Below are 72,089 nucleotides of genomic sequence, written 5' to 3' on the forward strand. Positions count from 1 at the left end.
TTACTTGACGCGAAAGAAATATTTCAATTAAATGTTGTTTGTTTTTAGAGTATATAGAGGTTTGAAACCCTTCTGAAGGAACCACATATGTAGTAGATAAGTAAATTATATGTTTGATAATTTTAAAGATTTTCCGTTTGTTCGCCCTGATAAAACGATTTAGATATATTCTGCGATTGTTGAAGGCGAAGGTAGAAGAAAACACGGAGGGAAAGGTTCGTGAATAAAATTTCCGTGAGCTCTCGCCTCGCTCGAATGTAATCTTGATTATTTGTAGACGACTTGGCTCTCGAGCTTCTCAGTTGGAAACATTTTCCTCCCCGCATTGAATTCCAGTTAACATGAATCCAGGTTACATAATCGCGACACTTTGTCTTTTCGTCATTCGTTAAATGAAAATTGATTTCAATGCATTTCCAATCTGATTTGTGACTTTGAATTTCTGTGTACGATTAATGTACAGGGCCTCGAATTAAACGATAAAACGTGTCACTGTATTTTATTATTGTATTCAAAACTATATAAAAGATACAAAGAAACAGTCAGTAAATTATAACGAAGGAAGAAAATGACAGTCTTCGTGAAATTAAGAGATTGTGACAAAAAAACTTTATTTCGACTGAAAAAACCTTGAATATTTATTTACAATAGTATATTTTATGGACATTTTATACGCATTAGAATATACAGACTCCTCTCGGTAACGTCTGGCTTCTTCGACACCATTATTGGTGCATAATTTGGGGGGGGGGGGGTGGAACCCGTCAAGCGCATACTTTTGTTATTTCTCCGCTTTTATTGCCGAGGCTTCGGATAAAAACGAATTGACGAGAGTCTGAACCATTTCTCCCTATAAGATTATTATCCCGGCGCGGACCCGAGTTCGGGACGATAATCGAGAAGAGCCTGTATTAACGCTATCTGTTTAATTTGAGGACACTCTGTACATAGTGGTCACTCTCATGATTTCATAAAATAAATGACATCTTACCAACATTTGTGTTATTTCGATTTATCATAACCGAACTGCAGATGAAGAAATTTTAATATCTTAACAAAAGAAGTCTTTATTTTAGCGTATTTTACAGGTTGAAAGATGCTATAGGCGCGTAGCATCTTTACGGCACGAGGATTTATTGAATTTATAATATCATAACACAACTTCTCCGAATTCTGTAATTTTACTCGTAGTCTATTTATCTATCATACAGAACGTGCAGTTTATATGGACCTATACAATTTAATAGACGCTAAGAACAAAGAATATCTGCGAGGAAAATGTAGGCGATTAATTACCAATGAACTTGTATTTTTTCGAGCCTTCTCTTAGTGTTTACGAAAAAAGATGAAATGAAAGTGAAATTTCTATTTTGAAAAAGACATACAACGGAACATAATCGGTGTGTTTGTTGGTAATTAATCGCAGATTATTTATAAGTATCGTTTCACCGGCCTTTCGGATAACTCGACCATCTTATTGTTCTTTTCCACGAAGAGCATCAAGCTTTAATTATAAAATATTAGACATTCGACTCTTTGAATTGTATGAAAAAATCGATCAAGTTTGTCCGAGGTAGATTTGGTTCTAAGCGATTAAAAGATGGATGCATTAAGGCGTAAGTGTTATTTTAAGCTTCGACTCAAGGGACCGTATCAAATCCGAATAAACTACTTGTGTAAAATAAATTGATCGTCTTTTATTCGGCCCACCCCGTGAACATTCAATGTGCACAGAATTTCGTAAAAAGAAATTTTGAATCAAGGGTCACATTAATATTTATATTTACATTTCGTTTTTGAAATATAAGAACTTAATTTTCGAATTCTGAAGCGCGTTTCTAAATCTCAGGGACAGTAAAATTTACGTAGAAACTGTATTGCAAAACCCTTTGTATTATTTTTTTTATTTCCACGCCATTTTTAATCATTTTGCTATGCAACAATGAAAAATCAGTAACACAAACTATTCAAAACAGTAGATACCAAATTAAATATATTTATTAAAAACATGTGAATTGAACAATATTCATGCTGAATAGCATAATATATTATTGTAATGTAGTAAGTACAATATTATATATAACTCAAAAATGACAATAATTATACTTTTACTATTTTTAATACGTATCAAACATTTTATTAATGTAACGAGTATCAAAAATTAAAAACAACTGCATCTGGTGAGCACATATTATTCCAATTTAGTACTGTATACACACGTAACCAGAGGGACAGATCTAAATCGAATGTTAATACTAATAATAATTAGTCAACTGTATGATTAGTTAATTAAATATTACTATCAAATTTCTTTTTAAACAATCACATGCAACTTACAATATTTATAATGATCTTCGATGTATCCCTGGCATTAAAAGCATCTAACAATACGGATCTATAAAACATCAAATTATATAGATTATTTATAACTTACAACCCTTGCGTTAAAATTATTATACAGCATGTCCTACCAATTATGAACATCACAATAATTATTGCTGAAGTTATGAAAAATAGCTGAAAGAGAGTTACGTGATTCAAACATCACAATAATACATATTACAGTAAAGTCGCCTTAACTGCGCAAACCTCGGGACTGCATGCGCGCAGTAAGCGTGGACGATTACCATCTCAACCCCTTCTAAATTTCGAGCCCAACATCGGCAGCTTTGTAAATACAATGTAATGCGGCGTCATAGAAAAGTACAGCAAATGAGGAAGAAAGAAAAGCTAAGAGTCCAGGCAGCCGAAAGTTGCATTAGTCTTACCGACACATTGGCGTGTAATCTTTTTTGCCGCCGGCGGAATAACCCTGATAACCAGTTGTGTACAAGTTTCGAGTAAATTGCCAGCAAATAATGACAAAAGTTGTTTAAAAAAAGGCAGCCATCTGTTTCCGCATTTGGCTTGGGTTTTGCAAGCAACGCCTGCTGACAAAATGGTACAGCAAATTGGCAGTAAGTCTTGCAACATAACCTGTATCGAATGGGGGGCAAAAACAGAACAGAGTATACGCGAGCCAATTTACTACCTATATTGCTACCAATATGCACGCAAATCGTTACAAGGAAACCTTCATCAAACGTTTAGCCATAACCTTATAACAGGCATTGGAAAAAACTCGGCTTTGCAGGTTTGGCTAACTGAGAAGTTGCCTTGCTTGAAAGGGATCCACCCAGTGGTAAGACGATATGTGGAAAGTTAACGTGGAGACCCTTCGCGTAGTTAAAGCGACTTTACTGTATACATATATGCTTATGGGATAAACTGTGGTACAGGGACAAAGAGACGTAGTAGGTAGTAGTAGAGGTAGTATATTTGTGTTGGGAACGCGACGTCACGCTTTCTTTCGTTTGTAGTACTAGCATGGTGTGCACAAGTGGTATTAGCACAGACGAGATATAAGAATAGACCTAACATGTACTGTAATCTTTGTCCCTTGCTTCGGGGGCGTCACAAGCCCCCGTACCATTTCAGTATTCCATATTTCCTTGCTAGCGAAACCTGGGCAATAATGATGTATGTACCGCTATATGCAGTCACGGGTGTGTATGTGTGTGCTGTGCGTCATTAAGGTGTCGAACGTAGTTCCTATGTCCGTGCGTTCGAACCAGCGTGATTTTCGTGGGACTGCAAGTCCCATAAGATGTTAGGTCTATTCTTATATCTCGTCTGTGGTATTAGTATATGTATATGTGTAGCTCCATGTGACATCAACTGGCCCTTACGCGGTCGAACATTCTCTGGCAATGCTGGGCTGAACAGCGCTGCTCTAGATAGACTTACTTGGATAACAGGGTAGTGGAGAACACGGTGGACAGCAGGGCTTTGGTGGAGGTGGTGGTGGAGGACATCTTGGAGGTGGTGGTGCAGGTAAAGGACCGACACAACAAGGACCAGGTGCCATAGGAGGCACACAACATGGAGGTGGTGGACAACAAGGGGCTGGAGGGGGTATATAAGCTGGTAATTCCTCAATTCTCGGTGGCAATAGAATCGTACATACCGGTGGTGGCGGTATTTTCGGGCATTGACTAGAAAAAATATTATTTATATACAGTTGTCTATAAAAATTATTTTAATACAATGTATTTCTGTACTATTTAAACACAGTATTTCCTCTATAATCGCGTTACTTACAATTAGTAACGAGAAATTGTAGAGAACAACGAACTTTTATACGAAAGTAAAATGCAAAATAAAATGCAACTGCAAGTGTGAGATAGAAAAAGAGAAAATAGTATGAGTAAAATATACAACTGCCTAAAACAAAATAAAATCTTTAATGATAATTTAATCAAATTTTCGTTTTATTTCTCGACTTTTACCAAATTAATGTCTACATGTTGAAGTTTGCATAAAATTGATACACTTTTGTAAGAAAATGTAGACGAAAATATAATTAAATATGTAAATGTAAATAAATTCTCATTTTTGTCGTCCGTTTAAAAAATACTAGAATCGAAGAAGTATTTATTTCGTATACATGTACTGGTATTTATGACAGGAAATGTAAATGTGTAGAATCCACAATCTAGTTATTATTATGTAAAATATATACAATAAGAGTTATGGAAAAATTGACCATACCAACACTCGATAGCACAAATTAAATATTTCAGTTCTTCCATATCATTCCAGCATGGTTTTGCTCCCCTGCTGGCGCCGCAATTCATGTTGAATTTTGAAGTTTTTGAATATTATATTACGTCTTAATATGTGGAGCATTCACTAGAATTTGTTTGTTAATTATTTAAAAGTATGTACGCCATTTCACAAAGAATTTTCAATGTTTTATTTATTCAAATCATAAAAAAGACATGATGGACAGTGTGAAATTTGTAAGAGTGAAACATTTTCGAATCGCAAACATCATGAAAAACATGGCCGTATCACCGACTAGGTATAGAATAGACCTATCATCCAATGCTTTTTTCTGTCCCACGTTCATAGGGCTACGTACAGCTACGTAGCCCTGTTACCATTTTAGTGTCAATACCCGACGTTACCGATAAAGCATGAATTCTGAGTATTATTAGCACAAATGAAGTGTTATATATTCCATTCATATTACGTGTATCTGTATGATTTGACGGGAATAAAAATATCCGATGCTTCAGTTTAAGGTTAAGGGATAAACATGATAGTCATGAAACATGAAACGGAAAAGTATATATTTTTCACTTAACTACAAGACAATTTATTCTAAATGCATCGTTAGTGGACATTTTACTAATGTTACTTTTTACATGTTCTTGTTTTATTCGTTTTTATATCTTGATTTACATTTGTATATTTGTAACAGGTAAATTCAGAATAGATGTAGATTCATAAATAATTTATTAAATCTACCTTTTGGCCGGCGGCTTACAATTTCCCTTGCGGAAATGCCTTACCGTAATGAGCCATCTCGTAGCCGTGGGATTCCGGGAATCGGGTGACGTCACGGCGTGCGAGCGAGAGCGATAGAGCGAGCCGCGGTATCGGTGCTCTCCTTCGGTCCAACGCGCTAGTGACGTGCGTCACACAGTTTATTCACCTAGCCGTGTACGCCGTACCAGGCCGTACCATCCGGTGTTTGGGTCGTTCAAGGAGGAAGGTCGTTCAAGTCGGCAAAAACAATTCAACACGAACAAACCTGCGTACGCCCAATACATAACGGCGTTAGTGAGGAAGCTAACGGCGTTAGCTTCCTCACTTTCTCGTGAGCCGCCGCGGAGGGTGGGCGTGCGTCTCATACTCGTCCTTTCTCTTGTTACTAACCCATTGTTTGTTGCAGGCATTCGACAACCATCAATCTATTTACTGTGCATATTGTTGTGTCCCCTCTCTTATTACTAATCCCTTGTATGTTACAGATGTTCGAGAACCATTGGCTTCGATATTTATCTTCTTATGTACTGTGATTCATTTACTGTGTTTTCTATACTGTGACTTATTTACTGTGCATATTATTAATTTATTTATTGTGCATATTGTGTCCCTTCTCTTGTTACTAATCCTTTGTATGTAACAGATGTCCGAGAACCATTGACTTTGACATTTATTTTCTTATGTACTGTGATTCATTTACTGTGATTTATTTACTGTGCATATTATGTATTTTATGTGTATTGTATAATGAAAAATATTTTTCCAAACAGTTATTCCATCGAAAGAAGACATCGATCAACGTCTACATCTTCAAAGCGTGCGTCTACCACTGCGTTAAGTTACTGTAAGTTAAACTTAAATCATAATTCGATATTCATTGTTATATTCATATTCATCATCACATCGTTTATTATTAATTTTAGTCTATCTATTAATAGACTTAAATTGTGACCATCCATTGTGCATACCAAGTTATTATTAATTCATTTTGCTCGTTGATTCTCTACACAGACTTGGGGTACGGGCAGTGGGTCTGTACCTATGGTACGGGCAGTGGGTCTGTACACTAAGACTGTTTGCCGATCCCTCTGGTTTCTATTGAGAAGCCAGATATCGGACGTGTTTAGTCTTTGCCTGGTAAGTAGGATTTGGAGAAAGACTCGTGCGTGCAAGGGTACGGAGTAGTCGGGAGGCTGCTCCTTAAACAGAGAATCTCGCTTGCACTACCATGCTTGTGTACTCTTTTGGTTCGGGTCTGGTACGCAGGTGACCAGCCCAAAGCTCCATGACAGTAAAAGATGGATCCGGGTTAGCGAGGTGTCGCCCGTCTTTCCTATTTTCTTAAACCAGGTTCTGGCGACAACACTTTCATCGCGATACTTGTTCATACTGTAGTTTAACGCGTAGTTCATCGTAGACTTAATAACTGCTTGGTATATAGAATATTAGGTGCGTAAACGAAATGATCGATGGAACTTTTTCCATTCCGTCTATCTCTTTCGTTTGAGTATTAGCGACTACGTTGCGTTTAGTTTAAGTTATTTTGTATTAATAGCATTAATTCGTATTAATTAGAATATTAAGATAATATTAGTTCTAAGCTGAAGAACGAAGACAACCGACGAGGGAACTTAGTTTTTTATAGGTTTAGGCTCAAGAAAGAAGTCATCCGCCGAGGGATTTTAGTACCGATAGTATTACATAGTTAAGATTTAAGTTATTTATAAGGTTTATTGTGAAAGGTGGGAAGATGTAGAACTTGTGATTCCATCTACCTGCCTTGGGCCTCCACTCGCAGCAACCTCCTCGTGGTGAGGCCTGGGCAATCGGTATTATCATCGGTAAAGTACTGTAAACTGATGACAATATCGAGCTAATGGCTGCGAACTTCGAATCTATCTCATAAAACCACGTTCTATATTATATCGAACTAGGATTATTTTAGAAATCGATATGAGATTCAAAGTGTAAAAATGTCTAGTACTTTGAATGTTTTAGAAAAGTATTCGAGATAAAGATGTATGGAACTACTGAAAATTACTTTAGATTCCTTTTCCTTATTCTGTAAATTCTTTGATTGGAATATGAATGTTGCTGGAAGTATGAACATTTTCACAGGACAATGATATAAATGGAACTTTAAAACTTTTTTAAGTGTTACAGTGATATTTCGTTACATGTTCCATAATGTCAATAGATTTCCCCGCAACATCCATAATTATTACAAATGTCTATATAACGAAATATCTTTTATGCGATGTTTGTAATGTAATAAAAAGCTGTGTTTCGATTACGTTTTTGATACGTATTACTCACTTATATGTAATAATATAGAATAAAAATATACTGTTAGTCCGATATTTGAAAATATACATGCGTTCGTTGTCACTGTTAAACTGTTGTAATAACAATGGAATAATAAAATAATTTACTCAAATGTACATAATAATATATATACATATTCATAAAAACACTATTAAGCGCAATAACTTTTTTGTACGCGAAAAAAAACCAATAGGTCCGTCGGGACTACAACCCAAGACTCCTTTCTAATACGTCTACTTTACAGTGAACGGACGAAAGGGAATCCGTTCACGACCATGGTCCCTTTGATGATTTTCCGACGTACCGAACACTCATGATCTGACAACATTGTATTTTAGACTCGACAACACTGTAGAAGTTAGACTAGTTGAGCTCGAATGGATTTAACGTAGTTCACAAATTCACCGTTCTCATAACGTAGAGGGCAGCAGAAAATCCCTGACTTTTTACACTATCGGTATTTCAGAACATGAGACACGAAGTCCCATAAGATGGTAGCAGATGATAGGTCTATCCTATACCTCGTCGGTGGTCGTATCACGTGTTCAGTCTACGTAACTTACGAGTTAGTCGAGTGGCGTTGTAGTCAGTTGTAGTCAATGTTTAGATTTTAAACAAGTCCTTCATTGTTTACATTAAATTTTACCTTTTTTGCTTATATAATAATGTCAAGTTCCAAGAGAGAACATACTGAAAGTGATAATGAGGACGATTGGGTTGGACCATTACCTTCAGAAGCAGCGCCTCAAAAAAAACTAAAAGGTTCTCGCATATAACCTACACTTGTTAAGAAAATTAAAGTACTTTCTATAACTTAAGATACGAAAGTCGAATATCATTTTTTGATTATAACGTCTTCAAAATTATATCTAATATAAAATTTTGTTATTATTTTCTTTTATAGTTATGAAATTAGTTCCTGTGTGAAAGTTGCATGCATGGTTATACTATGTCATTTTGAGTAACTCGGCTGTACATTTAACCATACGTACTTTATTAAAGTTTATATATAAAAAAGAGTTTATTTATAAACAAGATGTTGTTTTATATAATTTTGCAGTTCTGGAATATGAGCAGGTTTATATAGACAACTTACCATATTGTGAATGTTATGAGAAGTCATATATGCATAGAGATGTAATTACTCACATCTTGGTGACGAAGTTAGTATGAATCATGGCTATGTATTTTTATATTAGAACATATAAAATATTTTTTATAGAACATTTGGAAACAGTCATATTTATCTGTACACATTTGCACAGATCAAATTTTGTGATAACGGCAAGTTGCGACGGACATGTTAAATTTTGGAAGAAACAAGAAGAGCTCATCGAATTTGTGAAACATTTTCGTGCACATTTAATGGCTATACACTCAATGGCAGCTAGCTGTAATGGTGTTCATGCGTGTACAGTTAGTTTAGATAAAACAATCAAGATTTTTGATGTTATTAATTTTGGTAAGTACTATTCAGTATGAACATGTTCTATGACTTTATGATACACTATTCAATTATCTAATAAATTGAAACTTTGTTTAAGATATGATTAATATGATCAAACTGGATTTTATACCTCTCTGCTGTGAATGGATATATTCACCAGGGGATGCAATATCTGCTGTAGCAATTTCTGTGCAAGATTCAAATCAAATTTTTATTTACGATGGACAAGGGACTGGAACACCACTACATGTCTTTGAAAAACTACATACTAAACCTGTTGTTGCTATGAAAGTAAGAAAACTAAACATAAACATTGTATTTTATGAACTTCATGCAATCATTTTTTTACACGTTTTAATTGTTTACAGTACAATCCTGTATATGAAACATGTATTTCAGTGGATAAAGCAGGCATTTTGGAGTATTGGACAGGACCTAAAGTGGAATACAGATTTCCTAAATGCGTTACATTTGAATCAAAGCTGGACACAGATCTGTTTGAATTCGCAAAAAATAAGACCTATCCATGTGGCTTAGCAGTATCACCAGATGGCAAAAAGTTTGCTTCTCTCAGTGGGGATAGAAAAGTCAGAGTCTTTAATTTTCGTACTGGAAAACTGTATAGGGTGTTTGATGAAACGTTACAAAGATTTTCAGAGTTGCAACAGATGACACAACAGTTACCAAACATGGAATTTGGTCGAAGGTATAGTATTTGTTGCAAAGTTAACTTAACATAAAGAAAAATTGAAACATGAATTCCTTATGTTCTTATATAATGTTCAGAATGGCAGTTGAAAGGGAATTGGATAAAACAGAAACAAACTTGGGTAATATAGTATTTGACGAATCTGGATACATGATTTTGTATAGCACAATGTTAGGTGTAAAAATTGTAAATTTATATACAAATCGTTGTGTTAGAATTATGGGAAAACCTGAAAACATTCGTCCGATGCAATTAGCCCTGTTTCAGGTACTTATATAAATCAAAATTTGTACAATATTTATAAACCATTATGATTGAAATTGTATTAACGTCTATATGTGCTTAAAAAAATAAAGGGGAAAGCAAGGAAATCAGTTGCTGTAACCGTAGAAATGGAAGCTTCAGAAAATCCAACGTTGGAAATGAACCGTCCTGATCCCACACTTTTCTGCACAGCTCATAAAAAAAATAGATTCTATATGTTCTCAAGACGAGAGCCAGAAGATACGAAAAGTCAAGAATGCGATAGAGATGTTTTCAACGAAAGACCATCCAAAGAAGACATTATTTCTTCTACAGAAGCGACCAATATGCAAAAGATATTCGACACCGCTATTATTCACACAACGCTTGGAGACATTCATATGAATTTGTTCGGCAAGGATGTTCCAAAGACAGTAGAGAATTTCTGTGTCCATGCAAAAAATGGCTATTACAATGGACATATATTCCATAGAGTAATTAAAGGATTTATGATTCAAACCGGTGATCCTACCGGTACTGGTACTGGCGGAGAAAGTATATGGGATGGTGAATTCGAAGATGAATTTAGACCCCATTTAAAACATGACAGACCATATACTTTGAGCATGGCAAATGCGGGGCCAAACACGAACGGCAGCCAGTTCTTTATCACTTTAACACCGACTGTAAGTTAACAACATTGTACACATTTAAACCTTTATTCATCTAATAACAAGTCGGCATTGTTTAAAGTTGTTTTATTAATTTTTTCAGCCTTGGTTAGACAATAAGCATACAGTATTTGGCAGGATAATAAAAGGAATGGAGGTTGTACAAAATATCAGTCAAGTGAAAACGAATCCAAAAACTGATAAACCTTATGATGACATTCGAATAGTCAGTGTCAGTGTAAAATAATGTATTAAAATAAATATGTATATAATATTTTTGTAAATCTCCCTCTTTCTGAAATTTGATCACCATCATTTTAAGTATTATTTTGACTCTTGCTCTTTGTAGTATAACAAACCCCGCACAAAATTATATGCTCCTGTTAAACTTGTAAAGGCATTTACACTGAATAAGTTATAGTTCTTTGGTGAAATTATCAGTGAATATCTGTCGATTAATCAATATATTTATTAGTGAAAAATTATTATGTATAATGTTTTTCTTTCGTATAATACCTGGACCATATAGCACCAGTTATCATAAGACTTGCTGTTTGACTTAACGAAATTGTGCTCGGCGGTCGATGAATATCTCCTATTCCGGCTATTACTAAGCCCCATTTAAAAGTTGGAGCCCAGAAAAATACAGTTGTCGGGCCTATATTGATAAATATATTGCTGAGAATAAATAAAGCTTTTACAAACTGTTTATCAAAATTGTTTTCCAACCTGCAGGATGTAAAAAAAGAGGTCGCAATTTTTTCGGTAAAACGGAAGCTATTTTTAACATAAGTCTGTGATAAGCCTTTCCTTTTTGTGGTGTACACATGGCAAAACCAAAATTACTGTTTCTCAAAATTATTTTAATATTATGTAATAAATGAAGGTTAACAGAAAGAATGACATTCAGAATAACAAAAAGTTTTACAGAATTACGTATGTACATTCATTACTCCAATAATAAAGCGAAAGTGTCAATGAAATAAAATTAATGACGAATGTTACTGATGATAAGTAATAATGAAATATTACAAATTAATTAAAAGAAAATTCTGGAATCATAATTTTCTAAATATTCTAACAGGAGTAAGTAGACGGTAATATTGTACAATTCGAAAAAATTTGATGACAGTATGTTATAACGGAACAAATAAATCTTTATTACATTTCTTCTTCAGTTAATAAATATTTATATACTTTTAAGAATAAATATACATATATATAAAAAGAGATGAAAATAAATTTAACGAGCATATGTTTGTGAAAATACAAAAATATTTAATTACGGATATTAATGAAGCCCGCGCATTCAATATTCGACCGATTTACAAGAGGGCGAACGGTGCAAAACTTGTCACTTGGGGATGAAATCAATTCTTTTACTGTACACCTAAGATCTAACATAACAAAAAATGCCAAAAAAGTTCACAAATTACGATTATATACTTTTTCCAATGGTATTAGATTAGTCATTGAGTATTTCTGAAACGATGTTGTGTAACAATGCAATACTGTGGCCCGATCATAGACGAGAATCTCGTCTGTGCTGCCTATGTAGTACCTTAGTTTGTTATTGTTTGTTATAGATAACACCCGGGCCTTCTTGATCTCATTTATAATCATGTAGAAAAAATGAAATAATAATTACAAATGTTACAACTGATAATAATTGTTTATGCATCATATATGAATTCAGAGCAACAAACAATTTTGTATCATTGTAAAAAATTGTATATGATCGTAGTTTTCGCAATGCTTCTATATTTTTCATTATAAATCGTTGAATGCCACACTCTAAGCAGGAACTCCCATTTTTGGTAATGATTCTCAAGTTGTAGTGGAGTGGACATTTATTTTGACTAGTACATACCAGTAGATACAATTCAATTATCAACATTCCTTTTCGCCATCTTATCTCCCAATGGCGCTGGAGTCGGTGACAATACATCTGAAGTTAGCTTTTGGTAGTCACAATTGTATATGTAGTAAAAAGTAGGAGGTATGTACTTATACCTTTAATATCGAAAATCACACTGTTTACTACAGTTTATTACCAAAGAATTGCCAGCCACGTTTAAATTAACGAATGCTTTTTGTACAGTTAAACATTTCTTAATCGTGTATCTTATTGCTATTACTACACGTTAAGACTGTGGTGTTACAATTATATGTTGTAAAGTTACACCTACAGTGGTGATTCATTGAACAGTTTGGAGTGACTTCGATATGAAATTTGACATTTGACGTATGTGTACTATGTACTGCCAGTATGAAAGAAAAACAGTACGACTATCATATATTATTCAATGATTTGTTGCAGACAGGGCAAAGTTGATCAGTCGGTTATTACAAAGGAAGGATTACTTGCTTAAATTTTATATACGTTTTGTATTTAGAACTACTAATTCAAGATGAAGAAGAAAGTATGTCCAGTTTTCCCTATTTTTAATTACATAAAATTTGCTTTGTTTTCTTTTCAATAGATACATTATGTTTGTGTATAATAAATGTTTACACGTGTTTTTCTAGGTTCTGTTAATGGGTAAAAGTGGCTCTGGGAAAACCAGTATGCGCAGTATTATTTTTGCAAATTATATTGCTCGCGATACTCGCCGTCTTGGAGCAACAAGTGAGTAGGAGTAAACTTTTTTGTTTCTCTTTTATGTGTTAAATATTTATTCATTCATACTTGTTGCAGTCGATGTAGAACATAGTCATGTTAGATTTCTTGGTAATTTGGTGCTAAACCTTTGGGATTGTGGCGGTCAAGAAGCATTTATGGAAAATTATTTTGCATCACAGCGTGACAATATATTTAGGAATGTAGAAGTTCTGATCTATGTTTTTGATGTTGAATCGAGAGAGTTGGATAAAGACATGCATTATTATCAAAGTTGTTTAGAAGCAATATTACAGAATAGCCCAGAAGCAAAAATATTCTGTTTAGTACATAAGATGGATCTGGTTCAAGAAGATCAGCGTGATTTGATATTTAGAGAGAGAGAAGAGGACTTAAAGAGACTTAGTTTGCCCCTTGAATGTACTTGTTTTAGAACAAGTATATGGGATGAAACATTGTACAGGTATGTTTTAATAATTGAACTTTCTGTAATTTATAGTATTTTAGGATTTCATATGAATGATACATTTAGGGCATGGTCTTCAATTGTATACATGTTGATTCCCAATGTGAAAGAACTTGAACAAAGTTTGAAACAATTTACAAACATTATTGATGCTGATGAAGTTCTTTTGTTTGAAAGAGCAACATTTTTGGTAATAAGTTATTGTCAGAGGCAACATCATAGAGATGTCCATCGATTTGAAAAAGTTTCTAATATAATAAAGCAATTTAAGTTAAGTTGCAGGTAAGTTTCAGCGAAACGCATATTATATGAACATTAATTTAACATTGTGTTCACAAAACAATACTTTTAGCAAATTGGCAGCACAGTTTCAAAGTATGGAAGTTAGAAATACAAATTTTGCAGCATTTATCGATGTATTTACATCGAATACATATGTGATGGTGATTATGTCGGATCCCGCTATCCGTAAGTATTCATCACTTAAACATTTTGTCTACTAAATAATAAAATATGTTTATGTTCTTACAGCATCGGCAGCAACGTTAATCAATATTCGTAATGCACGGAAGCATTTTGAAAAACTGGAACGTGCTAGTCAAAGTTCAGCCTTGAGTAGATAGAAATCAATTCGACCCAGGCGCGTTGTCACCCGGGTCCAAGCTGTTAATCATTGTTGAATCTAAGAGTCACTTTGGATTGAAATCACCAGGATGAGAGACAGTTGTACAAGGCTTTTTTATTTATTAACACTCGATAAATTTGTCAGTGATCTGTAAATTATGACATGCAAATACTGAGCATCAGTAATGGTACAATTTTAAAGAGACTTGTATTAATAGCATTTATAGCTCAACTGATACAGAACCTATATAGATGTTTACACGAAGATTCTCGCAATTATGTAGACTAATGGTAAATGTAAAGAGTAAGTCACCCATGAACACACAATTTTACGTTACTGATAACGTATCATATGAATATTTCATATTCTTCAGTTATTCAAAAATGCTCTCTATCTTGGCTCTTAGATCATGCGTGGTCCCCTGGGTGAGCAATTTTCCGGGTTCCGTGTTATGTCCCATTTTTGTACAGCAATTATTCTGGCCTGTCTGAAAGATGTATATTTTCCTACATTATATTCACTTAATATAGTAATATACCAATTACAAGGATCATACTCAATTACGGTAATAATTAAACTAATTCATTGTGATTTTATGCCTGGTATTATGTAAGTGATAATATGAATCGTATATTTCGATATCGGACAATTCTTCATCATAAGAGAACAAACATTTAATTCGTATAAATTTATTTAAATCCATACTTACACCGATATTTGGAAAGATAGCAGAATAATATGAACTTTCGCTTAAACATGTATATTTAAGCTGTATTTTTTAAATGTATGAATAAAATGAAGTGTGAAAATTCATTTGTTGATGATAGAATAAACTCAAATAGGAGATAAATTACAGTAGATTGTAACTTTATAGGCAAGATTGTAGAAAATTGGCGTGGTTTGACTACTTTTCAAGTAAATTTAAATTTTCCGCCATTCGCTTGGCAATGGCGGATAAATGTATTCATCAGCTGATGTTGACAAAGTCTAGTTGGAGTGCCTTTAAACGTAACTATGGATAGAATTATCAAAGGAATCATGAAATATAGAAAATGCCACAGAGAAGGAATGGTGAAACAATTTGAAAAAGTCCGAGATCATCCTGAGGTATGTAAGAATTGTTTTGCTTGTATTTTTATTGGTATTACTTTTCAACCATCCTAGATATTGTTCTTTATAAGGCAAATTTTTCAATTATTGTTTTTTATAATTACGATAATGAAATGCTATTTATATATGTAAACAATTTTTCGAAAATAAATACTATATAATGTTTGTACCATTCTTAAGAAAAGCTATAAATTTCTTTTGATTATAAACTTATATTACGCCATTCAACCACAAAATGATTGATAAGAAACAAAATATCTAAAGATATAAGTATGTCAGTGATTGTTTCATTAACGGATTAACGAAATCAAGATTAATTTACCAAGTCTAATGTGGTTAATAAAACAGATAGAAACGTTCATTGAATGCAAGTATTTAAAGTTAAACATTTAAATCTGTGTACATTATTTTCATCACTATTTATACTTATACATTTAAGTTTCTTTTTTGAGTAAAGTGTGAAATATTTAGTTATACGTGCTCATCCAAAACCAGTTATGATTGGAACTTCAAATTCAAAGCAACAACATGTAGAGTATTAATTGTTTCAATATTTTTTTGTTTTAATAATATGTGTGTAGGTTATGTAGTATACATGTAATTTATTTTCGATATAAATATTTTATAGTAACAAAAAATCTGAATGTTTGTAATACATTAATAAAATGCAACTTAATGAAATGTCTGTATCCATAATATTACTCGTGCAATGTTAATAATTACTGCCGTAATTGACTTGTGTCGTTACTCTTATCACAGCCAAAGGCAGTATTCTTTACCTGCATGGACTCCCGGATGATCCCAACTAGATTTACGGAAACGAACGTTGGGGACATGTTTGTTGGTACGGAGACTTCACTAAAATATCATTTGGTCAAATGTGAAGACTGTATTTTCTGCCATTTTTCTATTGCAATGCGGTTTATTGCTATCGTAATGAGTACCGATGTTTTAAATGCTTAACTTTTCCAAATAAACTGTAATACATTTTACTAATCGAATAACGATATTTTACAGTATACGCAAATATAATATCCTAGGATATACAGGGTGTTCTATAATAAGTGGTACAACCGAGAAAGAGGAGGTTTTGCTTTCAGAAACAATTTGATAATGTGGAATAAAATTTTTTGTATGTCATTTCGTTTTCGAGAAAATTTGAATTTGAAAATTCAGCAATATCCATTGTTTTGAAAATGATTGACTAATGTGTCTCCCTATTACTTTCTTTCTACTCGTAATAAACAAAACACAGATAGTAGCGTTTTTACTTTGATCTTATTATCATTTGTCTATTAATTTATGCAAAATCATTATGGAGAATAAGTGATATATTACTATGAATGTTTATAAATATTAACAGAAATTAAATTATTGTTAACCCAACTTGCTAACGTATAAGTATGTATACGAATTACATAGTACTGGAGTACACGATACCAGACGATACTAAGCAAATATTGAAAGTCGGTTTTCTCAAACGAAAAACGCTCAAAGACAAAATAATATTTCACGTTTTTTATTCGTTTTTGCATGTAAAATCATCTCCATGGTTGCAACGAATTTATCGGTCACTCTGTGTACAAGGTGTCTAACATACAGTTTTATTAGTTGATTTCTGGAAAACTTTTAGGAGTAGGAACGAAAGTCTTTTTCATATAGGATTTATACATATGAGCCGAGAATATTCATTATTGAGAAAACCAGGCATTGCAAGATTCAAAGCAGTTGTTAAACTTGAATAATTTGTAATGATATGCTTGAAGTTAATATGTATTTGTCAACTTTTTACTGACTTTAGAATGCTGACTACATATAAAAAAACATGTGATTATGCATCTTGGCGATCTTGAGAATTCTAATTATATTTCAGGTTATTTCCAAATTCGATTGTTGTTATTTATTTTTTTGACTAAAATCTATTAAAAAATCGATAAATGTTAAAAAATTATTAAATGGTACATTTTTAAGAAGCATACATTAACTCAAAAGTTGTTATGATTAGACTATTATAACTATATAACACTATACGGATTGAGGATATTATGTATTTTCATAGTATACACGATTGTCTATAGTCGAGTTTAGTAAATGGTTTAATAGTGTTTAAGGTGTTCTAAAACTAAATGACTGAAAAGAGGATTGAGCTTCTGTCGCGGCCTATCAGTTTTCGAGAAAACAATCCGTGACACTCACGTGAGACACCCTATGAAATAAGCTTTTACGTATGTCATCGCAATTTCTGCGACCCATCATCTTTTGGTAAACAGTATGCAGTTTACTTTTATTGTTTTTCAGTTAGAAATGCTGGTAACGTTGTTCCTCACTCTCAGCATTTTGTCGACGAACTGACAATGTGCGAGCCGGCGGCCTTAGAACTCGGCTGCGTGGTAAATAGCATAAAGCATGTTATAGTTTGTGGACATAGCGACTGCAAAGCTATGAATTTGCTGTACGCTTTACGGGACGAGGAATTTGCGTCGAAGGTGAGGAACAGGACACACCTAGTCCTCTATGCGACTGTACCATTTTGAATACTGTTCAAAGTGATCTCTGAGTCAATGATTCGAAAAAATTGAGTACGTGGCTTATTTTGTATTCTATCGATGAATGTTACAATAATATGGAACCATCTCTAGAAGAGAGATGAGAATTGAATCGCGTAATGGCGTTGATAATTGCGTCATCAATACAAAATTCAATGCGTATTCAATATTTCACAATTGAAATATTTCAAAATAAAGTTATGTCAAAATGTGATTTACAATTAGGCCACTTTGAGATTCACTGGCAAATATTACAGATCCACCCATTTTTATGCGGCCTCCTCGTAACAACTCTTCTCGATACCTTACTGAGCCTTACTGGATTGTCCTGAAAACTTGATATTACTTACGTATTTTGAAATTGTTCTTTTTCTGGCAAATATTACTCTTCATATGATCAGTCTTTAGAAACAAAAATCAAACTTTGAAATTACAAAATTCGAAACATTGTATAGGTTAAGAAAATTCTGAGTTCTAAAGTGTTTGAGGAGATATTCAGGCGTTCCGTTTCTGATAACTCTAATTACGCTAAGAGTGCAGGCTGTTTGGGCCTATAAATTTATATTCTATGTTCTAGGTGAATAGAAGGATATCACCGTTAAGAGCATGGTTGTGTGCTCACGCTAGCAGCAGTTTAGCGAAGTTTCAACAGCTCGAAATTACTGGCTTCCACCAGCCAATACTTTTTCAAGCTGAGACACCGTTACGGAAGTTCGTAGCCTACATCGATCCCGAAAACAAATTCTCTATAGAGGACAAATTGTCTCAAGTTAGTCGAATTAAAAATATAATCCTTTTAATGGAGATTTCTAAGAAAAAATTTCCAGAATTTAACAATATGTGAAAATGCAGGGATGACTTTTTTTACTTTAATATTCTTTACTCCATAGGAAAATAGAAATTTCAAAAGAAATTATATTTTCCCAGTGTACACTTTTTGTACAAAATATTGCTCGAATTTTAATCAATCAGACTGCTTTTAATCAGCGCTGAATGCAACAAGCTTTTTCCCTTTTTCACTCAACCTTTGGGTTATGTGCAGTTGCCCCTTGTAAATGCAGCACGCCGTACATCCGCGACTGTACTGGTGTAGTAACAAGGAGCAATGTGGTGGTGTAATTTCTCAACTCCTTTTTTTTATCTGATTGATCAAAATTTTAACAGACTTTTGCGATATAGTTCTTTTTAAAGTTGTTATTCTTGTTAAGAAGAATATACGAAGATAAAAAATGTCAGTTTTGTAGTAGATTTGTTTAAGGAATCTATCAATCTAAATACGTAGATTCATCTACGAGGACTATTGTACGTGTATTGTAACTTGTTCTAAATACTATTCTTATATATTTTCATTTCAGGTAAATACTTTACAACAATTGCAAAATGTAGCGTCCTATGGATTTTTGAAGAAACGTCTGGAGAGGCATGATTTGCACATTCACGCCCTCTGGTTCGACATCTACACCGGTGATATTTACTATTTTAGCAGGGGAAACAAGAGATTCGTCGAGATAAGCGAATTAACAGAGACGCCATTGCTCGCCGAAATAAAGAAATATTATTCCTGAAACGTTTTGTATTTAAACGATGCATTTTCTCTAGACAAAGTAATCTCATACCGTTGTTGGTTAAGACTGAATAGTTTGAATTCGCCGAATCCTTTAAGAATATTTAAACGTTCAATAACCGCGAGTTAGGTATATACTCGTATATACTGGTTCGATCAAAGACCATGTAATTGTACCTGAATTTGAAACTAGTGAATTCATTTCCCCTTGGTTTTTGTTATTATTAGTATTCATGTTACAAACTTGCTTGCACAAAATAGGGCACTAAAGTACTGTCAGAGATATTTATAATTAATGTATAATGGTGTAAGAAAATATTTTATTGCATATTGTTACTTGTATACGAATATTGATGGAACATGTGTTCATATTAAGGAAAGGAAACTAGTTTTTTTTACGGGATACAATAATAAGAAAAGCATTATTTTTGGACACGTATGTTATAATATTTTGTGTATTGTTGTATCCATTTATAAAGTTTATCTGCATGTATATTTTTAACAATTTATATAATCTTGTATACACTCATAGTAATAGTAAAAAGTATATATTTGTTGCTTTTGGGATAGCCACTGTGTTTTATTCCACGGTACCCTTCCTTATTATATTTTTCAATTTTTTGAAATGTTCTGCAAGTATTTGATTTCAGTATAGCTTCCATTTTAAATCACTTTAGAACTAAAAATATCCTAACCTGTATACCAAGAATGACATTTATTGACCCAAAGTGGGTATTCTAACTGTACAAAATCTTGCAAAGCACTAAGAATATTGGTCATATAATTTTATATATCTATTAATAAATAATTTTAGGCGTAGAAAACCCTCTCTTCTAAATTAGCTGACTATATTAATTAGCTAAAAGTAAACCCCTAGAAATCTGTGGAATATAAACATTTATTAGACGAAAATTGCTCGATTGTAAATGTTATATCGTATTTTTTATCTTTGCAAAAATTCTACCACCCCATTATGGAAAAAATTGTTATCAGTTAGATGTTCCAATATCTTGTTTCGTATTCTTTGAATAGGTATACTCATATCTACGAATTTTTTATTCATAGTCAGGTTCTGAAACGAATCGATATACTTGGCAAGTGAATCGCACAAAATTGAAGTAGAGAAATAAGAAGCGGAGGACGTACCGTACTGACGGATGGACGGTTTCGTGGCCAGGTGAACTAGAGCATGCCACTCCCGAAAGAGAAAGCAAAACAACGAACCAAGGTGTAGAATTAGGATGATGATAAGTACGGTATCAGACGTTCGAGTCAACATATTGACGCATCATACAGCAGGCATTCGCACCTGTAGCAAATATTTTAATATCATTCACCTTCGGTAACTTATTGTTCATATGGTAATTTTTAAAATAACTGTATCTATCAAAATAATAATATAATTATAAAATTATGTTAATAATTTGTCTCTTTAAGGATTTGTTTTAACTATAATAGAATTGTGTAAAAATTGAATACCTATAGTTCTTAGGTTGATGCCATTATTTTCCGTAAATATACATACACATTTTTATTATACAAAATAAATAATATGTATATTTATAATATCAATATTATAAATATAATTTATTATAAACGTGTAATATTACTTTAATATAATATATTAGTTATAGTAAATATGTATTAATTCATTGTGTATTGTACGTATACATGTAGTATTTATGTCTCAGAAATGAATTCTGTGTAAATTTACTAAGTAACAGGACACACGTAAAACATAAATAATATGATCACGACTTTAAGCATCTATGATATAAATGTCTAAAATATGTCTTTCTTTAAAAAAAAAACTGCCTAAATAATATTAGAAAACCAACTATTTATAAATTTCTCAGTATTCCAACGAAAAACTAGACCTGAACGATTATAATTGAGAGTCTCAACGACAGTGGTTTGTTTGCAAACCCAACGAATTTCGATGTAAATTCACAATTTCTCCTTTCAGTTCCATAATTCAATATTTGCGTGGTGTGTGCGTCCTCCACACGTTCCACAAGCTCACCTGTCGTGTTGCCACGTTACGAGCTCACGCATACGATCCAGGCGATCTCGTAGGTGCACGCGAAAAATGGTTCGAGCAGCTCGCGCTTTTCAGTGTGTTTCGCGGTAAAAGTGAAGAGGATTCGCTTCTCTGTCTAGGCGATTCGTTGAGTTGGGCCGGTTAAGCCGGTCTGAGAACTGTGACGAACGCTGGTATGGCTGCCGCCAACCGGTAAGCTGCAAGATCAAAGTATCTGTTACAAGGGATAAAATGATACACTTTACATCCCTTAAATTTCTTTACATCAAACAGCAGGAAGTGTGTTTTTTAGTATTTCTTTTCAGAAAGATAAATGTAATAATATTTTTAACATTAGCACTACCGAAGCAGTCAAAATGACTGGTTAGTACATTTTTATAACGATAATTAAAATGTTACAAGAATGCATTTTCCTAGATCTCTTACAACTTTCGTTGCAATATTAAAATGAAGAAATTAGTTTTTTTTTGCAAAATAAGATAACTAAAAAACTTAGTTTAATCTATAAATTTGAATATTCTAAACAATTTGTCATTTATCGATCTAATAGAAATAGATAAGTATGTATACGTTTATCGTCGATAGTTCTAGTGTTCAAATATATAAAGTTATTTATTACTCTGACTCTAAAAATTCTTAATTCTTTCTCTTGAAATCATGAAAGAATAGAAATATTGAATTGTTCGGAAAATTCGTAGCGTTTCGCGGACAGTGTCTTCGTTACCTTTTTACTGAATGAAGGAAAAAATCGTTTGATCTGGTGAGCAGGTATATTATTTTTCAGGTATGGTTTGAATGTGTCTACTGTATTAGTTACTCGTCGTTTTTTTTAATTTTCTGTGAGAAATACCGACGAATCGTATGAACAAACACGAAAACTATTTTCATTACCTACGTTCTATCAAACTTGTAAAAAAATTACTTTACTTCGACTGGAAATTATTATAGTATCTACCCAGTTAATTAGACTTTGCCCTATCAGATGATTATTTCTTTGGATAACTAGATATGTATTAAGGAAAAACTTCAATAACAAAATTCCATTTTTTTCTGTGTATAACTGGTACAATGACGTTAATTAAAGAATGGAAAGAAATTATAGAAGCATTGTAGATAAGAATGAATTAAAAAATATAGATTGTAAATCCACCCTTAAAAGCGATACGAACTTTCCGAACAACCTAATGTATTATGTTAAAACGTGTGAAATAAATAAAATAAATAACTTATATTTTTCTGTGTTTAATTTTGTCTATCAATATACTGTAAATGGAATAATTATTATAATTATTAGATATACCGATAAATAATTCACTATTTCTTTGCCAAATTAGCACCTACTCGTTTCTGTAAAAGTCAAGGATGTACACTGTTTCACTTATATTAATAATGGTTTTTCAAGATTCGACGTTGATCTTAAAATATGGCGCTTCATAATTAAAGCACAATAGTGGATTATTTACTGGTACACCTAATATTATTATAATTGCGTTAAATTATATTCAATTCCAATTGGCAGCGTATCATAGTTTGTAAGTTAGAATTGTTGGAAATTGTATTTGAAGACTAATTCTGATGGGTCGAATCGAATGTTAAATACTGTTAAAAATGCTGAAAATTATCGTTTAAATATTTGGTTTCGTGCATTATACGGTATCAATACGTAACACAAAAGTTTTCTCACTAAGTTCACTATCGTAACATTGTAAATAGTTCCAATTATTCTTCGCATCAAACGCAAACGTCTCAAACAGGAATACGTAATGCCAACGAATCGGAAACCTAGAAAACTAACCGTTTAAAAATTAGACCAAAAACCGAATATGTTCAAAATACTACGCTATTCCCGCCACATTTCGGTAACGTTACGATCACCTCGAGCATGCATTGAATTCCGAAGACGGAATTGCAGCTAAGCATTTTAAAGCGTGGTTGCCACGAAGCTTCCGTGAACGGTGTCACCTTTAAATTCGATTCGGTTGCGAAATTCGGGTGCACGGTAGTCCATGGAGCCCCCACCGTTTACCTGGTCCGCAGGACAATGTTGTTTACTGCACAGAATTGACGGACAGAATTTGTGTAGTTCTTGCGGCCAGGGGGTGTTCTCGATCGTGGAGATCTGCCGTAGCCGCGGGGGGTGCGGCCTCAGGTGAACCAGGAAGTCGAAAGAGGAGCGTTCTTTCAACCCTCTTGTTACACCGCAATTCTTCAACGCGCCGCTTCCGCGTCCGCCTTGCCTTTTGTCCCGTAAATAGCGGAACCGAGTTTCACCGAAATATTGCCCGACAGTCGGTCTGCTGCGAGGACTTAGGAAAACTGACGAAAGGGATGCCTACCCGATTTAATTTATACGTCCCACGGAAATAAGAATAGACCATCTACCGAATGTTCTGACGACGAAACCTAACTCGATTCTATATTAGTGTTATTTAAGGTTTTCTTTGTTAAAATATGTTTTAGCAATTTGTAATATATCTTCGTTCAAGTTAAATACCACTTCAGATACGACTTGTTTCATTAATAACAAATCAATTTTACATCAAGGAAATTTTTCCTTATTTCTGTTTTGAAGGTTATAATAACACTGAAACTACCGACGACAAACGTGTATTTATTTCTATTGGTTGATAAATATGACAAACTTTTGAAAATATACAAAATGAATCAACTGATTTTTTCATTTTCATATCGTAATAAAAGTTGTGAAAGTTCTGAAAAAATGTATTATTATAACGTTGCAATCGTCGTTTTGGGAGTATACTTATTTTGACTGCTTTGGTATTTCTAGTATTAATATAGAGATTATATCAACGTTTCTTAAAATCTTAGTAAAATAATTATTTGATTATATTTTCCATATTTACTTGCGCCATGAATACGTATATATAATCATACATAATACATAAATAAATAATAATTATGTTATGACACACCGGTACGAAAACGGGCACATGCTATCAATTAAAATGTTCAGTGCAAAAAGGAGCTATGAAATAAAACAATTTTTATATCTATAATTGTTTATAACGTATAAAAGTAATAAGAAAGAATATAAATGCTATTGGAAATTTTTTTGAATCGATAGCTTTTGTGTAACAAAATGTTGCGTTTATGCAACTTTGGGTAATAAATTGAAAAACGTAAATAAAACAACTTACATATTATTTAGACACTATATTATCTAGACACCATATTATAGAAGCCCACCACACGAGAAAGATACACAAAAAAATGTCCATGATTTAAAATAAAATTGGTTCATCACATACAGCTATAAATATATTTCTTTTATTTCAAAACGTCGTAGGATCTAAATGGAAAAAGAAATAGTGACGAAAAAAATATTAAGCAAGTCTTTGATATCTTCTTTCATAACTGCACTATAAGAAACAGAATTGAATGATGCAAATCACTGAAAAAAAAAATTGCGAGTGAAATGTTGCGTCAACGCAACATTGGATCCGAATGAGTTAAGACATTTATGAAAAATAGTGTACATCATAGTATACTACGATTGTATATAAATACAATATATAATATAGGTATTATTAGGAATTTTTGCGACCTAGGTATAATTTAAGGAATAACAACTAGACATCAAGAGCTGCCAGAATGAATCAACATTTCGTGGCATAGGCTCCCTCTTGCACTGGACCCCTCGTATTGCGAGTCCCACGATCGGATAAGTCACCAAAAAAATGCTGGAAGTAAACGTGTGTTAATTCCATCTTCGTGGAACTGACCGTTGTTTTACAGGAAAACATGTTCGCCCGATTGTTTTGCCGTTGTGCCGATTTGCCGTGCATTCGCTCTAGCATTTTTCTAGACCGGGATTGGATAACATTCGTCGTATGAATTTATTCTCGGTACGTTAATTAATTACGCGGATAAGACGTCGTTAATTTTTCTACGGTCGACGGTCCTTCCTCGCCGCGAAACAGCCGCTCGTATGTATTAAGAATAAGGTTTCGGAAAAATACACGAGCGTGACGAAGTAGTAATGCCACCGGGGGCTGTAGCGTGTTATGCTTCGACACACACCAATGGCCACGCACTCTTTTTCCATCGGCCGTCGTTCTAAAACGAAACAAAAAAAAAGGAGATCGTGCGAAATCGTGACATCGTTACTATCCCCCTCGCGCTTCGATAGTAAAATCTGTCGGAAATGTTTAACGAAGAATTTCAAAATACGTACCAGATGCAACTGCTTTTTTCGAAATTTATCTGTGATGACGACAACAAAATCCGTCTCTGAAGGATTGTGTGCATATTTCCCATTTAAAATAGTATTTAGCTTGCGTTACCTACTTATTTGATGTAATATAATATTATTAGGTGGTAATATAATTAGAAAAATAATTGGACTTTTGGAACACTTTCAGGGAGATATACCTTTATTATTATTGAATACTTCACCAGGTCTTGTTTCAGGTATGATTAGATGATGTTTGTTGGATTATCTGTGAAGAAAATTGTTAACGGTTAAAGAAATTCTTTTTGTTACAAACAAATGTAATTATGTTCTTTACGAAAAAAATACATGCATAATATTAAAGTAATTAACTAAGTTTGACATGTTTCTATTTAGATTCTGAAAAAGTATTCCTTCGTTGATTCTGGAAGATATGAACTCAGGAGAAAATATCTACAATCTATTATTAATTTAATATAAGGTACAAAATTGTAAATTTTCTAATCAATATAACTTTTTATTTAGTACCATTAACGCATCTTATTAGTCTATTCTCACCAAAATATTTTCTTCAATACATCTTCTAATCAATATTAGTTTATTCGTTAAATACCATGGGCCCAACTTATTGTTCAAATGACGCCGTAAGGAGTACAACGTCGATCAAAATCACCGTTCGGGTAATCCCGCGCGCATGAATTCACGGAACGTCAGAGAAAGGGCGACCGCCAAGAGGGCAAGGGAAGGAGAGAGGTTTTTCGTACAGGTTGCGCCATGATTATACAGTTAAACGTTAGCCTAACGGTCGTGCTTAGAATTTCGGGCATTTTAAGGCGCTGAATAGGCACGCACGCGGTGTACGAGCCCCAACGACGGGGACCTACACCTTGACATTCGACGGACGAATAGAGGAAATTGTGTCAAACTCGCACCACTCGTGACTTCCTCGACCTAAATCCAACGCGGCGGCATTAGTGAAGGTATGATCGAGGATTCGACGAAAAGAAAACGCGATACGCTTAATATGGTCATGTGGAATATGATTTTTTCCCTTGTGACCACCGCTTGTGATTCCATTCACAGATTCGCGAAATTCATGCGACAACATGACAACAGGATTGAACGGTAAATATTAAGATATTTTATTACAATATTATAGATACGATATATTGCACTTCAGAAGTATTCGAATCCTTGTTTATTCTTGACAGAATCTAATTTAGATGAAAACTTCAAGCCAAACTCAAGATTCAGCCTTATAACGTTTCTTGCAGGCTTCTATCGAAGTATCAATGCTCTGACAAAAATTATTCAGTGTAAATTTAAAAATGTTCTTTCAAGAGTTGGAGTTTTGAGTAACAATGGAATAGGGTAAACGAACCAATGAATTTTGTAACTATTAAAGTCGAATTTTAAATGATAATAATATTAATAAATATTTAACACATGAAAAGTAGATTTGTTAATATCTATACCTTCTAATAACGTAACTAGATTTAATTTAAAAAAATGGAATAATATGATTAATTAAATTTTCAAGAAATAGAGATTTCACCAATGAACGAACAATGTTATGTAAATAAACATTTATAACCAATGGCGCGGAAATTGTTTGAATATGAAACAAGGAGTTGAAACAAGTCAATATTTAATCATTTGCTTATTTTAATAACCTAATTTACTCGGTTTTATATGTAATGTTCATTCACTGGTAGGATTCTTCTATTTCTTAACTTAATCATCCCGAATCCAGTCCCAATTTTCGGGTATTAATCCAAGTTTTACTATACTTATTTACATTTCATTCAAAAACATAGCTAACCTTTGTTTGATCATTACAATTTGTTTAAAGCTTAATGCAATATCAAGTGTTACCAATAAACCTATAATTGTATATACAATAATCTAATATTTACAGCGTTACACGCCGTTCATCGGGGACTTTTACTCGGACACGAAACACGAGGTCTGAAAACGGGCACACCGACGAGCACGTAAGGATTCTGCTCGTGGGAAAAAGACATCATTCCACTCTACGTGTGGATTTATTGAATTATGATTTCACATCACTGTATAGGAATTAACAGTCATCGAGGGACACTTCAAGATTCTATTCTACGAGCTATTCGCAGAAAGGCATCACTTTCCTCCGTGTCTGATTTTATTGAATTTTGACAACGGATTGGGACATGAAATTAGTAAGCATGACTGTGAAAGTTTATGGAAATTCACATTTTTATAGAGTGATTCGCAGAAATGTGGTTTAATTTCTTTATTAAAAAATTCATTAGATTACCACATTGTATACACGAGAAATGAGAAATGCTTCTGTAAATGGTCTAGTCACTTCTATTCTATATTTTTATGTTTCTTGTAACAATAAGTAAACCTTTACATGTTTTATAGTATATTACCTCGTCAGACAATGGAAGGTTGAGTAATCATTGTCAGCAGTTACTCGAAATTTATATTTGAATGTGTTAATTCAGCACAAATATTAACACTTCGAGTGCATCGGGGGGGATAAAAGATTCCAGTCCCAAATTTGACTTGAACCTAGATTTTTGAAAACATCCTCACTTTAAACCTCTCTTGTATTACTTTAATTTATTTTTTCTTTAATCTCAAGTGATAAAATTAATTCTACCCGGGAATACAAACATTAAACATAAAAAAATATTTCTACAACTTTTTCCGAAAAGTCCATAGTTTAGAAGACATTTTGAGTTTTAAATAACCTAGGATCATTTGTACCCCATGTGTACTTTTCAGATGTGTGCATTCGACATGTTAACGATGAAAATCAAAATCATTTATACAGGGAGAAAACCCAAAAAGGTTCATAACTTCCAGGGTAGATAGTAGTACTCGCCAAACCATGAAACAAAATCCTAATAAACATGGGTCGAAAAATTAATATTTTCAAAGTTACAATTTTTTATTTCGGTTAAAGTGGTAAAGAAAATTGTAAAAAACTAATACAAACTGTAAAAAACCTTTTGTAACCAGAAACAGAAGAAATGATAAGGTAATCCATTGTTTCTATACGGTACGATAACTCCCGAATCGAGAAAATCACTTGCTTTAACCGAAACAACAAATTGTTTATAATTTCGAAAATATTCATTTTTCGACCTTAGGCCTTCTTTTCATCATTTAGCGTGCCTTGTCTCCCTTAGAAGTTCTGAACCCTTTTTTGTTTTCACCCTGTATATTGGCCAGATAATAGAAACTTTTATGGTATAACCTAAAAATTTTTATTTACTGTACAAAACATTCAATATATCAGTTTTTTTAAAACATGAATCATCGGAATTGTCCTGGTTAAAAGACCGGCGCACAATCGAAGTGTAACTGTAATTAAATATGCGTTAAACGACGGAATAGAACGTCCTTGATGGGTCCTTGCGTCGCGGGACGTTGCCGGTCGGTCGGTCGAAGGACTCGCGCGCTCGTCGTTTCGCTTCGGTTCGTGCCGAGAAAAATGATCGTATTTGTGTAGATCGGCAATTGGCTAATTCCCGCCAGCGCGGTGTGTCGAATGTCCCCCAATGATATCGTCTATTTTTGCGCCGGGACTCTGCAGAACGTAACGGTGGCGTGGCCACGGCGTAATTATAAAATGTTGCAACGGACAGCCGTGGTGCAACGAACTCGCCGAATGTGCCCGCGCCATGATTCGGCCGGTGAACAGTCCAATTATTATGAAACATCTTTTCATACATACGTTTCGTGAACGGCTGCTTGACAAAAGGATTCACACTACCATTAGCATTCCTAAGGATTTCAAAAAAATTTGTCCTGACCGAAGTAGTAACGTTCGAAAGTTTCGATACGCTGACATTCAAATTTGGGAACGTTATACATTGTGAAATAATAAATTTTAAAAAATGTTCACCAGTAAATCAAGATTAGACAGGAAGCTTCTGAATCTTACTACGTAAAACGGGAATTTGAGAATACTGAATAATCTCTTGATTTAATATTATTTAGTCATGCTACAATTTCGAGATGGACGGATTAGAAACGTTCTCAGTGCTAATACTCTGTAGTTTTATCAAAACTTCTTTTCACATTTTTTTTAGCCATAGTGGATGTGTAAAACTTTCTATAAATGATTTATAAACAGTTTGGTATCAAAGTACCTTCTTGACATTGGGGAACGTGTGATATGTGTTCAAATATTGTTAGTTAATCTAATTTCTGACTTTTGTTGCCATAGGAGGAAACTAATATAAACTGAAACTAATTGTATAAATACAAACCGAATAAGAATAAACTAAACTATCTAAAATAAGAAATAATATTTAAAATGAGGAATTACTTCAGATATCACTGTATTTTTTTACATAACCTAAGAAGAATAGATTATTTACTTATTAAATAAATAACTTCAATGATTATAATATAAAATTTATCTTTAATACACGTGTAGCCTGTCATATTTACAATAGTTATTTTGATCTACACAAATTCACTTTTCCAAGTACTCCAATTAAATAAACAGTAAATTCGTAGGTAAGTGATTTTAAAAATATCCACTGTATCAAAAGAAAGATTAAATCTAAAAGAAATGACATTAATTAAAATATGTTTTTTATCGGATAATGATTTCAAATAAGTCTCAGTCCAGTCTGATCGAGTAATAATTACATTTCTTAGACACTGCTAAACACTCACATATCCCAGGATTCTCAATACTGAATCTCCCCAGGAATTTTTCACAAGCAAATTACTGTAGGACCCAGTATAATGCAGTACTCCTGTAAGGCGATGCGCTACAGTCCCCGTATAACGCGATTAAAAATGATTAATTATTCAGTTTATATAATGAAAAAACTTTACGTTTTTATTGTTCTAAAACGAAATAAAATGCATATCATCTTCTGTTATATCAGAAAAACTTTTCTATTGAGTTTTAACTTTTTGCGCTTTAGGTTTCGTATAACACGAAATTCTACTATATCCTACTATATTAAACTGCGAATGTAAATATAGATTTTCATTGACAAATTTGCAGGAATTGGAACTCAAGAAAAATTTATTCATTATATCAAAGACTGCCTATCAGGTTTCAAATAATATGGAACTTTCATTGAACGTTATTAAGAATTTTGTTATATTTGTTTCTAGGTAATAGTGGATGCCAGTGGTGGCCAAACCTTGTCAGGATAGGAGCCATATATCATTTGGCCGCATCCTCTATTCGAATGGTATTAACCCTTGTAGCTTGTAGTACCGTGTAACTTTTCCGGGTGCCGCCCAAAAATTCCTTGAAAAATATGCGATTTTTGAGGTATCTATTAAATTTAACAAATTTCCCTTAAAAATTAATATTTTCATGTCATTTTATATTTTATTATTTCTATCCAGTAAACGTTATGTTCCACTATATAAACTTATTTTATAAAAACAAAGTGTTATTAGATATATTTAAATTATATTAAAAATGAAAAGCCGATATATCGCCAATGTATTTTTCAAAAAACCTACAAAGCCGATATATCGGCTCTAAGGTACTAAAACGGTTAAATTGTAAGTTATGCTTACAATCTGTGTATATATCACACGCCAAATTAGTCAGAAAACTTACAAAAATATTGTCGTGATGCTGCGAAGTTGTTACGCATTGCTACTGAAGATGCCTTCGACTTCAAGGATCGACATATCGAAGATGGTATTGTGCGGTCGTTCCGGTGGCATCGCGAGTGTTTAAATTGAGAGTACCGGATACAGAATCAAAGAGAACAGACGTGTATACATTTGTTATTCGTTAATATTGTACAGTTTTACAGTATTGTTAATCAATATTGTTTTGTGCTGTGTTTTATAAACAAATAAACAATATGTCGTGCGACGAAACACCCCGTCGTAACAATATCATATTACATACGTGTATGTAGTATGTGTCAAGTTTAAGAAAAAATATTGCATATAGGAGTCGCAGTAAAGGACTAAAAGAGCCGTGTGCGGTTCGCTAGCCGCAGTTTAGCCACCATGGGTATGTACTATAAGCGCATAAAATCCGCAGTCTACTAAATTATTAATCGTGACTACGTACAAACATTCACTTCTCCTTGTCCGATGTCCTCAAACGATGTCCACGTATTCGATAATTCAGGGTAACACGTTAATTGTTCCGGCGGCCTAATGCCATCTGCTGTGACTCTCCCCAACCCGTGCTTTCACTTGTGCGCGCGTCCAACACGCGAAACCGACATAAGGAGACGGCGCGATCCGGGAGATTAACAGCCTTCCACCGAGATTTGCGCTGATTTTTTTGTGCTTGACCATAAATGCGGCGGGCAGGCACGTCAATACGGCCGGGCGAGCATATTTTATGCGGGGCAGACCGTCGTGGCGCAACGCGTGGCTTGCACAGAAACACGAGAGTGAGAGAGGTTATGTAAAATCCGAGCAAAAATCGCGGGCGAGCAGACAAAACCAGAGTGTTCCACCGGTCTTTCTGTGAGAACCCCCCCGAGGATACCTAGTTGCCTACGGTACCGAGGAATTGGGCACCGACCCGGCCGATTTGTCACGATCGTTCATTCGTGCCTTCTCGAATCACCTTGTTTTTTTGTTTTTTTTTTGTTTTCTACCGTTCGTGGCGTGAATTCGTTGGCGCAATACAATCGCCGTCCGGGAGTACTTACTTACGCATCGGGAGCTCCCGCCACGAAAGAAAACAGCGAATATTGAAATCACTGCGCGCGTGCGCGCGTGCGCGCGAGCATTCCTGTTCTTTTAGCCGAGCTCGGTCGGTATTATTAAACTCGTTTCGCGAAAAAGGCTGACATTGGTCGCTTAATTAACGTAATGCAAAAAAATTACTCGGCCCGCTTGAAAGGTATACATTTACCGGATAATAGTTATTTGGGCAAATTGTAGTAGCTAGACACGAGGCTGGGAAAAAGTTTTTGTATTGCATGTGTCGGAGAGAGAGGGACAGAAGTATTCGTACCGGTAAGAATGTCGAAATAAACAGAGATGTACTTTTTATACCGTTAATTTTACCTAAAGACGTATATTATTCGTGTGTTACAGGTGTACCGATAATACAGGTAATACAAAAATACTTTTATGCCTCACTGTAAAACAGAAATGGGCGAATTCATTATCTAAAATCTAGATAATAGATATGTAGATTCTAGATAAAGAGTTTCGAATAACGAATAAAGGATAAAGAAGTACTTGGTCATTTTTAATTGTTTAACCGGGAAAATTCCAATTTTTATAACTTATTATACAAACAATTATTTGATCTCATTAACTGTTTAAAGCTCAACAACGCCCTTAGATACTGCTGCTTTTCCCTATGTATTATTCGAATAAAATTGTGTCCAACTCTGCAGTGTAGAGTAAGTCATCAGAGACAGGACACCCTGATACAATCTATTGCGTTGATGCTTAGTATTTTAATATTTCGATACGTACAACAAACAGACTTCAACAAAATTTTCAACATACAATCCATATTCCTTTTACCACCGAACCAATTGATCCATCCGCAGTTCCAGAACATTATTTTCTATTTTGTACTTCAAATAGACCGTGATCGGGTCCGTTTCCGCTCGAATTCACGTCTACATAATTCGCCCGGCGCGTAAACGGGGCACAATAAATAATCCCGTGGAATCGGTTGACGGCGGCGTAAATCATTAGGACAATATGACGATCGATCATACACGGGGGACGAGGAAGAGAAGTCCAGCTGGCCCAATTTTCCACCTTATCAAGGATCGGCCTCGCGAGTTTTCTCCCGTGGCGATGGCGGACGTGTAAAAGATATATGTATATGTATAAATGAGCTCGATGGACGCCGCGTGGCTGTGCGTAGGTCGTCGTCATCGTCGTCGGTGCGTGAGCGTGCACAAGTTCAAGAACAATGGCGGTTCACGATCTGTATAATGTAGGTACTATACGATTTTGCCAGGCGACGACGGTGCCCCAGCGGCTTATTGTGGCGGCGGCGGCGGCGGCGGCGGCGGGCAGCTCTCGTGCCACTGACCCACAAACACACTTACCTATGTTATACTATGCTGCTATATACGCCGGGCTCCGCGCGCCCGTGTCGCTATGCCTTTAATGCCCCGTACACACCGCGCCACGGTAGAGATGCTTGTGTATACGTCGTCCTTGGAAGATTTACTCGCGGGCGTGATCGTGTTCACCGATGCCGTCTCGTGAATTTTTCATTCGAACCTGTGCCGCGCCACCATAGGCTCGAAAGTCACTTCTACTCGAAGGGAGTCCCGGGTAATTGTATGGTAAATGAACGTTGGGGAAATGGATCACGATCGCCCTGGTGGGTCGAACTGATCGAGGAGATTAGAATTAGACCTGCGAGATGAATAGTAAACAGCTTGACATTTTTCGAAGACATTACTGTTGAAGAGAGTGACGGGATTCGTGAGGGAGAGCTTCGTACCCCTTATTGTATAATTATAATAATATTTTAGCTGAATGTACGATGTATGGAATTTTCGATGGAATTTTGTGTAAGTTCTGTAATTGTTTTTTATATATATCTTAATAAATATATATTTGTTATAGTTTTTATGCAATGATTAATTTATTTATTTGACTCTCTCGTTATTTTGAGCGGTGTATTTTCTGTGGGATTTTTAACTAAAGTAATAATGTGATTGTTAGTGAATATTTTGAAAGTGGAATATTGATCACTTATAGACAAGGAATTGATTAAGATTGCTAATCCGACTAATGCTTGCACTGAAGTCACCATGCGAGGGAAGTCATTTCCTTTCTGTGTATCTATCTTGAAATTAAAATTAAACAAGTTATTTTGTTTCTTACAGAAAGGAAGCTGATGGGTACATTCACATGAAACTTTAATGACACTGCTAATGTTCATATTTCACAGTGTGGATAAACAGCGTAATTTAAAAAACTACAGATATATAATATTAATAAAGTTTTCAATGCATTTTGATCTAATGAAATCCTTAATACAAAATACCTATAAGTTTCTGTATAACTTTTCTTCAGCCAATTACTTACTAAAACTATAAATTTGCTTAAACAATCACAGTTTAGCAATGGTGATTCTCAAGAAAGAATATTATTGACTTTTATGTGAAAAATTGTCGAAAGAATGAAGTTCTGCGTATATCTCTTGTACACAGTATAAAAAGTTACGTTCTATACATGCATCGAAGTCTCCGCATTCGAGATGTCAGTATACATATATGCACACGTTCCCTTTCTGTGCACCCATTTTTCGTTGTCATTTCCTTTGTACTGTTCTGAAATAGGTCTGTTCACAGTACAATTAAAATTCTTAAATTGAAATTTGTATAAAAAATTTACCAAATAACACCGGTCTTCTCGTACACATACAAGTATCGTTAGAAGTCACGCCATATGCAGGCATTGAAGTCTCTATCCTACGGTCGAGACGCGATCCCTTTATGTACATTTATTTCCACGTTAACTGTAAAATAAGTTAAAATAATACCAATTGTGTTTCCAGAAAAACAATTACCGACTTCTCGAAACCAACAATTCAATAAAAAAACGGAATTAATTTAATCAATATTTCTTTTAAAATCAAGATATCTTCTATTATTCATTTTTACTATTCTGCATTATATATTTCGTACTATATTACATATACATAATTTATATTACATTGTGCCTGCCATAAGAAATAAAAGAAAAAAAAGAAAAGGAAACTGTTAGCAGGCAATACAAGTGGTCAACGCGTGTAATCGATTGAAACGTTTCTTTTCCTCTCGAATCTAAAAAACCAAATCCGCCTCGACTCTCCTTCCCCGTGTTCTACATTACCAACACTCAGGATCCCATTGTTAATGAATTGTACAAGCTCTCATGACCTTAAAAAAACAGGCTAGATGGCTAGATGATTAAACGGCGAGCTATGTGATCGATTATAATTACATTTTAAGAAAGTCACGATTGCCCGAGGTTTGCACGACAGAGCCGGCACGAACTTTTTCCGGTAGGTACCGTGTACATACCGTGGCATTTCCAAGCACGGATCTACGGGGTGTAAATCGAGATCGCGTACGAAACCACCGTGAAAAACAAGAGTCCATGAAAATTGCTGGTATCCGCGTAACTGTGCACCGGCAAAGAGAGAAAGAGACTGGCGGTGGGTACGCGTGTAATCCGCGTCTACGTTACTCCCGCGTTTTACTCTCCATCTCGATTGGCCCACTTGTTAAACAGGACAAAACTGGAAGAGCAAGGCTGTGACGGGGTCCTGTAACCGACCACATACATACGCTACTCGTGGCAGGCGAAGAAAGAAGCGGCCGGCACCGCTCGAGTTTTTTTCCCGTTCTCGTCACGGATCCGAGACACCGGGAATCATCGATGGAAGGAGTCAGGAAGCAAAACGGGGAACGGAAGAGGAAGGCCCCGCGCGTTTAAAATCGTGAGCAGTTTGTCATCGCTGCGCCACGACTCCGAATGCCTCGGCGACCCACTCTTGGTTTCTGATCGCAGAGAGACAAACTGAAAACCGTCTCATCTCTTGGCGCCCTATTCTCTTCCGTTCGATTCACGATTCCCCCTTTACGCCGGCTCGTTCTAGAATCGATCTTCATGGGAACGAACGCTGAGCATGATCGTAAACCGGATGTATCCTCGAGTATCGAGGTCTATACTGTTGATTTTTAGTTAAAATTGAAACCGTTTGAAAATCATGTAAAGGAAATTCAGTTCGTATGTGTATAAATTTTGTTCGTTTTGCGAGAGATTGTTTTCCTTCAAATATGATGTAGTTTTATACAATTATAATACAATTACTCGCTCAGACTTACACAGAAATTTTCATTCGAACATAGATCTCCTATTCTCAACAACAAATATTGTTACCAATGTAACGTTAAGTATGTAAACGTTAAGGTCGTACATGGAACCTGGGGCTCGGATCATTATCCGATACATTGTACCGTGTGTATTGAAAAACACAATTACATTAAAAAATCTTTTAAAATAGAAACTGTTAAAACAAGCTGGGAAACTTTGAATAACGTGGTAGAAAAACAATTGACGGAATTTTTCACCTTAGATTACGAACAGTAATCTAATAAATATAACACCTTTTGTCAACACGATTGAATCACCAATAAAAATAAGTACCCCACCAAAATAACTGTTCCTCTAAGAGTGTATAATAATCCGGTATCGTGGTGAATTGAAGATTGTAATAGGGTAAAAAGGTTAAGAAAAGCAACTTTTTCAAAATGGAAACAGTAAAAATTCATCAGACCTTATTGCTTATAAAAAAGCTTCTACTGAGGCCATTAAACTGTTCAAAAACATCGTTCCTCTTAATTTCCGTGTATTTTTGGACGAGCAAAACGAAACCTTAGTAGACCATTTTTTGTACTTTTGTGGTGAGTATTACTCCTTTCACCTTTGACATTAACCTTTTGCGAATGGACAGGTTTTTTTAATGATTCTTTATATTTTCCAGTTAGAATTTTTGTTTGGACTTTTCTTATTTGGGCAATCGGTTAATCGAGATAGCCGTTTATTTGGGACAAAACCCAATGAACAAAACCTAATCAAATGTAATGTAGGTATATGTATACCTATGTCAGTGATGGCTAACCCTTTGAGCTCAGTGTGTCAAAATTTGATAAAAATTTGCTTGAACAGGGTATCGTGTCACATATTGAAATATCCTGTTTCTTTACCATCCTTCTTTGAATGCCTAATACGTTATTTAAATTATGTTTTAATAATATTTGTTTTAAGTGAAAAAGGTAGTATCACTAAAAGTGTTTTGGCGTGTCACCTCTGACACGCGTGTCATAGGTTCGCCATCACTGACCTATGTGATACTTTGTATAATTGGGACAGCCGCTTAATCGGGTCAAAGAACACTACTCACAATATGTCCCAAGTCCCCAATAACCGGAATCCACTGTATTTGTTAGTGTTAAGCTGCGTCTACACTATATAAGAAAATAGTGTTATGTAGCAAAATAGTGTTATATAACAAAATGTTATATAACTTTGCTATATAACACGAGAAATGTTATATAACTTTTGTTTTCTGTTTTTTGTTAACAAGTTTTATAACTTTGCTATATTAACCGTGTTAAGCTATATAATATAGACGTAGCATTACATTACGAAAAATAAGCGACCCCTCTGGAACCTAAAAATAGGCTTCTCGTCCTTTAGGGTGGTGTAGAAATTAAGAAATAATATTTCGCCCACTATAAATAAGGTTATGCCTTTAAAAAACAAATTAACCCCATAAATTTTTACTGATAATTATATGTTCATTTGTAGGAAACGAGAAAAGGAAGGAATGTAAGAAGTGTAATTTGTTTGTAAAAAATATGCTTTTAACAATAAATAACTTTATCCCTTAACTACTAAGGGCATCCGCCGAGCAAAATGTATGGATACTATGTAGTCAAGAACAATAAATCTCTCAAAAATCAATCAATCGTTTTATTATATTATCCTGTAGATATTGAAATTTATAACTTATTGTTTTTAACCCTTTAACGGCGTTTGACGAGTATATTCGTCATAAGGAAATGACCACTTTTTGGGCAATGATGAATATAATGATGAATATATTCGTGGCATGAAAAAAATACCTTTTGCATACAAATTTAATTTTTTTTAAACATATCTTTCATTAGAATAATGGAATTAAATGGTGTAAGCTTTTCATGTATGTATGTGAAATTTTTTTATATTTCATAATTACGGAATGTTAAGTTTGCATTAATAATATTTGTTATATCAATGAATTTTGGAACCATAAAATTAGTTTTATTAAAATAAACTAGTTCGTACTATTTGCCACTTTGTTACAATTTAATTTAAATTTACAATAGTAATTAAATTACTCTGCGATTGACGAGCATACTCGTCGTCGCTTGATTTCAATTACGCACGCAGACACACATTTCCAAAACAAAATTCCACCGTTAAAGGGTTAATAAACGATCCGTATACTTCGGTCGTTCGCCGGTTAATACGTTTTCGTAACGCTGTTCGTTCCACTTCGCGTTAACATTATAATTAATAACCGCGGGTCGGGCGTCTCCGTTCTTTTATCATGGAATTTAGGACGCTTTTTGTCGACAGTTCTTGATAAAAAGATTTTACGAGAAGCAACGCGAACCGGGGTTATTTTTACGATCCCGACACGGTGGAACGGCGCATACCAGAATCAAACTAGTCGTCCACGGTTTTTTCGTCGTTCACCCGGTTGAACCCAACTGGGTCAGATTACTTTACTTCGTCAGGCGCTATAGGGCAAGTAGTAGACAACAGGACCTTTACCTAGTTACACTTTCGAGAATTGGGATGCCAGTTGTACTCCGGTTCGAGTAGCACTCAGTTCGCCCAAATTTCTCCCTTCCCCTCCCCACCACCGGCGATTCTATATGCCCAAATCCGGAACCTCGTTTTGGGCGTATAGGGGGCCTCCCCCCCCCCCTCCACGCTCCTCGGAATGTCCTCATTTTTTTCGGGGCCTCGGGGTCTCGAGGACCGCGTGACTTCCTCAACGTAATAACCGGGGAACCGCGATTGTAGACCCACGTGAGCATGAAGATCCGTCTCCACGAATTCCGTGTGTACGTGTTCCGGCACAACTGTTCTTTCGTTCCCTTCGCGGTGACGTCCTAACCCTGTATTGTCGCTGTGAGCAGCCCGAAAGGAATTCGTCTTTTAAGAGTGCCAACGGATGACACTTGTAATTCGTTAATTCATTGCAATGTGTGTTTCTAAAACTGTCATCATGTTTGAATAATTAAGATTTAACCCTCCGTGACCCTCCGTTATTTTTACTGCTTCTGTCATCCCCCTGCGTCTTTATGTCATAACCTATTTTTTTTATTATAGGCTTCTAAAAAATCTGAAAAAATTCAGGGACACTTACTGAAGGTTGATTGGTTGAAAAGTTGACTAGACAGTACTAAAAGGTTTTTAAATTACAATCCCTTCGTTTCGGAGATATTTGATCGCGAAATTTCGGTTTGCCATAAAAGACCCAGGGGGTCACGGAGGGCTAATAATAAATAATAATTATTTAATTATATAACTCTAGTTCAACTGTACGATACATCCGTTTTTACGCTGTTCAAAACAAATAGAGGATCACCACTGTCTAACGTGTGTGGTATTACTGTTGCACTTAATCCAAGGAAACGAAACAAATGTTCATAGATCTGATAAATTGGAAATCTTTTGCGTAGAATACTAACACCTAGATTTGATTCCAGAAGAAAATCGCCAGGATTCAAGAGTGATATTGACAGATACAGTGACAGTAATACATGATTCTCTAATACTTTTGAACAGTGTAGGATATACTTATGCAAAGAATATATTAAAGTATTTATAGAGCGCGTGGACTTGTGGACCAGTGTAATAATCATACATTATGTAAATTGTGTTCTGTTTCTACACACGCGTGTAAATAAAAAAATTATGATTCTAACGGTTTAGCAGTTACAATTAAACCAATTACCATGATCTTATCAATCTTCAGTTTGTACTGCATACAAAAATATATAAAAATCGAAGAATTAAAATCAACTGTATACCATTATGGAGGCAGAACGGAAGAGTACTCCCGTCGAGCGTTGACGCAATTTAATTGACTCTCTGCTAAGACGTTTGGAATAAGTCATTGGTCAGAAAGGAAGAGTCAAACGTCACTTATGTCCTACTAACTTATACACAGGATATAGAAACTAGTCTGCAGATTATAAATAATTTTCAGTTTTTCGTTTCAGACCACCAGGAGATGTAATGCCATGGTAGCTATCGAAAATGTGCAGAATCGTGTTTCAGTTTATAACTCTTACATAGTCAATTTTTTTTTAGATATAATTTCACGAGTCTATTATTAAATGCGTTTGAACGACAGACTTCAGATATTTTATTTTACGAATAATGTGTTATACTGTATCATATATTACATGTATTAATGTATTATAAACTTTAATTTAGTGTACATTAAAGAGGTTAGCCCACTTCGGAGCCCAAAAATAAGAGCTATTTTGTGGTAATTTTTTTGCGGAAATGATAAAGTAAATGGGAAATCGATATTTATTGTACATATCACCCGACACGCGAAAGTATTTTTTTTTTTCAGAACAAAATGGCGATGGTGGGGTTCAGACATGTTGGCTGTTTGCAAGAGAGCACCTAGTCGGCGTGCAGGATCACTTGAAAACAGTTTGAACTAGAACACAAACGAAACATTTTTATGTTCTACATGAAATTTACTAAAGAAATACATAGGAATTTTGCGATATATTAAAAACTTTCTTTGCAATGAACATTCTTATACAGAAGTTTTCGGTTAAAAACGATACCTTTTTCATTAAATATTCACCATTTTCAACAAAATCATATTTCTAAAAATCTCTATGTATTTTTTTAATAAATGTCATGTAGAAGGTAGGAAAGGTTCGTTTTATGATCTAGGTCAAACCGTTTTCAAGCTGTCATGTACGTTAATCAGGTGCTCACTTAAAAACAGCCAACGTGGATTAGCCCCAGGGTCACCATTTTGTTTTAAAACATTCTTTCGCGTACTTCAAGATATGTACACTACCAGTCTTTTAATAGATTCTCCATTTACTTCATTATTTTCGCAGAAAATTGCCAAAAATAGCTTTCATTTTTAGGTTCCAAAGTGGGCTCGCCCCTTAACCCTTCGAGGTCACATATGGAAAATCATTTTTTCAGGGGTTTTGTCGTCAAAATATAGATGAGGTGCACGTATTGGTCCCATTTTTGAGTTAACTAACCGCGAGAAATAATTTTTTTCCCAGGAAGAGGTGTTTAGGTGTTAAAGGGTTAAAAATAAATTTTAAAAAATGTTTAAAATAGGTTGGTTCAATATCGATATTTTCAATTTCAAAATAACAAAATACAACATACCAATATATCAGTCTTAAAATTTTGAAATAACGATTTTAGGGTCTGGACGTTAAAGGGTTGAGGCGAGCAATAGTTCCAATGTTAAACATTCATAAGTGCAGTAACAAAGTGACACATCACGTCTTATTTAGTTGGTTAAAAATAAATAATCACAAAGACCATCTATTTCTGAACCACCAGACACGAATACCCTCTGAATTTAATTTTCTTCACAAGGGTTGTCATTGATCTCGAAATTTCCAGTCGCGTCGCGTCGAACCGACACGTCTGTCGGCGAACCAGGAAGAGGGGGTGGGCGGTCAGCCGTCGTCGGTCTCGCCGTGATAAACAATTACGAAACGAATTGTTAAAAAAGGAAGCAGTACGCTTCTTGCATATTTATGTAACGACCGCGGGGCAGCCACGGTCTACCCACAAGGCGTGTAACGGCAACGCGAGTAAGTTTCCTCGTAAGTCCCGTGTAACATCCATGTCGCGGCTGTGTGTATACGCGCCACCCAGAGGTACCATCATCTACCTGTTTCCTCTTGCCCGTCGCACACCTGTACACGATCACGTACGCCAGTCTACAGCCAGTGTCCACGTGTGCGTCACACTTAACGCCTATCTCTAGTCCCGAACGAATGTGGTAGGATCGTCGAGGCTCGTGTATACCATGAAGAAGTTTCACTCGGTACCTCGCCACGGCTCCGTTTCCTCGGCGCGCGTGAGAGCATGGGCCACACGCACACATATGTATACATGCGCCCATACACACGCGTGCGTGGCTGGCAGCCGCTTAATCGGAGAACGGCGAGGCAAGTCCTTGGCAAGGCCGATCGAGACATCATCCGGCCACCTTTTTCCAATTAGCAGACTTCTGGTAATCGGCTACCGACTTACATGCATACACGCTTCATAGTCGCCCACCAGACGGATCTGGCTAATGTTTGCTTGCCCTGTACACTGACATGGAAACGTATACTTGCGTGCTTTATACCTTGTATACTTTGTGTCCCTTCATTTTGGTTGGTCATTAATATCAGTGGTTCTGGTAATGTAGATGGTGTCTGATAAAGGGAAATACCGTATGTTGGGGTAACTTCGACCCACAAAGGAACATCGCAGATAATGACTCGCAGATTGGAATGAAAATTTGTGGGTTTATAGAGTGATTCAAGACAAGAATAAAAATATGTTTCTTTTATGCCCAATCGCCCTTTAAGGGTGTGAAAACTAACCCCAAAATTAAATAGGCACTCACACCTTTTCGTGAATAACATGTAAAGTACAAGAGATAGAAGAAAATGATTGAAAACGAAGGTTTAATGGTATAATTAGCGCTAGAAATTTACGTTAACAAAATTTTGAAAGAAAGATTTTTTCTTGGAAGATATTTTAAAAATTACACCTATTTTAAAAATTTTGTGAATACAAGTTTATTGCGCTTATTGTACCATTAAAATTTGGTTTGAAACACTTTTTTCTATCTCTTGTATTCTAAGAGTTATACGCGAAAAAGTGGGTGTGCCTATGTAACTTTGAGACTAGTTTTTACACCCTTAAAGGGCAATTGGGCAATGGGCACGAATGAAACATACCGTTATTCTTGTCTTGAATCGCTCTATAGAATTACAATGTTTCACTTCAATCCGCGAGTCGGTGTTCGTGGTATTTCCTTGTCAGTCAGGGTAATTTTGTCCCAAAGTTAGACAATCATCATTTTCGATCTTGCAGCTCTGCGAATTATTAAATTAAGTTGACTTTTACGTGAAAGGGTATTTCACGAATAAATACTCACAAAAGAACTGTTAAACTGAAAATGATCGTTTTCTGACTTTGGGATAAAGTTACCCCTGACAGAGTGAAAGTTACCCCAATTTGCATTACCCAATTTATTTCAAACTAAATTTGACGTACTTTTACGAAAAGGTAGTCTATGAATGTTTGTAGTTATCTGTAAAATATTGGGTGTAGACGCTAAGTAATTTTAGAGGTATAAGTAATTAACGTTATGTGCCTTGGCGATGTTCTATCTCTTGGTAAATAAAACTCTACAACCAAAGTTCATTCAGTTTATTTAAGTTTCAATTAATTTAACCGTTATTTCACACTTGATGGATGATCACGGTTGGTTGGTCAGCAAGGTATATCAGTGTAACTGTGTTTCTATGTCTATATAATTACCATATTAATTTTGTACAACTCAAATTTTATTGATGTGACGATATATTTGTGGAACGAAAGATAATCAACCTATAAAAGTGGAAGGTCCGTTTGTTAGACTTTTTTATATTATCAACTCTAGACAAAGTTTTCAATTATTTGAACTTTTTGTATATGATACTAGTCAATAAATCTTTAGTACTAGATACTACACCATAATTCATTCTGGATTTCTCATATCTTGTAATATGACATTATTTCATTGAAGTACCTATGTAGTCATTAAAATGCCATGCCTATTTAGGTAACCCTGATACGGTCTTGGGGTTTATTTCGACCAAATAACGTTTTCGTTTCATTAACGTTGTTACAACTTTATACACTTCCCCGATTAATTCTGAAATGTTTTTTGTGAAATATGTAAGAAAATTGTCACTAATCTGCGTATTTCTCCATCCTTAGACCGTTGCAAAATAAAATAAATACTTTAAACGAACACAAAAACCAATTTATTAACATGTCTATATGTTATTACTAAAAGACTATTATTAATGTATCATATTAAAAGATGGTTGCTGAAATTGGTGTAAAAGTTTGCCAACATATTACAATCGACTGTTGTAAACGAAATGAATTCATAGAAGAAAATAGTCAAATATGGAATACAACTATTTTGTTTTCGAATGTCATTTTTACAAAATCAATCGTAACAAATAATATATGTTTATAGATATTCATAAACTATATTTAGGTTCAATTTAAGAGCAGTTTTGTACTTCTAACGTTATGAACAAGTTTCAGTTTTGAACTAACATTAAAAACATTAATTCTACCTAATATGGTTTAGCTATCCAAATATGGATTACTGACATCAGGTACAATATTTTCATGGAAAACTAACCAAAACAGTATTATTCTGCTTATTCATTAAGATACTATGGTTATAAAATCACATTTTTTAAAAATTAAACAAAAAACTAGCTATTTGCAATAATTACATATCCAAGTGTCGAACTCTGCCCCAGCACATTCGTCATATTCCATCTTTGGAATATCACAAAGTTAAAAACATAATAAATATTCAGCTTTTAAAAAAAAATCACATAGCTTCACAAATATTATGAATATCATAGACAGGTCTGCTAACAACAACAAAACCAAATAAACATGGCAAAATAATAACAAATAAGAAAAATACATCAATTGTACACATGGCAAAAGTTGTCGAACAGCAGCAAAACAAAACGATCCTACCAGATCACTAATGTTCGCTCGACTGACGAGTCACAACACATGTGCGGCTCCAAAGTGAGTTAAGGGGTTATGCCTACCTATAAATTTAAAAAAAAAATCGATTTTTGGGTTTTAATATTTTCTTAACGTAGAGTAGAGTGGGGCAAAAGTTCGCGGCGTGCAAAAGCTTGCAGTGCGTGAATTTCAATGTTTCGGTTATGACACTTGACAGTAGCGATTGTCAGTTGACAAAAGAACGAGGTAGAGTTATCAGCGTGGAATTGCGTAGGTATGCGTCGTTTCATTATCGTACAATGCGGTACGTACTGAATTCACTAGTTTCGATGTAATATTTTTATTTCTGTGAATCAATTTTATCCCTATAAAGTGATCAGTAAATATTTTAATTAACATGGCAACAGTTCGAATGCGAACTTTTGCCCCAAAACAATTTGACGCGTGTTATATATTCATTAATAGTAATATATGTTTAAAAAAGAGTTCATGTTTTTGAAAAATAAATTCCGAAAGTACATGTCTTTTTTCGAGCTCGCAGGTAGGTATAACCCCTTAATGAGATAGCCTATATCCAGATTTTTGAAAATGGCTCTACTCCATGCTAGGTATACTATTTTACATTTGGCCACTTTGTTCTCATATTTAAAAAATTTTTATGTACATCATTAGGTTCAAATTACTTATGTTTCTGTTGAATATACAATAAATATATTAAAATCTATACGTTCTATAGATTTGCGTGACCGTCAATCTAACCTCGTTTCGCCCAAAATGGCGGAGTCAAAGGTTCATAGAATCGTGAAGACGGTATCTCGCGGGTGCCGCAAACGGCGGCTACGTTGTAAAACTTTACCGTAGTAAATCGACCGAAAACGGTCTGTGGGCCTAGATGTGGCCACTGAGCATCCTTTCATTGCATTTTACGATACCCAGGAAGCTGTGCACTTAGCCAATTCGATTTTGACCAGTGCCTGCTATGAAGAGGAACCCCGCGGGCCCGACGCCCATAAATTTCGCAAATCGGAACTCCGTGTATTTACCACTGTCTTTCCCCAAGCTCTCGGAAAACTTTATTGCTCGCCACGATAATCGTTTTGCAAGGATGAGAAATATTGCACAACGTTGTCTTTCCATATTTTCCTCTGAACATTATTAATAAAGTAAACACGACAATGTACACTTTATATTGAATTGTGTCATAAGTCGTAAGTAACTTACACTATATACGATAAAATTTTTTAGGATATTAGTTAAGTAACAATTGTAATTTTACTGAAACAATTATATACATAAGTAAAAGAAGTAAGTATATTGCAGAGCCTCTGTTTAACACTAAAACTACCGACCATAAACGTATATCTATCATACTTCTATCGAATCGATAAACATGACAGACTGTTGAAAGTATACACATTTATAAATTAAGTCGTTTCGTTACTTATATGTTCCAATAGAAATGGTAAAAGATCTTAGAAAATGCATTGTTAGAATAAACATTTTAATCATTCTTCAAACAGTATATTAATCAGTCATTTTGACTGCTTTGGTAATTACAATACTGACAATTGATTTGTTTTTTAACTTTCATTAGAGAGTATATATTACTTAGAATTCTTCGTAGGATTTATTATGTTTGAACCAGAGATAGTAAAACTTCATAGTCTAGAGTCTAGATAAAGAATTTGGAATAACAAATAAAACAAAAGGAAATACTTGCGTTTTTTTGAATAACCGAATACGTATCAAAGCAACTGTTCAATCGGATTGATCATTGGAACGTTGGAATCGAACACATAAACACCGTTTCATTTCACTGTGCATCACTCAAATAAAACTGTACCCAACTGTGTGGTATGAAGTTTATTTACACCCAGTGGTCACTTTGGTTTTGCGGCAGTGCAATATCACCGAACAGTAAATCGTACCGATCGCGAAGGTAGATTTTTTATGATTTTTTACGATATTCGCTGAAAGTATCGCATTATCCTCCTGGTCAAGGCCTCGAGATTCATATTGTCAGGTGGATGGCAAGGAGTCATAATGGTAAAGCGAAATGGTGTCCAGTGGCCACATCGAGGGCCGCAAAACCGTTCATCCTCCCAGAACCACCGTAAATTTTCACCTTGCATTGCACGAATGGAACATCGGTGTTCCCGAATCCCGAGACTCTTGTCGTGGCCGGTCACGAAGCGTCCGATGGATTTAAGTGTCATCGAGACCTGTCGAATTATTTACGGCCTTCTGTTCAAAGTAAACATCGCTACCGTCCCCGTACCGGAACCAAACAGATATCCCGAAACAGACAAACTGTGGGAGCTACCTTATTTATGTGATACAGTTTTGAGGATAGAATTCGTTAGAACGATCGATGCTTTACTATATTATTATACACTGTTGTATATAAATAAAAAGTAGCACAGGCGAATTGGAAGGGTTAATTTGCTACTCGTTCAAAATAAAATGTTGCTTTCTAGTTAAACTTCTTATCATTAGAATGCAAATATAGATTTTTATTAGTTAATTGACAGAAACTAGAATCCAACAGAAATTTATTTACCTTATTTTGGATTCTTTCACATTGCAAATAACATGAACATTTTATTAGGTTTTGTTACATTTTCTGCTATGCTGAACTTTAGACAATTGACTATTTGTGTAAATGCATAAACTCCGCAGTATATTTATAATTTTGTTTGTGAATCCAATAAACAACAGCGGATAATGGAAGTAAAAGTAGCTATTGTTAAGACACTCGGGATCTAATAATTCTGTGATTAATTATTATTTAAGTTTCAAACTTACTAAATTGTTTTCAGTGGTTATTTCCAAAAGACACTGTTCGAACTTCTGAATTAAAAGTAGACACTTTATTTTAAATAAATTATTACATGTTTATAGTACATTGCTGCACGATTATGGCTTCTAATGAAATTGAATCTTTGCTGACTCGAAAAACATGTAAGATTATTGAAATGTAATAATATTCGCTATTCAACTGTGGAGGTGTAAACTTCAACGAGAACTGGGTTCATTTTACTTTCAAGTTAATAACCACTTTTGCTTCATTTATGTATTATACTTCTAAAATAATCCATGAAAGCGGGAATTTTCATGAACAGTCCAGATATAATGTAAATAGGTACATATTGTTTACACAATAATTAATTAATATCAAATAGTGAATGTGAATACAAATTCTGGATAATTGATACAGTTTTGTAGTGGGACTATAAAAGTAATTACCTCAGTGTATGTTCAATCAGTTCTCAGAGCTAACGAAGGAAAATTATTGTGATTTCTAGGACAGTTTTCACTGTATATATCGCAAGGTAATGTGTATTTTTCATGGTGGGCCCGTGTAGGTACTCGCGGAATACAATTCTTTAAAACTCGATTCACAGTTGATTTTTTTTCGCACAGGTTACTTGATGTATGCGAACCTACTTTCTTAACGTCGTAAATTTTTGATATCTCCTCGAGACGATAGATGAACCATCCGTTCGCCGTCGACTTTCTTCTAGGCGTGAATACCGTAATTACGTGACAGCGCATATTTCGTGAAAAAGTGCGTCGATTAAAAGGACAATGGATGAATGTCGTACAGTTGCGTGCATAACAAGATTGACAATATGTATTTATAAAGAAAACTTTCCTATGAATCCTCGAGAGTCCAATTAGATTAATCATATCTATATTTGAAGAATGAAAGTAATACAAATATACAAGGTACCTAGGTACTTAATAGAAGAAGAATACGAAATAAAAATTAAGACAGCAGAAACATAAAGTAATCCCTAACATAGCTTCCCCTTTCACAAGGAAACACAATCAATTTTTTATACGACACAAATCTTTACTATAAAAATTAATTGCACCAGAATTACCAAAGCAGGCATAATGACTGGTCAGTACACACCTATAATGACGATTAAAATGTTACAACGATACATGTTCTCAGATCTTACACACCTTTCATTGTAATATAGAAATGAAGAAATAAGTTAATTTGTAAATTGGAATATTTTCAAAAGTTTGTCACGATTATGGATCAGATAGAAATAGATATACGTTTATCGTTGGTAGTTTTAGTATTAAAATATCGTTTTTCATTCATTTATGTCAAGTATACTTCATTTATTTCAATCTCATGCATGGGGTTTTTATATCATGATACGGACTAAACACCGTTGCTAATGACTAGACTGCGGAAGTTTATGCAAAGTCAAAATTTTAGATACTAATATTTTCAAATTAAATTGAAGCACGATTTTGAGTTGTATATCAGAGGATTTCCTATGTTAGTAATAACACATAAATAGTGTTAAACTTCATTGGAACCTTTATTGTATTGCATTTTCCAAGTTAAAGAATACTATAAATTTACAAACATGCGCAGTTTACTAATAACTAATGATATATTGTACATAGTAGTCGACGTGATGTAAAAAAGAAATGTAAGAATTTTTATTCTCGGTCTAAAAATAAAATCACTCGTTTTACATCTTACCATAAATGTTAGTGTATTATCGTCATTAAATAACGCAAAAATGTACCAGATTTGCCAACAAATATATAGAATAATGAAAATGTTAGTAATAAGTTTCAGAGGTACATGACACTCAACAAAAGTAAACAAGGACTTAAGGGGTCATGCTCAGTCAGAAATGTTCAAAAAATCGATTTTTCACTTTCTACATTTTCTTTAAGTACATCTCGAGAATATTCTGTGCAAGTTTCAAGGTAATCCAAGTAAAAATGACAGAGTTATAGACGTGAAAAAATGAACATTTTATATAAGTGTAAGCTTGACTTGAAACTTTAAACGCGTTTTTCTCGAAACTACATTTTTCAAATCGGTGATCAATATTTCTCGAAAACTATTGTGTCGATTTACATGAAGCCTTTTGCGCCTTATTTCAAATGAGAAAAACGTGTCCTTGCACGAAGGATTCTTTTGTTCGTTCCATACTTTTTTTTTAATTGACCAAAAACGAGTGATTTTTTAGGTGAAAATCGCACTTTTTCAGGAAAACGGCCGCTATTTTGTTCCTAATCAATATCTCAAAAAACCCCACGTTCAAGGACAAGATTGGTTCTTCCATTACATAAATCTTACTGAATTTTTATTTATAATCTAGAAACTACAATCTTTGAAACACGATCACATTTTTTGAGAAAGGTCTTACAGTTTTCGAGAAAAAAATTCCCAAAGAACACTCTTTTTTCGGCCTCCTGACTGAGCATGACTCCTTAATCCAGCGAGTTGCATAAATTATGATACTGTCTTAACCCCTTCGCATCGGAGGACAATATATCTCTCCACATGATTTTGTTCATGATATGCTTTGGACGATCGTCCATCGGTGCAAAGGGGTTAATAAACTTGTTTCTGTTTATCTGCTACAAAATACCACTTCATCAATCCATCTATAGCTCTATATAATTCGGAAGTTACAAAATCATTTATCTCAAAAATTCTTCACACTCCTTTCCAAATCTACCTTGTACACAATTCAATACCGTAAGGTCGACGAAAAGAAGAATGAATGTCTCCAGTGTTGATATATCTCTTCCCGATTTCCAAGATCGCGATTCGCTCCAAAAAGACGGAACAACCGGCTCTTGGAAGAGGTTGGACCCTTAACGAATAGGCGTGCCGAATCCCGCGTGGCCAAAATATTTTCGGTCCAGAAGCATGGAAACTCCGTAACGCCGACCGTAAGAAATCAACGCCTCGCAATATTTAGACTCGTACTACTTGCGCCGCAGCGACGCACGAGCAGAGAGGCCTGTCGTCGGCAACGGCCGATTATCCACGGCCTTTTTCCTCGCGTCGCATTTCGGGACGCACCCGGAAGAGGATTCCCTTTCGGGTTCGTTGCACGGTGCAACTTGCACCGACAATGAGGAAGTTTACGGTGTGTTTCGCAGGTAGCGCGTTTTCCCTCATCTTTCGGGCCGCGGCCGTGCACTTCCGGGTGGTCCACTGCCCCGAACTATTCACTACCGATTTTTCGGAAAGTGGATCAGATCGGTGTCTGAGGCACCGATTTACACGTTTGAATAATTTGCGCAAACTGATTTATGAATTCACATTTGTACAAGCAAGTCTAAGAAGCTAACGCTTCTAGTAAATAATTAACATTACTTTTCTTATTATTTAACGTGTAATAACTAGAATGTGAAACTAAATGCAAGATCACATTTTTGTAGATAATTCGTTAAATCGAAATGAAGTTAAACATACATTTCTTTTATTACATGTGCCACTAGGTTCAAAATAAAATATAATTTACATTAATCTTTACTAAAATTTTCACTGTATTGAATTTTCGTAGACACGTATTTGCGATACGTGCATCAAATCCACAGTCTAGTAATTACTAATTATAGTTATAGTTTATTTTTCATATGTTTACAAAATAATTGTGCAAGGTACACTGAACGCGTAAAGGCCTATTTACACGTTCAAATAACTTTCGTAAACTGATTTGTGCATTCACATTTGCATAAGGAAACCGTTGCTTTTAAATAGAAGCTAATGCGCCTGGCAAATAATTGCCATTATTTTTCTAATTATTTAATTTGTGATAACTAATTATGATTGTAGTTTATTCTTTGTATGTATGAAAAATAATTGTGCAAGGTAGACTGAACGTGTAATGCCCAAGAGTCAGTTTGCACAAATTATTTGACCGTGTAAACGGGCCTTAACAGAAATTACGGTTTTCTATTTCCGGAAAAAGAAAAACGTAGTGCAAACAAAAAAGATTTCCTATGTGTACGGTGACGACGCCGTAAATAAACGAATGGTTCAAATTGAGTGACAGAGATTTTAGTCTGGCTAATAATAAACATTTTGGTAGGCCTATCGAGATTGATAACGATCCAATATCCAATCTAAACCCAATATTTTTTCTGTAAATTAGTACAATAATTGAATGTGTACTATTGCCTATAAGTACTAGGAAATTTACTTACTGAATATAAAGTAAACTTAAGAAATCATTAGAATATTATCTAGAAATAAATTTTTTACCTTTAGTGCAATTTTTTGGTACAGAGTCCCCACGATTATCGTCCCTAACTCGGATCCGCGAGGGTACGATAATCGTGGACTACGCGAAACGTTTCTGACCCCCGTCAATACGTTTTTTGCTTGAAGCTCGAGCCTCGGCAACTCGCCTTTGTAGTATTCCGAACGTAGAAAAGGACCACATTATAGCCGAAGGAAAGGATTACATTATAGCCGACCACACAATCTGATTGGTGTGTACCGTTTCGGCCAATAATAAAAATACGTGCGACTGAAGGTGATCCAGCTACATTTTATTCGTCGGCAGTTCTCTGGGCAGTTACTGACGATTGAACGCTTCGACTAATCGTCGTACATTTGCCCACTCCGTCCGTCGAGTCCGTCGAGCGCATACATTGTTTATTTTTGATTCGTTGTTGATGAAACTTTTACTAGTATATTGGTGAGATTTTTCTGATTAAAATGATACCAAATATGACATAATTTGGATCATATTTACTCATGCAGAAACTGTTAATAATTCATATTAGTTCATTATCGATTCTGATAAATCATAAGTAAATATGACATAATTTGGATCATATTTACTCATGCAGAAACTGTTAATAATTCATATTAGTTCATTATCGATTCTGATAAATCATAAGTAAATATGACATAATTTGGATCATATTTACTCATGCAGAAACTGTTAATAATTCATATTAGTTCATTATCGATTCTGATAAATTATAAGTAAATATGACCCAAATTGCGTCGTGTTTGGTATCATTGTAATCAGAAAAATCTCACCATTTCGTTTATAAAAGTTTCGTTAATAAAAAATCAAAAATAAAAAAGTTTGATCGTTGCATTAGTATTGTATCACCGACACCCTGGAATATAACCTCTTTGTGGGCTCCCAACGTTCAGTTGTAGGCTCGTGAACGAGAAGTCGTCTCGGCGGGCTGTGGCAACAAAGTATGCGGTTACCGAGTTCCACTGCCACTCACCCCACCCCCCGTCCTCCCCAGTGGTGGGAATGACGCCTGGACAATAATCGCATATCAACAAAGAGTCAATATGCGCGAGGACTCCGTAATTTTGTAAACGATTGAGAAGATTGTCGTACAGTAATGATTGTAAACTAATGATTACAATAGAGTTCATTATGAAAAATAATATTTTCTGGGAGTTCTAACGTGTATGAAGCACCATATTCTTTTTAGTCAAAACAGGAGTCTCAAATATCAATATATGTCAACAGTCAATTTTTGAGACCCAATAAAAGGCAAATATTGATTTGTTCTATCACTTTCCTGTTCTTTATAGTATTGGCTATAATGGTCCAAATGAAAAGGGGGGTACTGCAACGAGCCGCGTAATTTGCAAATAAAGGAAACCGCGTTTGATGAGTAAAGATTGATTCGTTTGGCCCTCAACGGGTTTTATTGCCTCCACCTTGAGGCGCCTGTGAATTGTCGTTTAATCGCTCGGACGATTATTCGAGTCGCCTCGATTTGCTTAATTGTTTCCTTATGAGGTCCTTGTTGCGTCGCACGAGCAATGACACGGGGCTGGCTTATCCTTCGACGACTTTTTATGCCTGACGCGCGTCGTTCCGCGGTTTATTCTTGCGTTACGATTCCTCCAGAATATTGGTTTTCATTGTAAATCTGTGTTTACCATTAATTTCTTGACTAGAAGTTAAAATGCAACGATAACAAGAATTCGATTACATAGATGCCTTCATTATTAATTTTGTAAACGTCTAGGAAGGGATTCGTAGTTTAATTTTTATTAACTAATACTTAGAATGCAAATATTTATGCAAGTTTCCGTTGTCATAAGCTAGTTTACTCAAATGAGAATTGAAAGAAAATGTGTTTCAGCAATGGAATGGTTTTAATAAATAAGAAATTCATCGGAGTTCGATTAAACTTTGTTCAAGCTCCAGTTTCATCCAATTTTCTGCATTCACATGTCTCATAAATGAATAAATGTAATTATTAGTCATGAATATTTTGTACGCTTAACTCTGCGTAAGCAAACATATTTTTCCACACTCCATATGCAAACTGGATCGTTTATGTCCAAGTCTACGTTTATTACTGTTTTATCAAAGTTTCTACTGCATTATAAAATCGTTCGTTAAGTCAAATGTTTAAAATTTTGTCCCATGAAAATAAAAATTTAGGACATTGACCCACATTGCCTACGGAGGGTTAAATAAATCTTTCTTTCAACATTAATCTTCATATTGTCAGTTTAAATAAATCGAATAATTGAGATTTACAAGAAGGTTTATTTGAGTAATACTATCTACAATGACGGAAAATCGAAGAATAGAATGTTAACTAAATTAATCACGAGCACATCTAGTGATGTCTCTGATGGGACACCTGCATTTTGACCTCCAATTTGATTCTTTCGTCTACGTCCTATCGTTTTAAATTCAATATTTACTATGAAGAATTTTGTCTATTATTGACTAGAATACTCGAAAAATGGTGGAACGAGGTCACTGCTAACCGGGCTCCTACTGTAATATATTTCAAAGACACATTTACCTAATAACTGCGTTTATTACTCTCAACACGGAAGCAAGGTATAAAGCACTTGTGAAGTGCCATTTAGGAACGTCCATGGGGGAAATACGAAGTCTTGCGTCGGAACCCCTATAGCACGTGGAAGAACAGCGTTCTAAAGACTTGTTAAGAGGGACATAACCTTAGGAGCGTAAATATTTGGGGGATGTCCTCGCGCGTGTCGTGCTCTCGACGCGTGACCATTGTAAATATTTCAAAGATTCGCAATAAATACCCTCGACGTCTGTTGCACACATGTTTCCTCGTGCTGCCGGCCACGCTCCGGGCCGATGGGTACCCCGACGATACCGTCCACGTGTCGACACTTTGTACCTGAGTACATTTTCTAGACAATACGTGCAATTCATCTTCTCATCAATACCGATGCAGGGGCAGGTATCGGGCGAAATGTTTCGACGTTACGAGGGGAGGAATTGGCAGTAAAATTGCTATTGGAAATAATAAAATTAATATTAAAAATAAGGATTGAAGGATAAACACACCAATGGATGAATGCTTAAGAGATTTTGTAAACATTAAAGTTGAATGTTAAATGATAATAATATTAATAAATATTTGGCACATGAAAATTAGATTTTTTAATATCTATACCATTTTTTACAATTAATAGATTTCAATCTGAAGAATTGGACAAATGTAATTAATTGTATTAAAAAGAAAAAAATGCAGATATCGCCAGTGAATGAATAATATTAACCAGTAAGTGAATTTCTAACAAGTGGCGCGAAAATTGTTTGAATATGAAACAAAGAATTGAAAAAAATCAATATTTAATTATTTGCTTGTTTTAGTAACTTAGTTTACACATTTTTATATACATATAATGTTTATTCACTGGTGCATTCACGCAATATGATTAATTTCTCGTTGAGAATGTAATTTGTATTGTAAACAAATGTACTGAAATTGATATTGTAAGTAAAATAAATAGGTAAATGGAGTGTAAGTAATTCCCTATTGCGTTTGGAATTTCTATAAATCACTCACCTGTAGTACGTCAAAATATTGTCTCATTAATAATTAAATATAATTACATTGCAAAATAAACTCATATATAACAAAAAGTGTTTTTTTTTCTAATAAAGTACTTATATGTACACGAATTTCATGTACAGAAACATTTATTATGATAAAATATGTAGTATTATTACTACTGAAAATCTGCTTTTTATCTATTTTTTTATGCATTATCATTTCATATGGACAATTGTCTTTAATTCCATAAAAAATGAATATTTTCTGTTCTGCTCCGTTAATTCATGTTTTTTGAAAATTGTTTTTACCAAAAATATTTAAATGTAAACAAAGTATGAACTATAATGACATATTGCTATGAATATGAAGCAAATTATAATATATATATATATATTATGATTTGCTTCATATTCATAGATAATACTAAAGTTTCTAATACACGAGAAATGTTGAAAAGTAGTATCCCATACACAGTTCAGTTTTGGGAATTCCCATAAATGGGCTGAATTTTGTGAATATGCGGGCTATCACAACCGTTTAGAAATCCTATACCATCATTTAAAAATTTTACAAACCTTCGCATACAATTAATAATTACTATACAAATAAGTACACAATATAATAAAAATATTAGACAAACATATTTACTAATACACTAACATATAATAAAAGGAATTAATATGTATATTAATAGAAACTGATTTGATTTAAAATTGGTTTGAAATCTTTTTGGCTACGTTAACTCCTTCGTTAATGTTGATTAAAAGCTTGACTTGTTCCATAATAAAATATTATACTTTTTATATTAGTAACAATATATTGTAACATATCAACTAAGAAAGACCGAAGAACAATCTTTAACACCATTCTCTGACAATACGACTAATTAAATACGTTCAATATTCCAAGCGGTAGGAGTCTACTCTATTGTCACAGTGCCTTTGCATACTATCGAAAAAGTAGGCGTATGCTCAGGTCATACCCAGGGCGTAAGGGTGCCTAAATATTTTGACAGCGCCACCTCGGGATACTTCGGGGGTGCGAAATTTATGGTACCTTTTGGCAAGTACCCGAGGTTACGGTTGCCCTCCGAAGGGCCACTACGGACGTCGTGCGGACCGTTAGGATTTGCCGATTGCAGGAGTTTATTGCTACCAATAAACACGCGTCCTTGCGCTGCCGTTTTCCTGACTTTTATGAAGAATCACGAGTGATCTTTACGTATGTCCCCTTTTTAGCGAGACAGTTTTTGTGTGTCAATCGTCTGGGAACTAGAAACTTGAATAACATTTCAATACTGAGACTGATTAAAGTTACTTGAATTAATTGAAATTCTGTCTCTTATTCGATTTTGTACATCGATGACTATTATTGTAATTTTCTGAAGGCATACTTTTAAACTGAGAACACGAATCAACCCTCGTGCACTATTCAAGAAAGTATTGTATCGCTATTCCTGGAATCAAATTGGGTCTGAATTAAAATCGAATTATGAAAATATGTTTGCCTATTGCTAGATTATAATATATGTAACCTATTGGTGTCAAATTAGTTTACAAATTTCTATAATAAAAAATGTAACTAAGAATAAAGCATTGGTTTTGTGTTAAATTGACCCGAACAGTGTACGATGGTTGAAGGACATCAGAAGAGATGTTTACAAAGAACTTATTTTTAAAAATACTAATAAACTGTTACGTACACTACTCATTTTGTAACATCAAAGGAAGATAATGATAAATAATTCGTTATACAAATTGTATTACCCAGTGTAGTTATTACTATTTATGAATTATGTTGAAATAATATAGGCACTAATTCAGAAAAAGGAGCAACAAACTAGTCGCGTATAATATTTCTTATAACACATCGAAACTGTTCTGTCAACAAGAACAGAAATTAATTCTAATGAAAAAACGAATATTTTACTGTAGCTGTATTTGTTTATCTCGTCAATATATAGTTCTGACGATATTCTAACATGATTACTCTACCACAAAGATGAATGCCGAAAAAATGATCATGGTTAACGAAGTCTTGAATAATTTTGCTACCCGCCATTTTAAATTTCACTATATACAAATATTACATAACAGAACCAAGCAAAATAATTGAAAACAATGACTAATAACGTATACACATATGAATATTCTAAAATGAAATATCAATATTTGCATCAAAATCGCATCTTTCGATTACCCTAACGTCATGTCGTTCAACAAATTCGTACAAATCCATTTTACTGGCAAAACATGGATATTATTAATGTCATATCATTAAACCTCCGAAACGTTCCTCCAATTTTCTCCCAAAAAAAAACGTTCAAGGAAACGTGCTCGCCAAAGCAGGACCGGGGCCGCTCGAAATTTCTTCGATCAGGCCCCCCTCGCTCTTCTCCGTATGGCGTCTCTGGATCTCCCGAGGAGAGTCTCACGGTTCACATACTTTTAAAATAAACTTGGAAACAATTAGGTCGATCTGGTTAGCCGATCCTCGCGGACGAGGAACGCGGTCGAGTGGTACCACTAGTCACAGCAACGAAAGTGTAACCGATTCGCGGAGAAGTGGGGCCCCGCCGTTCCTTCGAATCAGCGGGAGAAGAGAGGCGCAACCGACGATCACTCCTCGTTACGTTGCGTCAAGGAAAGAAAAATGAAGAAAAAAAAAGCGGCAGAATACATACGATATACCCTACCCCGCAAAGCTGGTGGGGAGGGGGGGGGGCGGAGAAGGGGACAGCGGGGTGTTCGACGTCTAATTAATCGAAAGTTATACAATTATTATGACGCAAATGGCCGCGATCCGTGGCGAGTGCGACGGCAGCGGCTCACCCATATCGCAATCACAAAGGGTAATTAAAATTTGATTCAAACATGCTCGACAGAATAAATTAAGTGAGCCATTTTTGCTGGCTGCTGACTTTAACACTAGAACTACTAAAGGTAAATGTAAACCTACGATATTTTTATAGAGTCCATAAACATGACACATTTTTGAAAATATACTTTATAAATTATCTCATTTCTTCACTGCACATATTGCGATAAAAGTTGTAAAGGATCTGAGAAAATGCATTGTTGTAACATTTTAATCATCGTTATAACTAGACTGCGGAAGTTTATGCAAATTCACAATTTTTCAAAATTAAAATGGAACAGAGTTTTGAATACTGTACTATGTAGATGGTTTTTTACGTTAATGATAATACATAAATACACTGAAACTTTATTAAACTTTTCATTTGCTCTGTTTCCCATGTTAAGGGATGCTATAAATGCATAAATATCCGCAGTCTAGTCGTAACATATAATTTCATAAAAGATGAAGATGATATTCAAGTAAATGCATGTACGGTTTTTCGTCTCAAATATCGCTAAACAATTAATAGTGAAGTGTTTAGAAATATTCTGTATCTATAATGATATGAAAAACTATTTGTCATAACATGAATAATATCTATTCTATTCTTTTTAACCCGCGTACGTATTTTTGATTCGTTGTTCCTACTGCAAGAGAGATGATTCAACGAATAGTTAATTACCTTTGTATGTACTATAAGTTGTACCAATAAATAATTCACTATAGTTCTAATGTGGTGGTAATATAGTTTAGATGCAGAATATTTTCCCAATCCTCTGTTCAGTCAAAGGGGCGCAAGATGATGGGAACAAATACCTAATATTATTAAAATAGAATAGGTATTTGAATTATTTCGAAATGAATGTTTCTCAAAAAATAACGGACTACTTATTGGTGCACTTAATAATTCCCGACTGAATTTCATGTACGAGATAATAGACAAAAAATATATATTCAACGTGATACATAATTATTTTATATTAGTTTCGTTACTTTTTCTATTTCCTTTTTGCATAGTTAACAACACCATACTCCTATTATCATTACTATTTACTTTAAATAGTTTCATTAATCTACTAACATCAAAATGTAACGATTTTAATAGTAGAATTACCAATAATTAACATATACATATGTACTTTGTCAGATCGATAAAAATAAAAGTTTTTACGAAACTATATGGATTTGTAAGTTAATTAATTTCTTTGTTCATTGTATATTGCAATAGAATTTGCAAAAAGTCACGTGAACGACACTGTTATAACATTTTAATCACTTTTACAATAGTTTATGCACCAGTCATTTTGACTGCTTCGGTAGATCTTGTGTTAATCCAATCAATAAGCAAGAATAAATACAATCGATAAAACGATTTACCAAAAGGAAATTGCATGCAACGTTATAAAAAATCGTATTTTCCGACGGAACTTTACGCCACGACGAAGTTTTTCACCCCCGAAAGCAATAAAATCCACACGGCCAGGTAGGCCGTGAGTCCTGGGTGACGTTAAAAAAAGTCAACCTAACCCTTCAACGGGAAACCCTTTTACAGTTACCCCACAATCCCGTGACAGTTGTGTCTATTCCGCGGCGGCAGATGAAAAACGGGACTTTCGGGGATCACCAGCCCAAAAAAAAAAAGAAAAAGAACGGGGTTACCGCTAGTTTGCAAAATACAGTAAGCTGGCCTATCGACACGGTCCTTGCCGAACGAGTCCTAGGTGACGAAAGAAATCTTAGGTCAGATTTTTTCCCTCACTTCCCGTTTTGCCAGAGTTAAGACCTAATCCTGCGAGACGGGGATTCGTAATGGCTCCCCTGGTACACCATTGTGCTCTTCCGGGGCTGGCGGCGCAACTCTTTCTGAAAACACGGAACCATCCTGGAACTTTGCACCGTAGCCATCTAGATTTATTAGCACGTAATTTGTTAACACTTCGCAAACTATTGCATACGTAACATCTTCTTGTATAAGTTAATTTTTATGTACCTAGACAAAATTGGTATTGTTGGCGAGATGTGTTAATTTTGGATTTTGTGAAAAACACTATCGAATTTCAGATTGAAGTGTTATTAACCCACGTGACCCATTCTAGATAGTATAGGGTAAATGCACCAATGAATGAACATTTTAGAAAGTTTAACTATTAAAGTCGAATTTTAATTGATAGTAATATTAATAAATATTCGGCACATGAAAATTCGATTTTTTAATGTCTATATCTTTTTGTAATGTACTGGTCTCAATTTGAAAATATGGGAAAATGTAATTAATTAATCTAAAAGGAAAGAAATATAGATTTCATTAGTGACTGAACAATATTAAGTAAATAAACATGTGTAATTAGTGGCGCGAAAATTGTTTCAATGCGAAACGGGGAATTGCAAAAATCAGTATTTAATCATTTGCTTATTTTACTAACTTAATTTACTCGGTTTTCAATGTTAATTCACTAGTGAATCCACCCTATAATACTATATGTATAAAGATATTACATTCTTTTACAAGAATTTGTAAAAAATGATATAAAACTTTCATTTTTGTAACTATACATTTTTTCTAATCATCAGACACATCCCGATTCCTCAAAAGGTGATCCAGCTATCGTTATTTTTATTACCGAGATTATTATTTTGTTAACTTGTTGACGTTCGTATTAGTTATGAATGTATATAGATTGCTGTTTTGGGGGTTAAATTTATTTATATAATTTTGACGGAATCATGGATGCAAAAATTGGTATTTCATTAACAGATTTCAATAGAAATTACTTTATAGATTCGACACAAACGGAAATGAAAATAAAAAATCGAAATTGTAACATTTAAAAGACGAAAGTAAAAAGGATTTGTAATAATATCTTCTCCATCAAGTCTACTGAAAATATGAACAAATTCTACATTATTTTGTTATTTTTGTATGTTAATGTTTGCATAATTAGTATTCAATACGGACGCATGTAACATTCAGTTTTCTAATTTCTCAAGGATCGTCGGTTTCTTAGCCAGCATCTCGTTGCATCGCATGGGTTAGAATTATTAATTTTAATATGTTGCACTAGAAAAATACATCTGACGATAGCATGCGATATTAATGTTTATTAACACATCGTGTATTAACCGAATACGGTGTTTTAACGACCAATTTGAGCGTGGAAAAACTTATCGAGCGATCGAAAGAAATGGCCATGACGAACATGTATGAGCTGAAAGCGTACGAACATCCCTTTACCAGAGTTCCTTGGATCTCTACGATATGCAATAGATGCCGATCGACCAGCCATAAGGGAACTTAATAAATGCCTATGAAATTTTGGCATTCACCTCGAATATAATGATAAATTATACAATAAAAGTTTATGGATCAAATAGAATTATTTAAACAATTGAATATAATTAAAGGATTAATGAAATTTACTAAATGACGTTTGTTAATTTAATTACTAAATGGATTTATTAAACGTGTTATGATGTAATATATGATGATTTATTGGTAACTACGATTATCTTGAAGTGACTTTGATTGTTGCTTTCGTGTTATAAGTAGTCTTCGAATTTTATCGAAAGACAAAACTTTTATCTAATGCAATGAGTTTTTTATTTTATTCTGAAACCAATGAAATACTTAAAGGAAGAAAGTAATTCCTACTTTTGTTCTTGTCTTCATAGTTACGAGTATAGTAAATACTTCAGAAAGTATTTAGTTGAATATAAAACAAAAATTCTATGATTAGAAATGATTGTACAAATAAATGAAGGCAGAAGAATTTGAAAAATCTAACGAAATCAAGTTATTAGTTATTCTAATAATCATCCTGAAAGTATATTATTAAAGCGATATTCATATCTAGTTTGTACAAATACGCGATAATTAAGCTAATTATCAGAATCATTTTTACTAAAGAAAGTGCTTATTACCATTTTATTTACTAAATAGAGAAGATAAATCTAGAGGCGCGGTTTAGTTGCACTCATATCTGTAGCGTATTATACATATATTCACAATTTAGTTATTTATTTGGAATACAATATTTGTAATTTCTGTGAATAATTATATAAGTATTAAGAGTAAATCACAATAATTGTCATAGATATTATTCCATTTTGAAGCAATATAAATGTCGTTAACCCATTAAGGATCAATGATGCGTTAATGCAACATTTTATTTGTAATTGTTTTGTAGTTAATTAACGTTATTCAATTCTGTACTTTAACGTTGTAGTTATGAAAGGGAATTCCGGAGATTTATATAATAATTTATTTGTCTCTATTTGGTCTTCCACCTAGGTATCTAATTTTGTAAAGAATGAAAAATCCTACGTGTACAAATCGTATTCTTTCACTGCTTGGTTCATAACGGGCTAAACCAATATTTTATTTACGACACCATAATTTCAATTTTATTCGAAATCTGCTTTTAATAAAAGATCTCTTAGATCGAATGTCATTTCCTAACAATTAACTGTTTTACTCTGTTATGGCAAATGACATCTCAACAAGAACAAAACAACTGTTCCTATTTCGATATTAGTCCAGCTAGCTAAAAATCGGTAAAATTATAAAAAAAATGATTCGATAATATCATTTATACCACAACTAATAAGAACAGATCATTTTTGTACGTTTCACTTTTCTTAAAAATCGTCTCACATCATTGTTAACTCGTAAACCTAGGAGGTCGAATTAACTTGTACTTTCTATTAGCTATATATTTCAATAATATCTTGCTAACTTATTTATTTACACATAGACTATTGTATTAAATTCAATCAAACTATCTGCAATAGTATATATTATGTTGTACTCACTTGTACTGTGGGATAAATTGTTTCAGTTCGTTATTATTCACGTTAATTATGCACAATATATGTTATATAGACTAGACTTTAATTACTCTACACAGTGAATACATATAACACTACGTTATACAGTGTTTGCTCAAATGTACACAACCTTTCCTATTGACTTCTGCTGTACGACTAACAATAAGACGAAGTCTTCAGAAGGTCTGTTTCAAAACATTAGTTTTACTCGATACTGTCCATTTAACGAGACGAGATAGTAAAAATAACGAAAACATTCGCGTGCTATACCCAGCTATTGACTGGTAACTATGTCTGTCCCACTCCCACCTAAATGGTCATCTCACCTCCCTTTGTTTATAGTTACTGACTCGACTCGTTGAATGAGGTATTAGATGTTATTACTACAATTTATGGTTACCTTCTGAACCTTTTCATCCCCACAGTTGCCATATGACTACGTTCATATCTGTGAATATATAATTAGTTTCTTCCAGTTTTGTACATATGGTATGGCACAAATTTATCCTTTCTCTGTTTCGTTTGATCGAATTCAGGTTTTTAGCATTGTTACAAATACAATAGAAACTTACAAAACTCTAATCTTTTTCAAATATTTCAAGAAGGTATATTGATTAAAGGTAAGAAAAATTGGATTTTATTTCGTATAATAACATTATAACGATAATCATTATATACAACTCTGATAAAAGTGGAAAAAATATCAAATGGCAACGAAAGAAAAATTTCATTAGAAGATTTCAAACTGTTCAAATGTTCGTGTGAATCGTTTATAAGTCACGTAATAAACACAAAAATAAAATATAATATTTCTTTGATAATTATTAAATAATTTCGGAAAAAAGGGTTAACAGTTATTCATCTTTTTGAATTACGTCCATGTAAACGTTCAATGGCGAAAAATTACCCAGCTAGCAAGCTTCAAGGGGATCACATGCTGCACTGTAAATGCTCGATTCACGAACGGTATGAACGAGGGTCACAACAAACAGCCCGCGATTTTCAACTTGAAAATGAAAGAGAGACCATCGAACAAAAGATGTGCCCGGTGAAGGTAAAAATTGCGAAATTTCTCGTCTATGGCCAATTAAATTCAAAACTCCGACACAGACGCGCCGGAGTAAGCACGAATTCCACGTTGGCCAATTCCACACCGATGCCGCAAATATACAATACACACGGCCCCTGTTATTATTCACGAATTTACATCGGGCACCTCTTTATCGATCTTTCCCGTTGATCTGTGGCGAAACACAAGTGTATCGGCGAATATCGTTACGACCACGAAACTTCCGTCGAAAGCGTCGTCGTCTCGCTCGAATCGCTGTTTCAAGGTGTACACCTCGGTGTTCGATTATTATTATACTGGACGTTTTGTCGTGGTTTCGAATGCAAAATAAACTGGACGTGGGCAATGTTCGAATTGAATTAGCTCAATACTTGAACCACCAAACTCGTAAAAATGACGAATATCAAAATTCTTATTATATCATTGAAGGGCTTAATGGAAAAGCGACACACGCCACAATATTATAAATTCACACGACAATTATTTTTGGGGAAAACAATTTTCTCAGGAAATTCGATATTAAGTCGTAGTTGTTTTAGTTGGTAATTGAAGTAGATAGTAAATAGTAATTACTATCAAATCTTGACTCGAAACTTCATATTATATGATACGTTTTTTAGAAATGTAAAAAAAATGTTTACAGCTATTCAGACAAATATTTTTTTTATAGAAACGTGTGATTATGTCTTTTACATTTTTATGATTTTTTTGTATTTTTCTTTATTTTCGAGATAGAGACAACGTAAGTAAAAATACGTAAAATAAAAATGTTCCTTCTTCGCATTCCAAATAGGATCAAATTTGCTCGAATAAATGTAATCTTTTTTTTAGATTGTGTTTGAGCTTGTTTAGAACATGTTGATGGTACAAAAACTAAAAATTGACATAGATGTGGCATGTGCCCTTTTTCTACCGACTTCCTCAATTGTTGAAAGTATAAAGCTGCTTTTTCGAAATTTATATTAACTTTTAATTTATTGTACATTTTACATTATACTATGCAATATTGTATTACATGTTATATATCAACGTATTATACAATGTAATTTAGTATAGATTCAACGCTGGTAGTTTTAGTGTTAAAGCGACCATTCAACTAATAAATTATGTTATTCGATTAAAAGTAATTTTCAGATAACTATATCTTTATACATTTAATAAAGTAAGTGATTTGTTTTTTTTTAATTTTGTTATTATCTAGTTTTTAAGAAAATTATGTTGTATTTTGTTTTTTAATTGAATAATCTGTGTTGAATAAATGTTACATTAATTATTCAAGTTATTTTTATATGTCTTATTTTCAGTAAATCAAAAGAAGCAATTATGATGGAAGAACGCGTTTAAATATAATGGTATCAGAATTCGGGAATATAATACTGTAAACAAAAAATAATTAGAAATGACGTTCGAAACTGATGTGATTGTTTAATGAAAGTATTAAGATCTATAATTATTGTAAGTAATATTGTTGAGTAATAGGGTCACAGCTGTAAACAATATCGTTCACTTTTCTTTTTCTTCTAAATAATTGTGGTACATATTTCGAATTCATTTATAACACTTACTAATTTTTAATCTAATAAGTTCAGAAATAGTCGACTATTTAATTTATAATTAATAAGTCCATTCGTTTATATATCCACAGTTTTTTGTTCGATTTGTATTTTAGAAATTGATTAATAAATTGTTTAAGGGGTACCTGTGAAATAAACGATTATCATTATTTATTTATTACAGAATTAAAAGTAAACTATATCATATTTACATTCTACTGTCTACTACTAACCAAAGTAAAAATAAAATTTTCTGGAACATTAATAATTACTCATCATAAGTGTTAATAGTAAATTATTACAATTAATAGTAAACTCATTGTAATTAATAATAAGTATATTAAAAAATATATTTTCATTGTCTAGGACATTAGTTTCTACAAATTACCGATGACAAATTAGGCCATTAAGTGGTATATACGTAAGAATGCACTGATAACTGCACAGTTACACAAATGATACATTCGACATAGCAGCACGTTACTTACGAAGTGATTGTTAAATCGCTACATTCAGTGTGTTTAGTAGCACATTACGAAAAGTTTCTACCACAAAGATTTGTAACTAATTCAGGACATATATATTATAACATTGTAAATAATTTAGGAATTCCCAAATTTTTGGCAAATAATTCAATTAGTACAAAATACTCACAAGGTGACGACATTTTATGGAACACTAAGGTAAACGTACTAATGAATGAACGCTTAAGAGAATTTGTAACTATTAAATTTGAATTTTAAATAATAATCATACTAATACATATTTGGCACATGAAAATTTGACGTTTTAACATCTAAACCTTCGTATAACGTATAATTTCCCATTTGAAAAATTGGAAAAATATAAGTAGTTAAATTAAAGAGAAAAATTATAGATTTCACCAGTAAATAAACATTAACCAGTAAATGAACATTTCTAATCAATGGCGTGAAGATTGTTTTAATATGAAAAGAGGAATTGAAAAAAATCAAGATGTAATCATTTGCTTACACTAATAACTTAATTTACTCGTTTTTATATATAATATTCCTTTACTGGTGCAACCACCCTACATATAGTAATAGCACAAAACTTCCTTACACGAAGACTGGACTTCGTGTATTTATAGAATACCTGATCATCTAGAATAGAATATAATAAAGAGTAACTGATGCGTACTAAACTATTTCCTTGTATTTAGAATCTATCAAAATCCCCAACAGCGTAAATAAATTTCTTCGTAATTTCGGCTTCTACAAATTATTCATTAAAATTTTATATTTTCCGAAAACATCCGCCAGTCTACTTGCGCGTATTTAAAACAGAAAAATCGAATGAAATCTCAAGAAACCTGGATCTAACCTCACATCGAATTCATACCAGTACGTATTCAATAATGGACAATCCAAACTCAGTACCCCTTTGATCCTCGGCCAGTGGTTTTCGTTTCCACCAAAACTCAGGAAAACAATTTTTCGACGATGGCCTGGTGGCGTACCGACATTAACAATACGCGGAGCCAACGGTGGAGGGAATCGGGTGTACAACGACGGTGATTTGAACACCAGCGGCGGCGGCGATGGTGGTGGTGGCGGTGGTGGTGGTGGTGGTGGTGGTGGTGGAGGATGCTCAAAACGTCGAAGGTGGTGGAAGAAGAGCAATAACGGGAGGTGGAGAGTACCATGGGGGAAGGAGGCGGCCGGTGTTTAAGGTGGGGGGTCCCATACGGGTCCCCCCCGGGCTCAATACGCAAGGAGGCTTCATGAAGTAGGGGCCCCTGTCGGTCGGTACAGCGTAAGGCCCCTCGCAGTAAGGGCCCACAGGCCATCCAGTTCGTTTCTTCCTCGCCTACTTTTAGGAATTAGTCGCATCTCGTCCGGCGCCAGGCGAGCGAGGCCTCTCTCCTGCTCGTGTCAGATCGAAACGAAGGCCTCCCTCCAACCTCTCTCTCTCTCTCTCTCTCTCTCTCTTTTTCTCTTTCTCTCTCTCTCTTTCTATCTCTCTTTCTCTCTCTCTCTCTCTCTCTCTCTCTCTCTCACACACACACACACACACACTCGCTCTGTTTGACGTGTATCGACGCGAACGCGTTGCCTCGATCAAAAGTCACGGGACAAGAGGAAAGAGTATATACATACAGTTCGAGTAAAAAAAAAAAATCGGGGTCGTCGGTGTTCTAGTTGACGAAAAATTTCATCGACACGCGGTATAACCAGTGTGACCGTACACCGTGAATCCCAGATCGTTACGGGCCCCCCTGAGTTCCGACCAGCAGACTGGAAACTGTCAGTAGCTCCTGGCGACCTCCAACCTGACGGAGGATCGCGTACGACTCGGAGGACCTATCGGCGTGAATCGACAAGGCGAGGATCCGTACGAGACCAGTGAGGATCATCGAAGAGCAGACAGATACACAAGGGTGATAAGGAAGGTTATTGGAAAGAAGAGAACGGTGGACGGCCGATGAGGAACACCGGGAGGCTGATGTACTATCGACAGTGCTCGTGGAGGCAAGGGAGGAGAATCTGGGCAAGGTCAAGGACCCTGTCCCGCGGGAATTCCTCTTCCTGATCCGCGGCTGATCGTTCACGGATCTCTACCGACCGTGGAAGGACCCCCGATGAAAGGATTGGCTCGAAAGGCAGACAGAGACAAGTGGACATCAGAGAAGAAACGGAAGACCGCAGTGAAAGTTTTTTTTGTGATCCTGACCCCCCTGGTTGTTAGACGTGATCGTTAATCGTCCACGATAAGAATACGATCGATCTTGGGATCGAAGCACACGGACGGACTTTATTCTTCCCGATTCACGTGATATTGTGCGTCTACCCTATCTCGTGGTCGTTTCATTTTTTCTTTTTTTTTGGTTTTAATCAACGACGAATATACACGTTTTGTCCTAACGTTGATTTCTGGCCTCTTTCTCGCCCTTATCTCGGTGCTGCGGCCGTGAGAGGTGACACGTCTGTAAAATTGAAGTGATACCTTTGATAAATTGTATTCGTTCACGAAGGAAGCGGATCCAACGGGTGAACAGTGTCTCGTTCTGTGGATAGATTTATAAGAGGAGGTCCTGAGGACATCAACAATTCCACTCTGGATACCACGCTGCTCATATGTAAGTTAACAAAATCGATTCGAAGCCTTTCATTTTACCTTTCTCACACAATATTCGACGGTTCCACCGCGGTCGTTTACACGGATTCGCAATGAAATTATGTAAAGACTTTTTATTGCCCGGTTCAAATCCGCGGGTAACAGTCCACGGCAATTATCGTCGTTGCCGTTTCCCAGTTTTACGAATATTCCGACGATTATATAATTGTTCGATCAAAGAATCGGTATGTGGCGGGTATTCGTAAAATAATGGTCGATCGATCGATAATTCACGATACGATTATCGGACCATTTGCATGTATAGATACGTGAACAACGTCCCAGTGAAGACTCGTATTTTCGTGGAATCGACACCTGCCCCCAGATTTTCTTGTGTACCACATACATACACGTCACACGGAGTTTACCACGCTTTCTAACGATAGAACCCGTGGTGTCTTGTATTCACGATCGATGTTGCGAATTCCGGCCGACTTTTTTTTTCTTCTTCTTCTTAAACTTAACCCTTTAATGTCGAAAACTTGTCGAAAAACTGTTTATCAGTATATTCTTTGTACTGTCGACTCATTGAACACATAGAAGTTAAATTATTTGTTTTGTAGATTTGAGTTTTTCTTGCAAACCATGGTTGAAACTTTGAGGTGACATGCATATGTTTTATAAATTTGATCTTTTAATTTTTATTGGTTAACTGAAAGAGAAATATTTTTATTTGCTTAATAATGGTAAAACTAGCATGCTACTTTTGAAGTTACACTGGCCAGCAGAGGGTTAACGAGATTTCGCGTTTGACGTGGTCCCCCTGGGAGCGATAATGCTCGCGAAGAAAAATTTGAATCGTCGTGTCGCTGGCCGTCCTTGGCCTTTCGCAACGACCGCCGGACGATATCCGTAGGGAAGGTCAGGTCTACTTGTTTGAACGGTCTAGAATTTTTCCGGAATAGGAGGAAATGTCTTTAGAGAGCGCGCGCGAGCGCGCACGCCACCGACCCAGTAAAGAGTCGAAGACACTAGAAATTGAGAAATCGAGGAACTGGGAAGGCGAACGATCTCCACTCGATCAACATATCTTCGCTGTAAATTTCGCGATTCAAATTGAACTATAACGAAAGTACACGATTTAAATTCAACAACAAACATTTCTTTCTTATAGTCAAATTCTTTTTAGGTTTCCTCTTTTTTTTTGGAGTTAATTTATCGAACAGTTTCACCGATGAGAATAATCGGAAATATCCTCCGGATCGTTTCGGAGAGGCCGCTCGCAACGTGTCAGTGGAACCTGGCACTAAAACCTAACAGTTAGTAACGGGTACTGGTAACCGTGTCATAAAGGAGGATCCTACGTAGCACGAAAAGCATTTCGGTATTTCGGACCGCGTATTAATGGACCGTAGCTACAATTTTTGGTGGTGAAGAATTCTTTTTTCGCCGGAAGTCATGCGGATCTGGCTCCGCGAGCAGGATAGCTCGACGATAGGATTATCCGTACGGATTTTTGCACGGTCGGATGAAACAACGCTTAAACGAAACACGACTTTCTATCACGTGGTGGACAAGGAAAGGAGAACATCTGGAACCGATGCGGTACGATTCTACCGGCACGAAATTGCACCATGAATGGGGCACCGTACATAGATACATCGGTTAGGAAATTTTCGCGAAGGCGCACACGCGATGGGTGTCAAAGTTGTTTGGCCCGGCTGAATAATCTAACCAGGCGTAATTTCTGATGGATATTTATTTTATGAGGATCACCGTACCGCGATCTACGGCGTGTCGCAACGGTAGCTAGAGCTAGTCGCCGTTTCGAGAATAACAAATCACACACGGTGTCCGGGGGAACGGTCTGGGCCATTTCGTATCGAGTCAATTTTAGCGTTCTCGTTCGCATTGGTCGGTTATAAATTCACCATTGCGACGATCAATTATCCTCGACTATGTACTCGAGTTAGGACATTCTCTTTCATTCTAATTAGTTCTTAATAGAAAATAATCAAATTCGTCGAGATAACCTTGTCTAAAAACTATACCTAATCAAGGCAAGGTTAAGGCCTGGGCTATGATTTTCGGTAGCCCACAAATGGTGAAACGATCCCGTCGATAACGAAACGTTCCCATTATTGTAGACACGAGCACCCATACGTTGGTGGTTCTTTGACATTTAGAAGTTGGAGTCGGCTATTAGGTATTCGGGTGTATGGAAGACAGAGGAGGATATAGCCTACGAGGACTATGGACACCGACGAAGACGGAGGCTGCTTGGTTCGCGGTGAAATTTCTCCGGAGCGACTTCCTTTAGTCGTTTCGCGAGTAGGGGAATCGCGACGTGTTGCCGCGAGGTTGTAGACATCTTGCAAGGCGGTTCGTTGCTCCTCCGTTGCCGATTCACGATTTGCTCGAGCCAGTGTCAGTGTCAGATAGGACGTCGATTTCTCGAACACATTCTTTCGGAAGCGTTTAGCCCCCTCAAGGAATATACCTAATTCATTCTAAAAATTCCCCCAAGGTCTCTACGAGATAATCATTAATATTTGTAGAAAATTATTCGCAATTACGTTCACGTGATCGTGCTCGATTAAGCGGAAATCGCCACCGGAAGCAGCTTCCTTATACCTCTTTTAGCCCCCGTTTCGGAAAAATTCGAGAAACTGACAATTTCCGTTCCGGGGGATTAACCGTTTCCCTTGGAGGAAAGTCTTGTTTGTACCAGTCGTTAAGTCGTCGAATGTTCTTTCTTCCCTTCAACGAAGTCTTCTTAGCTACAAAGTTGTGAACTGATGGAATAGCAAGGAACAGAAAGAACGACAGTCGCTTGAATCTCTTTTTACGATGAAAAA

General features: G+C 34.9%; 5 protein-coding genes and 1 long non-coding RNA gene across 6 annotated transcripts; 3 read left to right on the plus strand and 3 right to left on the minus strand.

Moving 5' to 3' along the window:
- Nucleotides 1-2,381: 2,381 nt before the first annotated feature.
- Nucleotides 2,382-4,676, minus strand: LOC107193456 (small proline-rich protein 2D-like). The gene is made up of 3 exons (XM_015582903.1): nt 4,591-4,676; nt 3,787-4,034; nt 2,382-2,395 (listed from the first exon to the last, which is right to left on the minus strand). Exons 1-3 carry the CDS (start codon nt 4,674-4,676, stop codon nt 2,382-2,384), a joined length of 348 nt encoding a protein of 115 aa, XP_015438389.1.
- Nucleotides 4,677-8,286: 3,610 nt separating this feature from the next.
- LOC107193480 (peptidylprolyl isomerase domain and WD repeat-containing protein 1) lies at nt 8,287-11,037 on the plus strand. The gene is made up of 8 exons (XM_015582930.1): nt 8,287-8,460; nt 8,759-8,861; nt 8,964-9,160; nt 9,243-9,436; nt 9,514-9,851; nt 9,932-10,121; nt 10,211-10,783; nt 10,872-11,037. The coding sequence occupies exons 1-8, from the start codon at nt 8,364-8,366 to the stop codon at nt 11,013-11,015; spliced, it is 1,836 nt and encodes a 611-aa protein (XP_015438416.1). The 5' UTR covers nt 8,287-8,363; the 3' UTR covers nt 11,016-11,037.
- A 7-nt stretch (nt 11,038-11,044) lies between these two features.
- On the minus strand, nt 11,045-11,567 carry LOC107193481 (mitochondrial pyruvate carrier 2-like). The gene is made up of 3 exons (XM_015582932.1): nt 11,498-11,567; nt 11,285-11,426; nt 11,045-11,216 (listed from the first exon to the last, which is right to left on the minus strand). The coding sequence occupies exons 1-3, from the start codon at nt 11,556-11,558 to the stop codon at nt 11,093-11,095; spliced, it is 327 nt and encodes a 108-aa protein (XP_015438418.1). The 5' UTR covers nt 11,559-11,567; the 3' UTR covers nt 11,045-11,092.
- Nucleotides 11,568-13,117: 1,550 nt separating this feature from the next.
- On the plus strand, nt 13,118-14,956 carry LOC107193491 (ras-related GTP-binding protein A). The gene is made up of 6 exons (XM_015582944.1): nt 13,118-13,191; nt 13,298-13,397; nt 13,467-13,851; nt 13,921-14,136; nt 14,207-14,322; nt 14,386-14,956. The coding sequence occupies exons 1-6, from the start codon at nt 13,180-13,182 to the stop codon at nt 14,475-14,477; spliced, it is 921 nt and encodes a 306-aa protein (XP_015438430.1). The 5' UTR covers nt 13,118-13,179; the 3' UTR covers nt 14,478-14,956.
- Nucleotides 14,957-15,487: 531 nt separating this feature from the next.
- On the plus strand, nt 15,488-19,700 carry LOC107193490 (beta carbonic anhydrase 1). The gene is made up of 5 exons (XM_015582942.1): nt 15,488-15,586; nt 16,349-16,433; nt 17,888-18,075; nt 18,713-18,904; nt 19,491-19,700. Exons 1-5 carry the CDS (start codon nt 15,494-15,496, stop codon nt 19,698-19,700), a joined length of 768 nt encoding a protein of 255 aa, XP_015438428.1. The 5' UTR covers nt 15,488-15,493.
- A 5,990-nt stretch (nt 19,701-25,690) lies between these two features.
- Nucleotides 25,691-26,204, minus strand: LOC107193597. The gene is made up of 3 exons (XR_001516329.1): nt 26,133-26,204; nt 25,936-26,047; nt 25,691-25,817 (listed from the first exon to the last, which is right to left on the minus strand). It is a non-coding gene; the product is annotated as an uncharacterized LOC107193597 (long non-coding RNA).
- Nucleotides 26,205-72,089: the final 45,885 nt, after the last annotated feature.

Source organism: Dufourea novaeangliae, unplaced genomic scaffold (genome assembly GCF_001272555.1).
Source record: "Dufourea novaeangliae isolate 0120121106 unplaced genomic scaffold, ASM127255v1 scaffold6, whole genome shotgun sequence".
NCBI classification, from domain to species: Eukaryota; Metazoa; Arthropoda; class Insecta; order Hymenoptera; family Halictidae; genus Dufourea; species Dufourea novaeangliae.

Excerpts from the sequence above, each read along its gene's own strand:
- LOC107193491 (XM_015582944.1), top strand. Across the intron at positions 13,398-13,466 it reads TCGCCGTCTTGGAGCAACAA|TCGATGTAGAACATAGTCAT; the intron begins GTGAGTAGGAGT and ends TACTTGTTGCAG. Across the intron at positions 14,137-14,206 it reads CAATTTAAGTTAAGTTGCAG|CAAATTGGCAGCACAGTTTC; the intron begins GTAAGTTTCAGC and ends CAATACTTTTAG.
- LOC107193480 (XM_015582930.1), top strand. The coding sequence starts at position 8,364 with ATGTCAAGTTCCAAGAGAGAACATACTGAAAGTGATAATGAGGACGAT. Across the intron at positions 8,862-8,963 it reads ACTCACATCTTGGTGACGAA|ATCAAATTTTGTGATAACGG; the intron begins GTTAGTATGAAT and ends ACATTTGCACAG. Across the intron at positions 9,161-9,242 it reads TTTTGATGTTATTAATTTTG|ATATGATTAATATGATCAAA; the intron begins GTAAGTACTATT and ends ACTTTGTTTAAG.
- LOC107193456 (XM_015582903.1), bottom strand. The coding sequence starts at position 4,676 with ATGAATTGCGGCGCCAGCAGGGGAGCAAAACCATGCTGGAATGATATG. Across the intron at positions 4,035-4,590 it reads ATTTGTGCTATCGAGTGTTG|TCAATGCCCGAAAATACCGC; the intron begins GTATGGTCAATT and ends TATTTTTTCTAG.
- LOC107193481 (XM_015582932.1), bottom strand. The coding sequence starts at position 11,558 with ATGTTAAAAATAGCTTCCGTTTTACCGAAAAAATTGCGACCTCTTTTT. Across the intron at positions 11,427-11,497 it reads TCTTTTTTTACATCCTGCAG|GCCCGACAACTGTATTTTTC; the intron begins GTTGGAAAACAA and ends TTATCAATATAG. Across the intron at positions 11,217-11,284 it reads ACTGGTGCTATATGGTCCAG|ATATTCACTGATAATTTCAC; the intron begins GTATTATACGAA and ends ATTAATCGACAG.
- LOC107193490 (XM_015582942.1), top strand. The coding sequence starts at position 15,494 with ATGGATAGAATTATCAAAGGAATCATGAAATATAGAAAATGCCACAGA. Across the intron at positions 18,076-18,712 it reads ACGAGGAATTTGCGTCGAAG|GTGAATAGAAGGATATCACC; the intron begins GTGAGGAACAGG and ends TCTATGTTCTAG. Across the intron at positions 18,905-19,490 it reads TAGAGGACAAATTGTCTCAA|GTAAATACTTTACAACAATT; the intron begins GTTAGTCGAATT and ends TTTTCATTTCAG.